General features: G+C 39.3%; 5 protein-coding genes across 8 annotated transcripts in view; 2 read left to right on the top strand and 3 right to left on the bottom strand.

Annotated features, from left to right (window-relative positions):
* Positions 1-540, bottom strand: part of LOC110674273 (putative fatty acyl-CoA reductase CG5065) — an 855-nt gene extending 315 nt beyond the window's left edge. Inside the window, exons 1-2 of the mRNA XM_021838547.1 lie at positions 289-540; positions 43-222 (exon numbers count right to left, since the gene is read on the bottom strand). Of these exons, the coding sequence (XP_021694239.1) occupies positions 43-222; positions 289-540 (432 nt within the window). The remainder of the gene's footprint in view (positions 1-42; positions 223-288) is intronic.
* Positions 1-648, bottom strand: part of LOC5575006 (putative fatty acyl-CoA reductase CG5065) — a 29,365-nt gene extending 28,717 nt beyond the window's left edge. Inside the window, exons 1-2 of the mRNA XM_021842114.1 lie at positions 289-648; positions 1-222 (exon numbers count right to left, since the gene is read on the bottom strand). The exon at positions 1-222 is cut by the window's left edge and continues 85 nt beyond it. The gene's annotated coding sequence lies outside the window, so the exon portion shown is untranslated. The remainder of the gene's footprint in view (positions 223-288) is intronic.
* A 19,585-nt stretch (positions 649-20,233) lies between these two features.
* LOC5574978 (serine hydroxymethyltransferase, cytosolic) lies at positions 20,234-47,698 on the top strand. Of its 4 annotated transcripts, none has more exons than XM_021842083.1 (5): positions 20,234-20,760; positions 21,400-21,840; positions 36,766-36,965; positions 46,276-46,783; positions 46,877-47,698. In XM_021842083.1, the coding sequence occupies exons 2-5, from the start codon at positions 21,523-21,525 to the stop codon at positions 47,570-47,572; spliced, it is 1,722 nt and encodes a 573-aa protein (XP_021697775.1). In that variant the 5' UTR covers positions 20,234-20,760; positions 21,400-21,522; the 3' UTR covers positions 47,573-47,698. The 4 variants fall into 4 exon arrangements, with proteins under 4 accessions (XP_021697775.1, XP_001655451.2, XP_021697792.1 ...); XM_001655401.2 differs by having other exon boundaries at positions 20,414-20,873; XM_021842100.1 differs by lacking the exon at positions 20,234-20,760 and adding an exon at positions 20,805-20,907.
* An 8,092-nt stretch (positions 47,699-55,790) lies between these two features.
* Positions 55,791-59,049, bottom strand: LOC5574979 (zinc finger protein 91). Its single transcript, XM_021842076.1, has 4 exons — positions 58,748-59,049; positions 57,115-58,113; positions 56,109-57,005; positions 55,791-56,047 (listed from the first exon to the last, which is right to left on the bottom strand). Exons 1-4 carry the CDS (start codon positions 58,874-58,876, stop codon positions 55,853-55,855), a joined length of 2,220 nt encoding a protein of 739 aa, XP_021697768.1. The 5' UTR covers positions 58,877-59,049; the 3' UTR covers positions 55,791-55,852.
* Positions 59,050-66,870: 7,821 nt separating this feature from the next.
* LOC5574980 (26S proteasome regulatory subunit 6A-B) overlaps positions 66,871-72,089 on the top strand; it is a 12,733-nt gene continuing 7,514 nt past the window's right edge. Inside the window, exon 1 of the mRNA XM_001655403.2 lies at positions 66,871-67,706. Coding sequence (XP_001655453.1) covers positions 67,052-67,706 — 655 coding nt within the window. The 5' untranslated portion in view covers positions 66,871-67,051. The remainder of the gene's footprint in view (positions 67,707-72,089) is intronic.

Raw genomic sequence — 72,089 nt, 5'->3', positions numbered from 1 at the left:
AAACGAATCATCTCTCGGGTGCCGCGAGTGTTTTAGAATCACGGCATCCTTCAGCGGGTCGTCAAATCGAACGTTAGCCGCCACGTGGAAGATCACCGAAACCTCACTCATCCGTTTTCTGTCCTCGTCTGACATTCCCAATTCCAGCTGCGACACATCGCCCTTGATCGGGATCATCTTGCTCAAGGCGTTGGGATCTTGTCTACGCAGCACCTCGAACAGCTAACAGATTGTAAGATTACAGTTCAGCTGAACTGAACGATCATTACCAACCGTCCCCGAACCTACCGGTAGTTCCTGAATCTCCCGAAGACGATCATTAGTGGTCTTGGATTTCTTCTCTCGCAACAGGATAAATATACGATTCAGTCCGCTACAGGACCGCAGCAACTTCTCGATCAACACCTTACCCATGAAACCCGTCCCGCCCGTTATGAAGATGTCCCTCCCGGCGTAGAACTCCTTGATCGACGGTTTGTTCGGATCGTAGTTTTCCTCAACCGGAAGTAGCCCGGTAGGATGATTTGAAAACGCTTGCATGTTCTGGTTCAAATCTCTTAACTTCGTAATTAGTGAAACCTCAATGGAAATTGCTACCTACAATCACAACCTTTTCGCGACGAATGCCCACTGGATACTATCATTCAATCGGGACTGCGCGCTGCGGTTGATCGCGCGTAACGATCGAATATCGTTTTCTCTTTAAATCTAGGCAGTATGTACAGTATTGGACAATTCATTTGCAACTTTTTCGGTTTGGTGGTGGTCAACTTTGGAGGGATCCCTAGTTATTTCTGGATCGATTTACATGAAAATTTTACTGTTGTTCAGACACAACTTGATTTTCAATATCTAACAGAAGCATTAAAACGGTTTGACTAATTTGAATTTTTTGACAAATTTTAATGATTTTACGCAAAATTGTAGAATTGGACGAGAGAAACAAGTTTGATGAAGCCAGTTTTCAGGGCTCAGGGCAGTAATAATGGTAACCAGATTTGAGAAAATTGTGAGTAAATAGTGGCTCACTATAGTCAAAAAGTTACTAAAACGTTCTTGAAAGCCATACATAAATTAGTTTAATTTCAGCTCATTGACACTACGATGAAGAAAAATCATCTGCAGATTGAAGTTCTGGTTGACTCCCGTTGAAAACTAGACTTGGAAACTTTTACTACATTTTACTTCCAAAATTTCAAGATAATGCCCAATTGGTAGCTTTTGAGATACTTACGTGTTTAATACAAGCTGCATAACAGCAACCATTGCTGTAAACATTTTTAGTTGAATCATTAATTGAATAACATTAATTTCCGCTTATAAAAAACTGTTATTCCACTTGAAGTTTGTGTTTTGAGTAAGAGCTGAATAAACCTTCAAAAAAACAAATCGTACAAAAGTTTCAGTGTCTAATGTGAATAACAGTATATGAGTATGCTTTTATTCAAGCAAAACATATTATGTCTTTCTTATGTTATTTTCAAATGTTTCAAACGTTTTTCAAATCAATTCTAAGATATGTAGGCGACTATACGATCAACGATGGGGGTAAAAGTTCAAATCACATTAGATTAAAAAGATCATAATTTTAATTTTCCAAATGTAGAGATCGTCATCTGCGACGTTATTGATATCGGAAAAAATACTAATTATAATATTTTTAATGATAATCGAAGTATAAATAATAATTTAACAATAATTATATGAAAGTGGTTACCCAACTAACAGTCCAGAGTTACAAATAAACATACATATTTAATTATTGTTGAATAATGGTGACAGCTGAAAAAAATGCCCTACAAAGAGCTGAGAAGATGCTATTTAGATCAAAATTCAAGTTAATGTTCAACATTTTTCATTGAAATGAATAATAGTAGAATCAACACTTATTAAACTTTTCTAAAGAATCTCTGTCGACTTGTCAAGATTGTTTTACTAATGAGTTGAACAAGTCATTTTTCCTTCTATTGAAGAGCCAATATTCCATCAAACAAATATATTTGTGTAAACAGATGAACAGAAGACGAACTAACGTTTTGGTTGCTTCGCACTTCAGCTGTTTCCATGCTTAACATGAACATAATTAAAAGCTGAATAGTTATTTTATGAAATCCTAATTCAACATAGAAATATGATCCGAGTAGTTAATCCAAAGAAGGCCAAAATAACGATAATAATAACATTGTTCAGCAATAATAAGCCTTACAAAAGCGGTCACACCGTAGTCAAATTTTCAAAAAATGAACAAAATATCTAAAAATTGCGTTGTATTCCTACCGTATTATAATGTTCATCTTACTAATATTATCATTATTTATCTCTTTTTGAGTGGATTTTCGCCCTAGGTAAATTCGTCACTAATATATAAAAACATATTGGATACAATCACACATGATGCTTTCTCAATACAATTATTCAATTAGGTTTAGAAAATATTTTGAATCAGTCTTTTGATATAGCATTATTAAAAAAAAAAACAAAAAGAGCACATTTAACATACAAATGATTGAAATATATTTTACATTTCTATAATGCTTAATAGATAGAAAAATACGACAAATAATTGAAATATTATAAAAAAATACAGTCATCTCTCCCTTACTCGATATTGAAGGGACCATCGAGTTAGGGAGGTATCGAGTTACAGAACACAAAAGCAGTGCAACTGCGCTTCAAGGGACCATCGAGTTGGCCATGAAAACCAACTTTTACTATGGTTCTCTAACTCGATATCGAGATATGGAATATCGAGTAAGGGAGAGTTAACTGTAATACCTAATAAAAAACATAATATATGAAATAAATGAATTTGAGTATAGTTAGATGAAGAATTAAATTAACGTTCTAAGAAGTTAATACTTATTATGAAATTCGAATAATCATTTCAGACTGTTTTTACTTTGTCAATGAACTTTATTTTTGACCAGCATTCACATACATTTTCTCACTGTGCGCTATAAATAGCCGATTGAATTCAGCTTGCAATTCAGTACTGCACAGCAGCAGATGTAATGCGTTTGTTCAGTTGTTGATCAGCATAGCACGTGTTGATTAGACATTGTTGAACAGAAGCTCAAGCATGATCAATATTCAGCTACAAGAGTTTTATATTGGGCACTGGAGGGCTGATATATGAATTCAAGGATGGCGCAGACGGCAAGTTATACCGCTGACGATGGGAAGGTCTCGAGTTTGAATCTGGTAATTTTTGAAAGTGGTTATTAATTCATGGTAAAAGCATACACTGCATTTGAAGTACAGTGCTAAGCGATTTTTGGTCATTTATTTGTTTTCAAATAATTTTGGGGCAGTTGAATAAAAGCTGAGATAAATGCTTATAAAGCGATTTTGAAGTTGTAGAATAAAGTCAATATACAACGGCACGCTTTATAACTTCTCTAAATTTGTGTGAACAACGCCTGAACAAAGGCTTCACCTGGAAATAATTAAAAAGTTGATCAACATGGTGCTGAATTAAACTTCATTTTATTTTATTTATTAGTTCAACATCTTTGGCGGAAGCCACACAGACTGCTTAAATATTCTTAATTCTATTTTTAAAAACTAATCTACTAATATTGAAGTCAAACAAATTGTAAACGCCGTTAAATAATCTACAAGATCTGTCCAATGGGTTATTATATCCATAAGCGGTTCGGTGTGCAGGAGTCCATAAGAAGTTAGTGTTGCGCAGTTGTCGGAGAGGGGCATGAATATTGATTTTCTGAAGCACACTGTTGCAATCAATATGATGATTTATCATGTCAAATATGAACAATCTCTGCAGCGAAGTAGGGCGTTTTGACAGCGTTTCCAGTCTGATAAGCGCACATCTATGTTCGTATGCTGGTAAGCTATCTGGATTGGTCCAAGGGAGCCGCCGTAAAGCAAATCGTACAAAACGTTTTTGGATGCGTTCAATACGCAATTCGTGGACAGCATGATGTGGAGCCCATATTTGAACTCCGTATTCGAGAACACTTCGAACTAGCGAGCAGTACAATGTCTTCAGAGCGTAAACGTCGTCAAAGTCTGAGGCATTGCGGCACATGAACCCGAGCATGGAACTTGCCTTAGAGATTGTTTTTGAGATGTGTTCAGTAAATCTCAATTTGCTGTCTAGAATGATTCCCAGATCCTTAATGGAGTAAACTCGTTCAAGCGGAGCATGATTCATTGTGTAATCAAATCTTATCGGTGACTGTCCACGAGTATAAGTGATTACCTTGCATTTGGAGGCATTCACCTGCATTCCGTTGATCTGACACTACGATAATAGCTTTTCGATGTCAGCTTGAAGAACACAACAATCTAGGGTTGATTTAACCACACGGTAAATTTTCAAGTCGTCAGCAAATAGCAGTAATAATGTTGTTTGTTATATTAGCGATGTTAAATCAACAGTCCTTATTAGTCTAAGTGAAACCTGAATAAACATCATTACGATATATTACTACAATCACTAAATGATAAGTAGCCTAAAAATTTCGCCAGATTCGCTTGAACAATGTGTGCGTAGCAGCTGCAAAGTAATATAATAAAGCAACTAATTCAGTATGTAGTTGTAATAAATTGCCTAATAAATGGTTATAAAATAGACAAATGTGTTCTTCTTCATGCTTACAAACTTTTTTTTTGCCATTTAGGTAAACACTTTCATGAATAACTCGATTATTTTTTTATCCACTCTAAATTACGTGTTACATGTTTTAGAATTAAGAAAAACGTTAATAAGACTTGTAAACTATGCATCAGGGTGGTTCCAAAATCGTTTTGCTCCACACCGATTATTCGATTCTAGATCTTTTTACATCTTCCCAAAATTTGAGCTCATAGGATGAAAACTGAGGCTACACAAGCCTTTCAAATTTTGTATGGAAATAACTATGGGAATAGCAAACAATCCATTCAGTCGGTCATAGTGATTGTCTATGTGCTCTTGAGGGTTAGACCAATGCCGATATTGTTAGATACATTCTTCAGCTACAACTTTGCCGAAGGCCGTATTGAAATCGGACGTCTCAGTAATGAGTTACTAAGCATATATACTAAGCAGTATTGTTGGAGATGAGACGGAACCCATCACAGGGACCTAAGAAGAAGAAACAAATACCGGGTACCCTCGTTGATTTGGCCACATTTAATCTGAACACTTTTTAATTTGTTTCCCGCTAATTTGCACATCGTTCAGATTAAAAATGGTTCAAACGTCATTTGGCTGATGGAACGGAGAAAAGTGAAATGGAACGCAAAACTGCCAAAGGGGTAACCAGAACCACGGTTCTAGAGTGACTAGATGTTCAAAATAAAAATGAACCACGATGGTTTGCTCGAGGTATCGTTTAAATCAGTGATTCCCAAAGTAGGCGAATTCGCCCCCTTAGGGGCGATTTTCGAGGCAAAGGGGGCGAAACATCCAGTAAAAGGGGCAACAAGTCTAGCATGGGAGAAATTGAAAAATGACTCATAACGTTCGGAGGACACACAATTCAATAGAAGTTTATACTAATGCTTCTGAAGGACAATCAATTTCACTTTAAACTATTTATAATTTTACCTAAGATCGATTATACAGCTTATTATAGATTACACTTTATGATTGGCAAATGAAAATATTTGTGTTATGCATTCAGGTTTTGTTCATGTCATATGAGTTTAAGAATGGTCAGTAATTTAGGTTTTCTCAAGATCAGAATGATTTCCAGTTAGAGCACTGATAACACAGATAACACATTTTGGAAATACAAAAAATGCATTATAAAATTTTAAGAAATTGTTCAAAATACCCAATCTGTATAAAAAAAAGTGAAAAAGTTTTGTATGTCACGAGTTAGCTTGAGAACGGGTCAATGGATCCTAAAACCTTTAAATTAACAAATCTCTGAGAATTTGGCTGACAAAAGCAGATTTCAACGATAAATTATAATTTTATTCTGTTGATAAGTGAGTTAAAACCATATTTTGAAGTGTATATGTGTTCCAAAGCAAATATGTTTGATATTTTTAACACTTTTGTAGTGATATACGAGTAAACTTGATAATTTGATCGATTTTCGGTACGCTTTCTATATAATATTGATCAAATGTTTAGTACAGTATAGCGATTAATTCAAATATATGAACTTGTATATGAACCATACATCAGGGGGGCGATTCCAAAAAAATATTGGCCTCAAGGGGGCGAAAGTCGAAAAAGTTTGGGAAACACTGGTTTAAATTGACGGTTTAAAACATTTATAAGAGCCAATGTATAGCCTTATTGAGCTCAACTAGCGGTATTAGATCTTTTACGATATCCTAATACACGGAATAAAACCAATATTAAGAGCTTATGATTGAACAAACATCAACCAATAAGTTGCTTATAAACCAAAACCTTTTTTAATATTGAAGCCATTATGATGTCTGCAGACTCATAATAATCAATTAAAAATTACCTTACGATCGCGTGAAATTCTTGCCAATAAAAATTTACTGGTTGAATGACATAACATTTTTTGATTTACAGCAACGCGCCATAATTACGACACCATAATTGGCTATCTAATATTTTACTCCATTCCATTTTCAGAATGATTTCATACTCATCTCAATCATAAATTGAAATTCCCTACGCATATTGTAATTATCCATCCGAAACGGCGACAATTAAAATGTATTGGGATGGTTTAAGGTGAAACTCCTTTGAATCCACTTATAACTGTATAAAAGTAGTGGTACACAAAAAATATTCTCCTATTTGTTGGTAATAGTGAAATTATAATTGATAAGACGTTGTTGCCAGTAATCGCTACTTCAATTTGAGTCTTTTCCCGTTCGACTAAATAAGATTGCTTGATGTCGTACGTAACCATCAACGTATCTGACAACCCTGCAAGCGAGCAGCCGGCGTAAAATTAGAAAAATAAAAAAAGCGAAATACTGTGATCAAGTGATTGTTTTTAGCACGGTTTGGTGAAATTTTAAGTTGTTTTCATCAGAAATCAACCAGTAGTTGTTCTTTAATTACCAAGTAGTGAAAGTAAACTGTGTTGAAGGTTCTACGTTTAGCGAAAGAGGTAAAATTCGGCGAAAAGTGTTCTTCGTTTGCAGGCGGATAAATGTAAACAATTGTAGCAAAGTTAAACGTCCGTGATGAAAATTAGCACGGTTCAAGAAATTTCTACCAGCTACTAGTGTTAAAACTACGGAAATCGTAAGGTAATAGTGTTCTGATGGCTCGTTAGCAGGCATTGCATTCCATCTCATCATTTGATCATCTGAGAGAGATACGGATCGAATAACAAGATATCATCTTAGCGCTCTTTGATCGATCTTTCTTCAATATCTTTAGTTCATTTGATGCTAGATGAAATCATTGAATCTCAGCAGTCCATGCGCAAGTAATCATTATAAAAAAAAACTGTCGAACTCAGTGACAGTTTTGGATAGAAATTCAGAGTGCAACAATGAATACAGTGGGAGACTCTGAAATCCAAAACAATAAATTGAAGGGAAATCCATAGAAGTAAGTGAATGCCTGTGTGTCATGGATGGTGTTAATTTTTTATTAAATTTTCTCTGATTTTGCTTGTAGATTTGCAAACTACCGAGAGATGCCATTGGTGCTTGGAGCCCTTCTAAATTTAATAAGTCGTAAATGTATCTATAAATAAATTTACGTAAATTTACGATTAATCGTTTACTCTCTTTAGGATTTTCTACAAACGATGTGTTAAACAAGAATCTTGGACGACAAAACTCAGTGCGTGAGACTAGATGGGCGTACGAAAAGATCTCTAAAACAAACTATATGTATAATGCCAATTATTTCACGAGAAATGTACATAAGATCTTGCAATATAAAAGTTATCCTACGTAATAAACAAATAAATATATACACATTCAGTTGAACCACACACGATCTTTGTCAAAACATATATTAGCAAAATTTTTAATTCTCAAGGGTCCGCTCAATCCACTAGCAAAAGATCCCACCGTTAATTCAATAATCACACGAATTTTGTCATAGATGATGGGTCAGTTCTTGTTTCCACCAAATGCCTCATAAGAAATTTGCAAACGTATGCCTTAAATACGCTAGACGCCTTGCAAATATTCGCCAGCTATCTCATCAGAAATTCGTACACAAAGATCTCTCAAGAATCAGACAGAGGAAGGGTCTAAAAATCTTCCATGATCTACAATCACATTTTGAAGATTTTTTTAAATTTTGAGTTGGTCGCCGTGGATGTAATCTGTAATATGAACATAGAAAGCGGTCATGGGAGATATCTATCGATAAGAATATACAAAAGATACAGTCAGAAAACTTTAAACGATCTGTAACTTTCTCATTGAAGTTCATGATTCGAAATACGATACCATCAGGCGGCCGTGCGGTAAATTGTTTAGCAATCTCCACACCAAACTCTTGTCAACAACATCTTTTGAAACATCAGATCGAAAGATGGACTCACATCAAAGCGCTCTTGGATTAGGGATAATATCTCTCCTCCATCCAAAGATGATCTTAGTGATCAGATGAGTTTGTAATGCCTGCAAAATATTTCACTTACCTACACTAAGTTCACTCCCAAATTGCTAACGAGCAGGCATTTTATTTGTTTATTACGTAGGATAACTTTTATATTGCAAGATCTTATGTACATTTCTCGTGAAATAATTGGCATTATACATATAGTTTGTTTTAGAGATCTTTTCGTACGCCCATCTAGTCTCACGCACTGAGTTTTGTCGTCCAAGATTCTTGTTTAACACATCGTTTGTAGAAAATCCTAAAGAGAGTAAACGATTAATCGTAAATTTACGTAAATTTATTTATAGATACATTTACGACTTATTAAATTTAGAAGGGCTCCAAGCACCAATGGCATCTCTCGGTAGTTTGCAAATCTACAAGCAAAATCAGAGAAAATTTAATAAAAAATTAACACCATCCATGACACACAGGCATTCACTTACTTCTATGGATTTCCCTTCAATTTATTGTTTTGGATTTCAGAGTCTCCCACTGTATTCATTGTTGCACTCTGAATTTCTATCCAAAACTGTCACTGAGTTCGACAGTTTTTTTATAATGATTACTTGCGCATGGACTGCTGAGATTCAATGATTTCATCTAGCATCAAATGAACTAAAGATATTGAAGAAAGATCGATCAAAGAGCGCTAAGATGATATCTTGTTATTCGATCCGTATCTCTCTCAGATGATCAAATGATGAGATGGAATGCAATGCCTGATATTTTGAGAAATAATGTGGACTTTCAGAAATGTGTTTGTATACGTGAGGAAGCCATTTTCACTGCCATGACAGGGATTCCTTCCTATATGTCCTTAAGATCAATTGGTGATTATTCCGAACAATATAATCATTCATAAACGCTTTTGATCTTATGAACCCGTGCGCAAAATCCTTCACTGGCTAAAATATTCCTTAATCAGAATATTTGTTCTGCACTAAGACAATTAGGTTTTTTGGGAGCCTTGGTATAAACTTAATGTACTCAGGAAAGCTTGTGCTGTCAAAAAGGTAAACAAATTGGAAGAATCAATTTTGTGATACAATTCATTTTATTAAATTCGTGCCCTTCTTATGTATCTTACTGTTTTTATTGGAATAAATTGTTATAGTAAAGCCCGTCGGGCTTGATCGGTTGTAGTGATGAAGGGGGCCAGATAGCCGTAGCGGTAAACGCGCAGCTATTCAGCATGACCATGCTGAGGGTCGTGGGTTCAAATCCCACTGGTCGAGGATCTTTTCGTAAAGGAAATTTTCTCGATTCCCAGGGCATAGAGTATCTTCGTACCTGCCACACGATATACACATGCAAAAATGGTCAATCGGCAAAGAAAGCTCTCAGTTAATAACTGTGGAAGTGCTCATAAGAACACTAATCTGAGAAGCAGGCTTTGTCCCAGTTGGGACGTAACGCCAGAAAGAAGAAGAAGAAGAAGTGATGAAGAAAAGTGATGAGTGCCTGAAAAATGAAAGCTATTTTCGTGTAGCTCAGCTGTTGTGTGCAGCATAGTTGTCCCACTAGAACGGAAAGTTCAAGCAAGCATGGGAAGAATATGCTTTATATGGTAGTCTGATAACTCTACGAGAGGAATATTTGTCATTTCTTTGTTTGCGTTCTGATCAACTCATCATTCACTACATTATTATCATTATTAATATAATGATATTGATAACACCACGCAGGGGCCCAAATAGCCGTAGCGGTAAACGCGCAGCTATTCAGCAAGACCAAGCTGAGGGTCGTGGGTTCGAATCCCACCGGTCGAGGATCTTTTCGGGTTGGAAATTTTCTCGACTTCCCAGGGCATAGAGTATCTTCGTACCTGCCACACGATATACGCATGCAAAAATGGTCATTGGCATAGTAAGCTCTCAGTTAATAACTGTGGAAGTGCTCATTAGAACACTAAGCTGAGAAGCAGGCTCTGTCCCAGTGGGGACGTAACGCCAGAAAAGAAGAAGAAGAACACCACGCAGACTGCATTCCAATAACATGCAACAGTTGAGATTTAAGAAGGCTTTAACACGACTTAGTGCAGTCTTAGAAGTTTTACCTATGCCTTGATAAGACAGGCAAGATGAGGTTTTAATATACACTACACAGCTCCTTCAAAATACAATTTATTATGAACAAATGTGGCCAGCAAATGAGTTTTAACGGGAGCTCTTATAGATATCTACAAAGCATTTTAAAGTGGGTTTTACCGAAAAGAACGTTTAGCACTTTGCAATGCTTTATTATATCTGTTAAGAATGAATACATCTCTAATAAAACCTCCATAAATAACATCTAAGATCAACAAGCACTGAAATTGTTACTTGGGAAGATTAACACTTATCACCTTTGAGAGATAGAGGAGGTTCTATTCTTCATCGTAGCATTGTTGAATTACGTGTAAATCGTTTGCTCAGCTACGCACTTGGTTATCAATGGTTTTAGGAAGAGATCGCATGTTACGCGAGAGTTTTTTCTATTGCGATTTCACCATTTTGTTAGATTATGCGAAGTGGCGGAATGTTTTAGAGCCCAATTACTCGGGGAGGTTCCACTAACCAGTAAGTAGCGGGGTAGCTGGGACTCGAGGATATTTAAGAAAAATGCCTTATAAAATGAGTCCCAAAATGAGTACTTTTGATCGGCAAGCATTGAAACATTTCGTGTGAAATACCAGAAATCCATTGAACGTGAGACATGAATTTTATACAATAAGATATGAATCTATACTCATCAGAATAATCCAAATGTCAACTATTTCAATAAAAAAAATATTGATAAACAATAAATTCACTATTGTTAAACAACTAAAAAATGATTTTCTAAAAATTAGGCCATTTGCTATATTGTTTTATAAAAATCTTTTTTCGTATATAGTCGATCAAATTTGTTGGAAAAAAAAGGGCTGAAGCTTGGAATAACTACAAGGAGAAATAGTCAATTTATAATCTCTCGAAACTTTTGTTCGAAATAGTAGAAAAAAATTAACTCAAGAGACATTTATGCTCAAAATAAGAGACTTTATAGCGACCTGCTTCAAAAAAGTGACCAAGTAACTCGCTATCAGCCCTACCATTTTAATCCAATGGTAATTACTTTTGAACTCGTAGTTGGAAAAAAATACTCGAAAATATATTTTGTCTGACGTGCTGCATTCAAATCGGTCCATAAATAACTAAAATAAGTTGATAAGTTCATCATTTTGTATAGACAATCGAAAAAGTTACAAATGTATTGTCCAATACTGTAGCTATCTACGATTGTATGTGCGATGTTCGCTCATCTATTTAGTCGTATTGACTAAAATCTAGTGACGAATTCAACGCTGGGATTCACTGGCTGTTTAGAACTCTCATTCCATGCCGTCCGTCTCTAGCAAGGCCTGATTATCGTTAGTTACAGGTTATACTATTATTCGAGTTAGTTATCCGCTGCGTGGGAATGAAACACTGTCGCTGGGAAGCGAATCGTAATTGTTTACGATTGATTGCGTTTGTTCCGTTCATAACGAAAAGAAACTTGTTAGATGATGTGGTATGCTTAACGACGTAACAAAGGTCTTAATTTATGCAAAACCCGTTACATTTTTTTTGGTAATAATATGGTAATTTTTTGCAAAGAATTCGCTATTCGCGCAAACTGGTTCTTTGACTCCATTCCTGATTTGCATGAAATATAAATCGCAATTTAGTTTTTATTTACTGAAGATTTCAACTCCCGATGGAATTTCCGAATATTATACGCTGAATCATCGGATCTTGAGCCTATGAAAAATAATCAGGTCACGTAGATTTGGATTAGATTGAAGTAGTTTGTTCCTGAATGTGAATCCAACGAATAATGCATTACCGCCAATTCGAGGGAATTTTCAGTACATTGCAAAGCATTGAATGCTCGATGCTATAAATGCGTGTGATCTATTCATAAATTGAGACATAATAGACAATTGCTGAACATCCTTCGGTCATTATGGTTTGATTTTTTTTTTTTTTCAAAAATTGAAGAATCAAAAGGAAGTTTTGCCAGAGATTTGAGTGAAGCTGGCCAAGATTTCCTGTAGCAATTTTATTATTTACTAGTGGTCCCGACAAACTTCGTCTTGCCTCCAAGTAGGCTGTTGGAAAACGCTATGAATCGTCCCATACAGAATGACAGTTCCGTTCACGCTCGTTTTTCCGACTTTCCCGGTGAATATCCTAGGATTTTTATACACACAAACACGTCGGAACACTTGACGAACAAAACGGAAAAATAATCATTCAAATCCGGAAGCCATTTCGTGACATATAAACACCAATCTATTTTAATTTATATAGATTTCGCTTCCAGGTATCTCAAGGTCGCTCGATGAATTTTCTCGTAGAAGTATTCATTTAAACTTTCTTTCGACCGTGACTTTGAAATAAAGCATTGCCGAGTGGTTCTTCGGTCATTCACGTTGGAACCAGTTTTTTTTTTCACTCCAAAGTTCAAGACCCATTGACTCAGATATCAAAACATTGAAAGCTGCCCCCGTTATTTGACCATCTTCCTATATAAGTTAAGAAACAAAACAAAATCTCGCTGCGTCGAGACTGAATGCTTCTTCTTCTTCTTTCTGGCGTTACGTCCCAACTGGGACAAAGCCTGTTTCTCAGCTTAGTGTTCTTATGAGCACTTCCACAGTTATTAACTGAGAGCTTTCTATGCCAATTGACCATTTTTGTATGCGTATATCGTGTGGCAGGTACGAAGATACTCTATGCCCTGGGAAGTCGAGAAAATTTCCAACCCGAAAAGATCCTCGACCGGTGGGATTCGAACCCACGACCCTCAGCTTGGTCTTGATGAATAGCTGCGCGTTTACCGCTACGGCTATCTGGGCCCCTACCGAGACTGAATGCATTTAGTTAAATTATGAGCATGATAGAATGGATTCTCTTGTGATCAGAGCCGGATTTACAATCTTGGGGCCTTTTATTCTGAAGATTTTTCTGCTATTATAGAATGGATGTAAATTATGTTTCAAGTGCTAAAAAATTATGTGATAACTTGGCTATATAGAAAATTTATTTTTCTCCTATTTTAATCGGATTCACACTATTTTTTCAGACAAAAGGTTGTTTTTTTTTCAATTCATCATATTCAATGTAAGGCATTGAAGCATGAGAAAATCTTATTATACTTTGTTCAGTGTTAATGTACTTATTCGAGCAAGCTACGGCGAACAGTAGCATTACCAAATAATTTTATTTTAGGTATTTAACATAAAGATATGGGAGCTGCTATGTCAACATGACTGCCAAAACGAATGACGGGCTACTTAGCCTTAATAACTGTGGAAACACTCATAAAAACACTAAGCTGAGAAGCAGGCTCTCTCTGTCCCAGTGAGGACGTTAATGCCATGGCCATGAAGAAGAAGAAGAAGAAGAAGCATGTGAAGTATTTTATTATTATGTACTTCTGATTCACTTCGTCGAGGTTTTTTGGTGAACTGCTGAGCTTATAATTGGTACAATATTCGTTGTTTTCAAGCGCTTCTTGTTACTAAGTTTCAGACAATTCGGCCTAGACAATTCCTCCCGTCAAAGTGGATCAGGGAAATGCCAAAGTTCTTTATTTTTTTCCGAACCGTACATAAATGCGACTTTCTGTTGTTTCTACTTGCCCTGCATTAATTTTTGAATTTTATCAAGAACTTATATGGAAGTTCCTTGTTGCATTATTAGAAAAACACGGTAGATTTATGACTCAATTCTTAGTGGACTTTTCCGAAAGATCACAGCAAAATTCTTGCATTCACGATTTCTTAAGGTATGTTGTGGATAATAGAGATGATTAGTATGTGTGCCTGTCCAGGACATCAAATAACACTTCATTATTCGCCTTGTGTATTTTGTACAACACAGTTAAGAAAACCTCGCTTTTGGGGATTTTTTTTTATTCCCGTACGGGTTTGGGCCGAAAGGTCTCAGATTTTCATGAAACTTTTTCCACAGGCAGGGCTCATCAATATATGAATAAAAAAAATTGAGAAAAATTCAGGGTCGCCTATTTTCCCGGAAAACTCAGTTGAATTTTTTTTGTTTTCCCCTGACACTACTTACATTGAAAAATCATAACTTAGAAATAAAGTTTTTTTTTATGAAAATGAAAGCAAATTTTCCTAGGAATAAAAAAAAATATTAACTGGAAAAGTTTGCCATAAAATTTTCCACCGTCGAGAAAATTCGTAAAGAAAAGCCGGAAAAACTATGCTCCAACTCGTGGAAAATTTTCAAAAAATATTTTTGAGAAGGTAATTTCATAAGCTTTCATAATCGCTGAAATTTTTGAAATGGTATTTTTTTTTTCAATTTTGAGTTATGGCCAATTTTGTAAAAAATGCGCAAATGTGCCATTTTGAGGCTTTTCTTTGAAAAATCATAACTCAAGAAAGAAGCATCGTAGAAACAAAGTTTTTTTTATGAAAATGAAAGCAAATTTTCTCAGGAATAAAAAAAAATATTAACTGGAAATAGTTTTTCACAAAATTTTCCACTGTTGAGAAAATTCGTAAACAAAAGCCGGGAAATCTATGTTCCAACTCGTGTAAGATTTTCAAAGAAATATTTTTGAGAACAGAATTTTATAAATTTCAATCACTGAAATTTTTAAGATGTACTACTTTTTAATTCCTGCGTTTGGTCATAGTTTTGTGAAAAATGCCCAGATTTCTCGTACAAGTCTTTTCGTTCGAAAATTATAACTGAAGATAAAAGCGTCACAGAAACATTTTTTTTTGTCAAATCGGAATCAAATTTTCTCAAAACTTTGAGATTTTTTGAAATGGAATAAGTTACCCAGGACATTTTTCTCCGTTAAGGAAAATAAACAATGATAATCCGATTAGCTATTCCAGCTTACAAAAAAAGTATATTTGAAAAGAGCGATCAATAAGATCCAATCCTAAACATTTTTTAAATACGCTCATTTTTCTTTCCCACAACATGATCAAATATTGCCAAGATGAGCTGTTTACAAATTTATACATTTATAAGTTTATAAAGTTTTGTTTTCAAATTTATAAGTTTATAAACAAAACTACTTAAGAACGAAATAGCATAGAAACAAAGATTTCTTCAATCATAATGTAGGCATTTTTCCAGCTACCTGTTAGGTAACTACAAAATTGACAGTTAAATCAATGGGTAGACAATATGGCAATTAGATATTTAAGAATTCTGGTTTAAAGCGTTGAAATGGCATGAGAATCATAAGTTTACCAAAAAACTAACAAAGAGCAGTGAGAAAGTGCAAGTGTTGTCAGCTGTATATTACTCGTTATTACCGAAGCTGTTGAAATGAACAAAGTTCAATACTACGAATACTATTCGCTATGCTGTAACCCCTTCGGACTGGACGGCCACAAATCAGTAAGGACAAATTTACGCTCGATTAGCCATAGTCTCATGACCATGTTTCATTCGAATGCAGTTCGGTGGATTACGGAAAAGATGAAAATCTGCATGAAGTGCATGATTATGATTAACCAGAAGGCTCCCGTAACGGATCTTGCAGGGGAATGGTGTTTGAGGAACAAGTTTCAAGGTGATAGACCAATTTAAAAAAGATTGGGAACTTATCTATGCAACTGAAAATGACTATTCAGAGGCTGAAAAATTTCTTCAGGAAAGATTTTCTAACCTTATTCCAATTCCTGGAACAAAAAATATCATTCATTTATACCAAAAGACGAACGAAGCATTTTTGCTAGTGAATTCTCAGATGCACATGAAAACCAAGATAATACAGCATGCTTTGTTCTTAATAATACAAACAAACGAAAATCTTCTGGTGTTAGCAACCAAAGATAATCTTCCCGGTTGAAAAAATAGATAGTATTAATATTGAACAAATAAAATAAAAAAATAATAATAATAATCTTATTTGTTCCATAGAAAAGAAAGAATCCCTTTTCAGTGTAATGAAAAATTGAGGCAGGAACATTTTTTTTCAGTTTTTCTTAGCGGTGTAATTTTTCATGAAAAATATCATCCATTCCGACTTATACTTCATTAAAACCAATCCCATATATTTGTTTCAGATGTTTTAAAAAGTTTGCAATTGCTTTGATAAAAAATCTTTGTTTTTCCGATGCTTCGATTGAAATATGGGTTTTCAAAGAAAAGGCTTATATGGTCATTTTCCACAAAATTGGCCATAACTCAAAAACGAAAAAAAGTACATTTCAAAAATTTCAGCGATTAAAGCTTATGAAAATACCTTCTCAAAAATATATTTTTGAAAGTTTTCCACTAATTGGAACATAGTTTTTCCGGCTTTTCTTTACGAATTTTCTCAACGGTGGAAAATTTTATGGAAAACTGTTTCCAGTTAATATGTTTTTTTATTGCTGAGAAAATTTGCTTTCATTTTCATAAAAAAACTTTGTTTCTAGGATGCTTCTTTCTTGAGTTATGATTTTTCAAAGAAAAGGCTCAAAATGGCACATTTGCACATTTTTTTACAAAATTAGCCATAACTCAAAAACGAAAAAAAAAAAAACATTTCAAAAATTTCAGCGATTAAAGCTTATGAAATTATCTTCTCAAAAATATTTTTTTGAAAATTTTCCACGAGTTGGAGCATAGTTTTTCCGGCTTTTCTTTACGAATTTTCTCAACGGTGGAAAATTTTGTGGAAAACTTTTTCCAGTTAATGTTGTTTTTTACTGCGGAGAAAATTTGCTTTCATTTTCATAAAAAAACTTTGTTTCTACGATGCTTCTTTCTTGAGTTATGATTTTTCAAAGAAAAGGCTCAAAATGGCACATTTGCACATTTTTTACAAAATTAGCCATAACTCAAAATCGAAAAAAAATCACGACTTATACTTCATTAAAACCAATCCCATATCTTTTTTTCAGATATTTTAGAAAATTTGCAATTGCTTTGATAAAAAATCTTTGTTTTTCCGATGCTTTGATTGAAATATGGGTTTTCAAAGAAAAGGCTTATATGGTCATTTTCCACAAAATTGGCCATAACTCAAAAACGGAAAAAAAAGTACATTTCAAAAATTTCAGCGATTAAAGCTTATGAAAACCTTCTCAAAAATATATTTTTGATAGTTTTCTACTAATTGGAACATAGTTTTTCCGGCTTTTCTTTACGAATTTTCTCAAAGGTGGAAAATTTTGTGGAAAACTGTTTCCAGTTAATATTTTTTTTATTCCTGAGAAAATTTGCTTTCATTTTCATAAAAAAAAAACTTTGTTTCTACGATACTTCCTTTTTGTAGTTATGATTTTTCAAAGTAAGTAGTGTCAGAGGAAAACAAAAAAATTCCAACTGAGTTTTCCGGGAAAATAAGCGACCCTGAATTTTTCTCATTTTTTTAATTCATATATTGATGAGCCCTGCCTGTGAAAAAATTTCATGAAAATCTGAGACCCTTCGGCCCACTTTGTACGGAAATAAAAAAAAAACCAACTGTTACTTGAACCACAAGGTAATAAAAAGAACAATATTTTTTGTACTTAATACATACCTTGTCATTATGTCTTCAACTTTCTAGAAGAATACCCCCGTGAAAAACTTTTCCTAAGTGAGCTATGACGGAACGTCCCACTTACCCGGATTCTCACTTGCCCCGAGGTACCTTATCAAACTTAATGGAAAATTCTCTACAGATTTAGTTTACACAACGCATATTTTAAACATCATAAAATAAAAGAAGTAATTTTAATATCCATAATTTTACATACAGTCGAGGTGCATAAAATCGAGGGTCCACTTTATCGAGGTATACCTCTTCTTCTTTTGGAAAAGAAAGCTCTCAGCTAATAACTGTAGAAGTGCTCTTGGAACACTACGCTGAGCAGCCGGCTTCTTTCCTGCGTTACATCCCAATTTGGACAAAGCCTGCTTCTAAGATTAGTGTTCTTATGAGCACTTCCACAGTTATTAACTGAGAGCTTTCTATGCCAATTGACCATTTTTGCATGTGCATAATCGTGTGGCAGGTACGAAGATACTCTATGCCCTGGGAATCGAGAAAATTTCCAACCCGAAAAGATCCTCAACCAGCGGGATTCGAACCCACGACCCTCAGCATGCTCATGCTGAATAGCTGCGCGTTTACCGCTACGGCTATGAGGTATACCTGTATTTGCTCAAAGAAAAACCGGGAAAATTATTCACATTTATACACTCAAACAAAGTATACGCGTTCGGTAAAGAAAATTACCGAAACAAATAGGTACCTAATTCACACGGATACAGATCATCCAGTGATTTAACAGTTTTTGACAGATCATCATGATCAGAATTACTTAAAACTACTGAAGTTTCGGTAAACGGTTCGGTCAGATTACCGATACCATAGATTTTTATATCAATTTTCAAACTGCTCTAGCTTGATTGCAAATCTTACATAGATTCCTACAAAAATCAAACTTCGCATTCTCCACCGCACCGATATGAAAAGTTATCAAGAATAAAACTTCTCCAGTTCATGCCCATTGTATGAGAAAAGTTTAGCGTGCGCATAGCATTAGGTACCGCTGCAATGAAATCCATCGCACCCATGTGTTGGTGCATTTTTCTGGACAACCGATCAGCCGAGCCGAGAGTCGAGACATGTCAATTTCCCGTTACACTGAAAGAAAACTCCTGTCCTTTATTGAATGATTCATAATTCACTAGGCTGCAAACCTGAATATTCCCTATTTTGAATGAAAATATAAGAGTATGATGCAACTACTAACTATTGAACAAAAATCATCCAATTCTACGATGACTTTTAGTACACATCTGTATGAAAATTACTAGATAATTGAATTAAGGTGGCACAAATGGAAAACATACTACTTTTGACGGATTTTATCTTATCCTATGTACCAAAACAAAAATCATTCAATTATTGTCTGAGTTGCCGTGTGGAAAGATAATGATCGTAGATGTCAAATTATCTTTGTAAACAATAAACAAATATGGCTTCAGCAACGTGGCTTTGGGTATTTTTTCGTGTATTTCATAGGTAAGTGTAAAATTACCAATATTTATCGATATTTCTAGCATCTGTTTAGTATTTTCAAGAATACCAACAACAACAACGTGCTCTTCCCTGTGATGTTGGTGCATAAATCATGGATCACGACATGTTTACTGCGGACCACGCTTTGAGGAGACACCAGTTCCTGCAAATCTGAAATTGCATTGCACAAGGGAATACTTCTGATAATGATTAATAAAAAACTAAAATATCATGATGCTTAAATGCACGCATGTAGTTAAGCATACAAAACCATTATTGTTTGGAAATTGTTTACTTTCAACTTTAATTTCTTGAAAATATGAAAAGGATGGAACTGGGTTGTTTACATCTATGTATGATAATCATTCAATATTGAACATCTTTTGGAACGAATGAAGTCATTCCAAGATCGGATGATTTTCATCCAGTGTGATTTGTAAACAAATGATTTTGACAAAGATGAAAATCATCCTGATCGTGTCTGAAAATATGCATGGGGCTCAGATGAGGCAAAAATCATTCAATTCAAGGCGGGCGATTTTGTTCAGTGAGGTATATGGTATATACCACGGCATAATCACGTGGTAGTAGTATCTTCGTCAAAGCAACCGAGCCGGTTATATACTTTGCCGACTAGACAACCGCCAGACATGAATGAATTTTTGGAAAAATCCCTTTTTTGGTGTGAATGGGTGGGGCCGTTTACGTCAAAACATAACGTTTTCAAACGGATTTGTTGTGGCGAGATGGACCAACCAATGGTCTTAGCCTGTCGAGTACGACAATCCAAAGAAAAAAAAAAACGGATTTGTTTATCCAATCGACCAAAGACCTGTGAACCGGCATGCTTTTTTACTTGTGTGAGTGGACTATTTTCGCACATAAAATGTTGTAAACAAGACGATTTCGTGATTAAAGGCAAAACAAACCGCTAAACTTTTTTGTTGATTTTCCTTTGAATCGTGAGTAACTTTCGGTCGAAAAGTGTTCATAAGTTGTGTTCGACGATAGTTGTATTTGCTGTGCAGATAATTTCGTTGATAAGAAACTTGAAAGTGACCAAATAATCAACATCGATGACGTCGTCCTGCGGATGGTACATATTTCCAAAAGGCAAATATCTGTGTGGAACAGATCAGCATCCCGTACCGTGCCGTGTGTTTTTCGGCCCGATAGGTTCGAGAACCTGAACCCGAAGAATTTTTAATGGGATGCTGCGAGAGGTTATCGCTCGACGAAATGTATGTAAATGGTTGATAACAGAAATCATCCAGGAACGGGACTCGGAGGAGCGTTTGCTTTCAGTTTCATTTTCTTTCCAAACTGGCACTGGCAGCTGAGCAGTTCGATTTGAGTTAGTTTAGTAGAAAGTACAGTCAGTGACAAAAGTTAGTAACCAAATGTTGTTTTCTCATACAAAATGCCCAGATTCAGCTGGGGGGATTTTTTCTGGAATAGGCTGAAGGCTGAACTACAAACAACCTGAAATTCTGTCTATTGTGTGGTTGGCGTGTTCTGCTTATTTGCATAACTTCTAAAAGTGAAAAACTTTGCCGAACAATCCGACAACTAACTACTTACCGTTTTCCAATTAAATCAAAAATATCTTAATTACTTACTTTAACCCATTTAAAAAAATAATAATGAAATTATTATAGACAAAATTTCAGGTTATTTGTAGTTTGTCATTCCGATTTCAGCCTATTACAGAGTTCCAGAAGCTGTGATACAGAGTCCCAAGCATGTTGTATGGGAAAACTCTAATTGGTTAATAACTTTTGTCACTGACTGTATATCCGCGCGGTCCTGCCGGAGTTGAAGTTGTTCCTTGAAGAGTGCTCGATAATCATAACATCATTATTATCTGTTGAATGGTTTAGTTCTCGCAAAAAACCTGAGCCTGAAACGATCTCAAAACAGTGTTGTTCGCGTTGGTTTGCGTGAGATATCCTCATCGAAAGTGCAATATTTATAGAGTTCAACCAAACACCACCAAAGAAAGAATGTCGGCCAATATCGTACGTGCCGGAGTGGCACCTCTCGCTCGCTCTCATGGGGCACCTGCGATGATCGGCTTGCGTCTGCGTCTGGATAAACATCAACATCAGCGTCCAGCAGTAAGTGGATCCAGCACCACTACCACTGCAATCATCTCCGGAACGAGGCACTTTGGAACGACGACGATTTCACCATCCTGCGCGCCATCGCCACAGTCAACGCTTCCATCGTCCCTGAAGAATCGATCCTTTTCCGATACGAAGCGGTCTATCTGTTCTGTGTCCGGTGTCCTCAACGGTGTCAGCCTTCCGAAAGCCACAAAGGTAAGTGCGCTACATTTCTAAATCGGATCATAATTGGGCTTCTAGTTTTCTTATTCGATGGTGGTTTTAGTATGAGAAACACGTGCAAAATAGCTTCTGGCTTGACCCTTGTTGATTGATGCTAATTCACTGATAAGGAAATGTATCATATAGACCATATAGACTCGATGAGCTCGGTGACGAAGAGTCCGAAACTCAGGTTAACTACATTGAATTGGAGAAATGGAATGGACGTGATTCTGCGAACAAAATCTATGCGTAATTGGATTCAAGAGTCCTTGAATTTTATCCTATAACAAAGCCATTTGGATTGGCTGAAGGTCATGCAGTGCGGTTCTTCAGCAGCGCAGGGGAAGCGCTCCAGTAGTGGAGGTACTTATAACATATTAAATAAAATGTAATTTAAATTTGATTGTTCGCGCACTTAAAACTATTGTGCACGACGACAAGCTCTTGCGAATATCGCATATTAATGTTCGATAAGAAAAAAGTAAGAGGTTGTTTCCGAGATACAACCGCCAAGTTGACGTTGGGTAACGTTAGCTTCTTCTATTTCCTGGCTTGATACCGTCACGAACTTATGCAATCCAATCTATTTTCATACTATTTGCTGCAATTCAATTCTGACCTCCATAATAGGTCATTGTCTGTTATTATTTGGTTGGTTCGGTTAACACTTCAACGCCGATAGAATCGGTCAATGGAAGAAGAAGCATGAGCGGTAACTCTCGCTTCCTAAACAAATATTCCGGTCGAACGTTAGGTCCACGCATGATCCACTAAGATTGGTTACTTTAGTGGGTTCCGAAGTCAGTTTGAGGTTGAGGTACTTCTCCATGAAGTACGCGTGCTCCATGTTCTCCTCTTTGTTCAAATCGATGTTAAAGTTGCCAGTCACGATGATTGGCATGATCTCCTTTTGATACTCGAAGAAGTTCTGTATCATGAAGAACTTTTTCTGCTTCGTCGTGGTATCCAGGGAAATGTAGAGGAAAATCTGCGATTCCAGAGCTCGGTCTTCATGGTCCTGCAGAAAGCGAGTGGCCTAACTGGTCGGTTTGTTTGAGGATACCAACCGCTGCGCGATCCACGCCAAGCGTGTCAGCATCATGCCAAAGGACATCCAGCTGGCTTGTCGTGTCCGTGGAGAACGTGCTAAAATTGAAATGCAGCACAATTTCAAACAAAACGGCCCTTTTCAGGGTCACAACAATGAATTCTACGTAAAAGAGTTACAACCAGAGACATTTTATCTATTACTATTGATTGATTAATTTATTTATTTATTTATCAATTTTAATTTTGGTTGATTAGTTTTCAACGGAGATAAATGGCAAACCAAGTTCGACCTAGGTTCCCGTCGCTCGGGTCCGGCGGCGGTAGCATTTTGCAGTCTTCTCTGCGTGCGTATTTCGATACGATCGACAATTTCTCACCAAATCATAACATCAACAAAGCTGTTACTGATGAGTGTTAGCTCTTTGAGCCTAATGTTGAACACGTTGATACTCTGATCGCTCTAGCATGCATTTACATGTAGGTAGCGACGACGACAACGGCATTATACAAAGTAAGTAATGTTTGTAAGGATGCTTCAAATAAATCCCCGAGCCCGCTTTCATCTTCTAAACTCGTACCAATTAGCTCATACGGTTGAAATAATTAAATTTTCATTAGATATCAGGGATTTCCTCAGGAAACTGCCTACATTTAGGCGTTTTAATTGCAATTCTTGAAATCAACTATTCATCATTTCTTTAAATAGGGAGCCGGACCCCATTCTTGGCACTTTTGATTCATTTCGGCAGTGGGGTTTTTTGAAAGCTAGAGTGCTTGTTTTTGGCCAAAATATGCGTCGTACTAATGCGCTTCTTATTGCAAAGTTTAAGATAATTCGGCCAAGAAAAACCCCCCATGCCAAAGAATCATGGAAGTGCCCAAGTGGTTCTGCACCATATTGCATTATTAAGAAATTAGCGAGCATATTCGGATTCAGGGAGCTCATATCCATTATGTAGAGTCATTTCAAAAAAATAACTATACTCGCATTGACAAGTGATCAATTTCACCCAGAAATGGGATTCCCCAATTTTTTAATTAAAGGATGAATTTTAGCACTAAAAACACATTTGTTAGAAAATTTTGGCACATGAGCCAAAGAGGCTGACCGTCGTACTTGTTTTCCTGCATTCAGTTGTTTGGCATTTTCAACATTTTTGAAAACAGTCAAGGAAAACCATGAAATGACCATTTTTACCCGAATTGACGGTACCACTTCAAAACTTCAAAACGTCAAAACCTTATAACAGCAAGAAAAATGAGCTTTTCTATGGAATATAAAACATGCCTCGATATTTACCAATTTTTCAATAGTTTAGTTATGGGAATCAATAGTTTTCATTATTGGAGTAGATTCGTAGAAAGATTTTCAATCGATTGGTGCAAGAATCTTGAAAATCTCTGCGGGCGTTAGTAAGTTATTAACAATCAAAATCTAACCACTTTTCGTGACGCGAGCGATTTTACGTTTTTCGAAGTTGTACCCCAGTATGTTGCCGTACGACGTTATCCAACGTCAAAAACTAGGAGCTTCGCAATCAGTCCTCCCATTCATAGTATTGACAACGGTTAAAGCTCTTAAATTACCCAAATCCTTAACGCATTGTACTCGTTCGATGGGCGTATCAAAAATTTCATACCCGAAGATTATCAGCTGTTTCTTCCATGAAAAAGTGATTACGGCGCACTTTGCTGGATTGACGAGTAGTCGGTTGAGATCGCACCATCCAGCGAAGACGCTTATCATTGCCCTATGGTTCAGAAAGAAGTTTTACGCAGAAAGATGTATTTTGAACTTTAGAATGAAACATTAGATGGAAACAGTCTTATACAAATTTGTGTGTATTATTATTGGTCCATATTTTCATTGAAATGGTATAACTAACATTCATAGATTTTTAGAAATTATTGTATACATCATTGTCGATCGGCCGTCAACGAAGCCGGTTTGATAACTTCCCACGAACTCGTTTACTACAGGTGACAGACGACGGAAGATGATCTGGGATAATACTTTGTAGGCCGCATTTAGAATGGTGATCGCTCGAAAGTTCTCACAATCTAACTTGTCGTCTTTCTTGTAGATGGGGCACATTACCCCTTCCTTCCATTCCTCCGGTAGCTGTTCTGTTTCTCAGATTGTGCCTATCAGCCGGTGCAGACAAATGGCCAGCCTCTCCGGACCCATCTTTATGAGTTCAGCTCCGATACCATCCTTACCAGCAGCTTTATTGTTCTTGAGCTTATGAAGGGCATCCTTAACCTCCCTCAAAGTGGGGGCTGGTTGGTTTCCATCGTCCGCAGTACTGACGAAGGCGTTTCCTTCGTTGTCCCTTCCTTCATTGCCTGTGTTCTCAGCGCCATTCAGATGTTCATCGAAGTGCTGCTTCCACCTTTCGATCACCTCACGCTCGTCCGTCAAGATGCTCCCATCCTTATCCCTGCGCATCTCGGGTCGCGGCACGAAGCCGTTGCGGGATGCGTTGAGCTTCTGATAGAACTTACGTGTTATTCGAGACCGGCACAGCTGTTCCATCTCCTCGCACTCCGTCTCCTCCAGTTGGAGTTTTTTCTCCCGAAAGAGGCGGGTCTGCTGTTGCCGTTTCCGTCTATAACGTTCCACGTTCTGTCGGGTCCCTTTCTGCAGTTTGACCGCCCGCGCTGCATTCTTCTCCTCCAGAATCTGCCTACATTCCTCGTCGACTCCGTCCCACGTACCCGACGTTGCTCTCAGCTTGATGGCTGCCTTCACTGTTCTTCAGCAGTCCTCAAGAGGGGCTTCATCCAGCTCACCCTCTTCCGGTAATGTAGCCTCGAGGGGCTGCGCGTATGCGGCCGTCGGTACCGTACATTGCTAACGACGGAGAGTTTTGGGCGCAGTTTAACCATCAGCAGATAGTGGTCAGAGTCGATGTTAGCGCCACGATAGGTCCTGACGTCGAGATTGTCGGAAAAGTGCCGTCCATCAATCAGAACGTGGTCGATTTGTAATTATGTCTGCTGCGGTGAACTCCAGGTGTATCGGTATGGAAGGCTGTGCACCTACTTCCAGGTGCTACGAATGGCCGTATTATTGGAGGCTGCGAAATCAATTAGTCGTAAGCCGTTTTCGTTCGTCAGCCGGTGGGCGCTGAACTTTACAATAGTCGGTCTGAATTCCTCCTCCTGGCCAACCTGAGCGTTTAGATCTCCTATGACGATTTTGACGTGGCTTGGGAAGCTGTCGTACTCACGTTCGAATTGCGCGTAAAAAGCGTCTTTATCATCATCAGTAATTCCGGAGTGATGTCTGTGCACGTTTATTATGCTGAAGTTGAAGAACCGGCTTTTGAGCCTCAACTTGCACATTCTCTCATTGATCGGCCACCACCCGATCATGCGCCTCTGCATATCACCCATCACTATAAAAGCTGTTCCCAGCTCGTGTGTGTTGCCGCAGCTCTGGTAGATGGTATGGTTACCTCTAAACGTTCGTACCATTGATTGCTTCCAACACAGTTCCTGCAACGCTACGATGCCGAATCCGCGGTCCTTCAGCACGTCGGCGAGTATGCATGTGCTCCCGATGAAGTTGAGAGATTTACAGTTCTACGTACCGAGCTTCCAATCGCTAGTCCCTTTACGTCGCTGTTGTCTTCGCCGATTGTCCCGGTTCGTATTCTCTCGTTGATTGTTCGTTGCTTGATTGTTTTTACGGCTGGCGTGCAGGGCCTGACACCAACCCCCTAGATTTCCGGAGGACCATTCCCCCTAAATGTTCGGGGGACCATAGTGCGCAGTTCAGCTTAGAGTCCTTCTGTGGCACTCGGACGTTGATCAGCCGCCCCTGACATGGGGAACAGATGCTGTTTTGAGCCGCTCCTAACATGAAATACAGACGCTCTAGGTTTGCAGAAGCAAAAGCAAACGCGAACACCCCCTCCCCCCTTCCCTGCCAGCATACTACCAAAGTTCCCACCGAGGTTGGTTACCTGATCTTCCCCAAGGTTCCTCCCTATCTCCTCGTGGTACTGGGCGGGGTACCACGAGGAGATAGAGATAGGAGTTGCTGGGCAAGAGACTAAGGACCACATCTAAAGGATCTATTTTATTCCTGCAGGTACGCGAAGTACCAATAATACGCATTGCCCAGCCATTTACCGTGCCATTTAACTGTTATTATTCCGAACAATTTCACCTAGTATCTCACTTTCCGACAGGGTCTTTAAAAATTTGAAATTTTATGGTTACAAAATTGAATATCCAAATATGTTCTACATGATATGATCATAGAACAAAATTAGAACATGCCAAAGTTGAGCATTTTGTATGGAACATCCAAACAAAACAGACATCCGCTGCTATTATTCAGAACAGCACTGTACCTATGTTCTCTTGAAATATGTCCTTTATGATGTTCTCTTATAAATATAAATTGACATTTATGTGTTCCACAAGGCTAAGAAAAGCCTAATGGAAGAATGAATAATTTTAAATTTATTTATAAATTGATCAAAATGTATTATTTTTCATCCAGAAATAGAAAAACATTATACGGTGAGTCTTTACGAGCTTTTGGCTGCTTACGAATCCATCAGAGATTACTGCAGGGATTGCACCGGAAATTGTCCGCGAGGTTTTCCCGGTAGTTTAATCAAGAATTTCTCGGCGTATTCATAGAATATTACAGGAAACTTCCGGGCTCCCTACAGAAATTCTGCCAATGATTTCTTTAAAAGTTCCAGATACTTCAGATACTAGTGATTTTTACAAGAATTACTATGGAAAATTCCAGAAATTCCTTTGAGGATTCGTCTAGCAATTCCTCCGGTGATTTCCTCAGGGAACCCTTCTAGGATTCATAAAAAAAATCATCAACTGAGGAATCTAGAGAATTTCATGATAATTTCTGTAAAAAATCGTTAATCTTGAATGTAATTGGGAAAATTTTATCAATACGGTAAGCAAGATGAGTAATCAAAAATTAAATGTCCGCAGAACTAGTGTAAGATTATTTGCCCCAGGAAATTTGTCAGCAGTAAAACGCCAATACCTCCAATAATCGTCATAGAGATTCCTTCCAGGGAAAATTCTTCCTAAATTCTCTCCAGGGATGCTCTCAGTATTTTTTCGGCAGATTTATCCAGATGTTACCCCTGAAGCAATTTCGGAGATTCCACCAGGAACTCTTCTGACAAATCTTTTCCGGGATTTTAGAACTTCATTTATAGACAGGTACTTCCAAGAAACGCTACTAGAATTCCGCCGGAAGTTTCTACGTCGATTTTTTAATACCTTTGTCATTTCCACAGGGATTACTTCAAAAATTCCTACACCGATTCCCCCAGAAATTAAACCAAAAAATCTATTATAAACATAAAAAAAACATTAAACGCTCATTCGGGGTTTCCACCAAGAAATGCTGCAGAAACTATTACAGTACAGCCTGCGATTAATCCTACAAAATCATGCTAAATATTCTTCAGAGTTTCATTTGGTATTTATTTCTAATAATTATTCCAGCATTGCATCGAGAGAATCCTCAAAGACCTTCAAAATCCTTCAAAAATCCTTTATGCAGAGTTTTCTCCTGAAGCAGTTCATCATATATTTCTCCAGTACTTTCTTAGAGACTTAGAGATTCTTTCTTAGAGATGCCTGAAAGGAGCTGTGAAGGAATTAACTTTTGAATTATTTCTTTAGATTTCATAGAGATTTTCCTGGTCACAATTCGAAAAAAAAGTTTTAACACGGATATAAATATAAAGAAGTGTTTTTAATAACTTTTATGGAAGTCCATGGAAAAAAATCTTAATAAATTTCTGAAATAATCCTTTATGAAATTCCAGGAAACCTTTAACAAGCATTCTCGATAACTTTCTGTTAGAATAATTGGAAACACTCTAAAGAAATCCCTGGCGTAGTCTAGACTTATTCCTGGAGATATCCTTAGAAAAATTTGAACGAAATTCCTGATAAAGCTACTGGATGAATTCGTGAAGATATTTATGAAGGATTTTCTCGATAAATTTCTAGAAGAATGTCTGCCTAAACTCTTGAAGAATTTCTCAACAATAGTTTTGGAGAAGAACGCATAAAAATTCAGTATATGAATTCTCAAAGACATATTTTAAGTAATATCCACAAGAAAGTTTTGGTCAGGTACCTGAATTAATTTTTAATTAGATTCCTGGATAAAATCATAAAAATACCTGTTTTGAAGTCACCGCAGAACTGATCGAGTTCTGTAAGGAAAAAAGCAGAACTTCAGGAATATTATTTGAAATAATCTGCTTGATAATCTATTGACATTTTGTGAGATTACTTGGAGATACTCATAGAAGAATTCTTCGGGGAGGAAACCTAGGCGTAATTCATAGCGGAATCCGAAATTCTCTAATAGTTCTTAGAGAATCATCTCCATGTAGGAGTAGGGTGATCAAAGTAATTTGGACAGACCGTTACGCGTATATAATTTGGCCATTTACGGCAAAATCAAATGGAGGTGGCCAAATTATATACGCGTAACGCTCTGTCCAAAATACATAAAACACCCTATCTAGGGGAAATAATAAAAAAGTTCATTGAGAAGTATTGAAGGAATAGCTGGAAAAATATGTTAAGAATTTCAAAAGGAATTTTTGAGAAATCTTTGTGGAATTCCTTGAAACAATTCTCCAAGCAAGTTCTTTGGCAATAGCTACATTTATTTCTGGGAAGAAGAAATAGCCAAAATTCAGTAAAACTTTCTTCCACTAAAAAAAACATGGTGGGTGATCGTTAAGTTAATAGTTTTAATTAGTTATGATCAGGAATGTGTCCAAAATTGTCGTTTATGCCTAAAATTTGTGAAATTCTATCTGTGGTAGTTCACTAGCCGAGAACACATTTGTTCATATGAATTATCGTGATGCTACCATATTGCGTGCACGCTCCTAATTTCGCTCACTGCCATTTTATCCATATCTGTTGATACATTTTGGACTATATGTTATGTAACCATGTCTAAATGAAGTAGATTTTTTCAAAATACTAGCCTACAAAAATTTCTTTCGCTAAACATTTTTAAAATGTCAGTGAGCGAAATTAGAAGCGCGCAAAATATGGGTACTATACGGTATCAACTTGAATAAACGCTCAAGAATGTTATCTGACAGGTATATCTCAGTAAAGTAAAAGCATTTGTCCAGGTTATTCATACAACCTATAACATAAACTATATATCATGAAAATTGTCGGATATGTATCTTCTTGTACAAATCATACTTGTTTCGGTTCAAATTAACCAATTCAGTGGTCTGAAATTTATCTGGAAAACGACAGGAAAGTCAAGGAAAGTCATGGAATTTTATTTTCAAAATCGAGTCGACAACCTGAATTCGTTTTCAATTGATTTCGAAGCAGAAGTAAAACATCGCATCGGTCAATGATCGGCAATGTTTCGCAAGGTGTAACAAGCTCGATAAATAGCATCAGCGAAGAAAAGCCCTAAAGAGAGAAAGCGATAATAAAACCATTTCTCGCTCATCCACCATAGGGGGTCGGTGTTTTAATTTACTAGCATGATAAACAATCCCCGAACATCCTATTGCCTTCCAGTTTTGGAACTTGTTTAGATGGGTTTTATCATGCACTGTAATCCCCCTGATATAATCAGAGATGTAGCAGTAGACGATAAGCAGACTCTCATGATGTGTTGCGGATCATGATTGTTACAGAGAGCGATAAGTGAGAGATACTCTCCATTTTCTCAGAATTCAACCACTGCTCTCCCAGTGATAATAGTTTGGATGTTTCTTAATTAATTTGCTCAGAAACAATGAGCTACGGCTACCTTACGGCTCTTAGAACGCAATCATGAATAATGCACGAATAATGTATAATATAGCAAATTTAACTACAGTAATACCTCGATATAACGTAACTCGATTTTTATTTTTGTTACGTTATATCGAGGTTACGTTATATCGAAGCAAAATATTTTGTTTTCCAAATTCCGTTCAACATGTATTGTTTCATGAGAAAATGGGTCTTAAATTTATATAATAGGGTCCTAAAGCCCTGTCTCAATTTTATTACCAAACGCTTAAGTTTAGGGCAGAAACACATGTTTACTCTATTTTTAAATGATTTTCGTTGGTTTAAGTACAAAAAACATTTTTTTTATGATTTTTGAGATTTTGTCACACCCTTTGGTGTAAACTCGAATTTTGGGTATATTTTGTTTTCCGTGTCCCTTACGAAATGTCAGATAGGAACAACCCCAGTGATAAAACTATATGCCCTGTAGCATTTTTGTCGAAAAAGTGAATGTCAAACAAGATCACAAGTGTCAAGGTTGATATTTGGAACCATTTTTAAAATTGAAGTTAAAAAATGATATAGCCGTTATTTGAGCGGGAAAACTTGCTAAAGTAGTTGCAAGAACATGCTCTTTCGTATTATTGAATAAGAACGAGAATTCATTAAAAATTTTAGGACTCAATTGACCTAGAAGTTGTTTTCAGTCTTTCTTACACATTTTTTTATACCATAATACGTCAAAAAAGTGTTAAAATTGATTACATTTTTAGCAATACAAACTTTTCATAAGTTCGTAACGGTCTCAAACCAGGAAATAAAAGAAGCTAAAAGCTAACGTTATCCAACGTCAACTTGGCGGTCGTATCTCGGAAACAACCTCTAAATTTTTCGATATTTTTCCATGTTTATTTTTGTATATTTTTCTTCTCATTTTCATTTTTCTATTTTTACGTCTCTATTGCAGTAATCCTTAGAGACATGTATTCAGGAAAAATCATTGGAGACATCTTTGAAAACTTGGAGAAATTCTAAAAGAATTGATTTTTTTACAGTATGGCCAATAAAAAAAAAGCGAAAATTGATTGAACGTGAATATAGCATCCACAAGCGTTGTTTTCATTGTTTTTGATAGTGAATGTAATTTCTGATTATTATATTCTGATAGTATATTCTGACACATCTTCGCTATCCAGGACAATTTTTGTCATATTTTTCTTAGTGTCCTAAATAATGTAGTAAAGCAAAGAAGTTCAAAGGTTTTGTCCGCCCAAAGCTAGAAACAGCGTCTGATTGTCGTATACTCTGGTGATAAACTTTCCACCTTCAAAAATCAAACTTTATTGTTCAAAATTTTAGTTTGTTTGGTATCAGAGGATGGAGGAGTTCTTAGAGAACGTGTTTTTCATGATCACAATAAAATATTTTGCCAGGGACATAGTTTTGAGGGCATTTGCGTCTTGTAGGTTTGATATGCCTTTATTTTTGTTAAGGTTGAATAAAAAATAAATTCGGAGGCCTATAACAGATTTTTGAGGATGAAATTTGTTCCCTCGGTTAGAGACAACTTATATCAATACTAGCTCATAGGATTTGAGCAAAACGGAGCCGCTTATCACACTTATATGAAGGTTCAATATAAGCTCTCCAAAATGAGCCGTTTTTTCGAAAATATTTTTAAGTCTCCAATCACCCAGGTATGTACCAATTTTATCATTTTATATGGGCGTATGCTGGAGACAAGGCCTGTGAAGAATCTCACGCCATCGTTGATGTTTTAGAAGCTTTCATCACACAGATATTGAACTCGACGTCCGCATGATAAAATTTGAAGGTATGCTTCCAATTCCTCTCTGGTAAGGTGAAAGTAACAGATAAAAATCAAGTCCAAAACGAAAAACTGAGTCTAAATAGATTAAAAAATACAAGTAATGAATAATATTTATGTTTCATTCACATTTTCTATGTAAAAACTACCATATAACATGATATGACGATTTTCGCATTTTTTTATGGGCCATACTGTATTATAGAAGCTTTCAACCTTAGGTGGGTTCACCTGTGCAATTCCTAAAGAACACTGTGGAGCACGTTTTTGTCTCCAGCATCAAAATACCTCTATTTACTTAATTAAGGGTTGCTGAATCCATTGCCGTTTACATAATTATCATAGCACGTCTAGTTTTTGAGTTATTAGGTGTTGAAAATGCAAAAAAATGACTATTTCAGCCAACTTGCATGCAAGTTTGCCAGCTTGTAAAGAAAATTTATTTGCTTAATTTGCCACAGAATTCAAACTTTATGTGTATAACAATACTTATCATCAAAGTTCATAATACTTTTCATGCGGAAAAGTTATTTTTTGATGGTTTAGAAAAGTATAGTATTTTGCCATATAAGAGTAACGAAGCATTTTGTATGGAGACTGCAAGCATGTTGAAAAAATCGGTTTAATCTAAATTTAATCGTGAAATTTCAACCAAAATATATCTAAAACGAAAGTTTACGTCCTCTTTTACATGCTTGGTGGATAAGATCACAAAAAAGTTTGATAAAATACATTTCAAATTTTAAGTAAACATCAACGAAACCAATGTTTTATACAACTTTGACGACCTGTAGCTAAAAATTGTAACGTGCTGGAAAATTTCTGAAAACAGTATCAGATTCAGCAACCCCAAATCTACTAAAGACACATAATTTGATTCTTGAGATACGCAAAAATGTCATTTTTGTTGCGCTGTGGAATTTAATAAGTAAGATCTTTCAAAGATTCTTAAAAAAATCTATGAACAATTCTAGCAGGCAATTACGGAACTTCGAGAATTTTGTTCCATTTTGTTTGTTTAAGCTCATGGTAAAACTCTTAAAACAAATCCTTTTGTAATTCTTCGAAATTTTTTATTCAGAATTCATGAAGAAATCACTAGAAAACTCCTTTAAAAACTAAAACTATCATTGAGGGATTTTCTATGGAAAAGTATTTGTGGTTGGATTATCGGCAGTATTCTAGGAGAGTTCTATGGGAATCTGAGGAACTTGTTCAGTTTTTGAACGAATCCCTGAATATATTTTTGTAATGAAAAGAAAAAAAACACAAGCAAATTTATAGACGATAACATCAAGATTAATCCTAGAATCTGGAATTCTTTGGAAACAGTTTTTGGACATATTCTGTAGAAATTTATAAAGAAATATTTGAAGTTGAAGGAATAATTTAGACGGATATTCGTTAAGACAATATTGATCAAATGTTCCTAGAATCTCTTGGACGAATCTCTGAAATCGATTTGAAAAAAAAAATCTGGTTTCATTTGAGAAGAAAATCTCGAAGGTTTTAAATCGTGAATACCTTCCTGATATTAATTAGTGGAATTTCTGAGAGATGCCTGTTGGAATTGTTTTAAGGAAATGTTATAAGTTTTACACATGAATATTAGAAGAGTTTAAGATGAGTCCGCGAAGAAATTATCGGAGGAGTCTCTGGAGGCATCCTCCGAATGATTCTTCAACTAGAATCCATAGAAAAAATCCAGGAGAAATAACGAATTCTTGGAGAAATCATTTGAAGAATATCCGTAAGAATTTCTAAAGCAATAACTAAATTTACAAATTTGAGTTTGATCTTGTTTTTTTTGAAAGCTAGGGTAAATTATGTATTTTGGACAGGCTAAGGATATGTCTGGAAACGGCGATCGATTAACTGCCTTAGATACTAATATTTTATTACGTTATGATACTTATATGCTTCATGTCTCATTGTAATTTGAGTTTCTGGGGAGAAAAAGCTTACAAACTGTAGCATTAGCTGCCAAAATAGCGCTTTTTAGCGGCCTGTCTGTTATACATTTCGGACATCAAATATACATTTTGGACACCCTCATGTGAATATAATATAGACAGGGGCGTTATCTCAATATCTTTTCAATGGTTTCTTAAAAATACAGTCATATCATAATGTTTTAAGAGTTTACATGTGACTTACGCATTTGTTCGCTTATTGGATGTGTACAATAGTGATAATCAATAATTTCATTTAATGCAAGCAAATATCATCAGATCCACGAAATACGCCTGCAAGTATGCATGCATGCAACATTCCAGTGCGTTTCATCAGATGACCAAATTATATCAACTGAACAAAAACCGTAATCTAATTTGGACACCACCTGATTTATGCCTTATATACTCATGTTAAGATTTTAGATGAACTTAGCTTCAATTTTAGATATATTTTATCATATTGCCACCTTTAAACTTTTTATGAATGCCAATTCTGAGCGCTATTCTTGCGTTTAATGTATGTTCTTGAAATGTACATCCTCTTGCATTCGTAGATTTCACAGATGTTCTGTTGATACAATTTACAATTTTGATATTTTTGAAGCCAAATTGTAATTGTTATGAAAATGGCCATCATTAATAAGTAGCATAGTGTATTAGTAATGCAATACATGATTTTCCGTACATAAATTGCTCATCATCTCGTTGTAAATAAGTATAGAACGACCAGCCTGTACAAATTATATGCATGTCCAAATTATATACGTTACCCTAAGTCTAAATCAATAATAATTAAAGTTTTCATGAAAAATGAAGTGATTAGCAATCTTGGTTCCAGTGGCAGCGTAAATGTAACAAAACAAAAATAAAGAAGAATGATGCATACAAATGTACAGCAGTGACAAAATGTTTGTTTTAACATTGAGTGAGTGAGCTATAACACTCGATATCGATTTATGACTGTATTCAGTTATAGTAAACCCTTGCATTGCTTTGATACGGTATTTGTTGTAGTTTGAATCTTGAAGAATATTTATTGTAGTTCATAAATCATGTTTTTAATGAAAATAGGAAAAATAACTGGGAGTAAAAAAAGTTACGTTATGTCGAGGTAAAAATTACGTTATAACGAGTTACGTTATAACGAGTTATGTTATAAACAGGTTACGTTATATCGAGGTTACGTTGTATCGAGGTATTACTGTATGTGTAGTCGACTATATCTTCAAGTTATCTTTAAATTCACCTAAAATTTACAGTGTCTTCAATGAAAAAGCTTAGAGTCACTCTTTTCAATGGGCCGCGAGACATTTGGGACGCGCCTCTGAAATGGTTAAGAAACACTCCAAAATAATTATGTTCTCCATTTTATTCCCAGAAATAACGTCCATTATCATTGATATTCAATATTTTAGCTACAATATCCCAAAGTTTCTACAGCAAAATATTATTCAAATTCAAGACTACAACTTTCAAGGAAAACTCTGGTAAAAACATGTTTTCGCTTATATGCAGTACAAAACAAATAGCTTTTGATTCAGTTTTCTGTACATTTATTATATTTATTCAATCCTTTGACGCATACCCGCATAACAACAGTGATAGACGAAGATCATTGCTTGGCTACTAGTTTAATACAGTAGTATTCCGTGTTATTGTAAAATAATAAACATCATAACATTGAAGCCCTTTCGCCTTGGTATGCTGATAACAAGTAAACTGCATAATGAGCCTTCGTTTCTACCCTTTCAACTGTACAAAACTAGTTATGGTAACTAGTATTCTAGTTGATTGTACCTCAAACCTCATACTAGAAAAACTTATCGCGTATTATTTTTGGAACCTATCTCATTGCCACCGCCAACGAATGCTCATGGCACCCCAACGAAGCAGCATTCCACGTCCATCGTTGATATTTTCTAGACCAACGTGGCGTTAGTAGAAAATAAAAAATATTTAATGGAAAGTGATCAATGAAGACGACGCGTGTCCTGCTATCAGTATCACGCGAATGCAACAAATACATCGGCAGACGGGGGCTTCCAGATCGCCGATAGTAACCATACTAGGTTCGACCCCACATCGCTGGAGCACGTTTAATCTGCTACGAACTACTGACGAGAAAGGTTCAGTTGAAAAACGTCGTTCTAAAATCAAGTGACTAGTTAGAGTGATCGACCTTATTAGAAAGTTAAGCCCCATCAAGATGCCACTATGTAATCATAAAAATGTAATTGCCCTTATCTGAATTCGCCGTGACAAATCGACTAACTTTTGTGATCGTGATCTTTTTCTCTCCCGCAGATGTCCGGCAATGCCAAGCTGCTGCACGAGAACCTCTGGGAGTCGGACCCGGAGCTGATGGACCTGATCCGGAAGGAGAAGAAACGCCAGGTGCACGGACTGGAGATGATCGCCAGTGAGAACTTCACCTCCCTCTCGGTGCTGCAGTGCCTGGGATCGTGCCTGCACAACAAGTACTCCGAGGGATTGCCCGGACAGAGGTGAGTTTTTAATGAATGAATGGTTGAAATTCAATTTCGGTTCCCGAATAGAATAATTCATTTATGACTGTGCCTTATAAATAATTGAAGAAGTGATTTATGACGTTATGGAAGTACCAGGTACACAAATTGCTTCACAGTTGCAAGGATTCAAAGGATAAATAGACTGTTTTGCAGTTTTGCAATCGCTTCGACGATGCCGATTCGATCATTTTTTGTACCCTTAAATTGATCGTGGAATCTTTGAGGACCATACACTTCACCGCCCTCAGGTAGACGTAGACTTCGCTTATTACTACATCAATTGTCCAGCATTTCCAGCTTTCTGAATCCATGGTACAGGATATTATTACCTTTGTATCTTTAGTTACCCAAACGTTTTCACATATAGCTTTGTCTATTGATTCGAAGAAACTTCGGTAGTTCTTTATGTGACTTATTTATTTGGTTCTACATCAATTAACTTGATAAAACCTCGCCTACAATATTTCGACAATTCACTCGGCCTCTCTCCACCTCGACTGCGACTCACAATCCCCAGGTCCTGGTGCAGCTGGTCAATGCACCTAGCTCTCTGCGCGCCACGTCTTCTTGTTCCGTCCGTATTCAAAGCGAACATCATCTTGACAGGGCTGTTGTCCGGCATTCTTGCAACATGCCCTGCTCAGCGTATCCTTTCAGCTTTAGCCATCTTCAGGATACTGGGTTCGCCGTAGAGTTGGTCGAGCTCGTGGTTCATTTTTCGCCGCCACACACCGCTCTCCTTAGCCCTCGGCGTTCGAAAACCCCAAGAGCTTGCAAGTCTTCCTCGAGCATAGTCCACGTCTAATGCCCGTAGAGGAGTATCGGTCTTATGAGCGTTTTGAACGTCGTACATTTGATGCGGGGGTGAATCTTGACCGCAGTTTCTTCTGGAGCCCATAGTAAACACTCGTCCACCACCTCGAAGGTATCCCCGACTATCGTGACACTGCTTCCTAGGCGGGCCCTGTCGCGCTCAGTTACGCCTACCAGCATGTTCTTTGTTTTCGTCGCATTCACCACCAGCCCAACTTTGTTGCCTTTCAGGCGGATGAACAAATCTGCCACCGTTTCATATTTTCTCCCAATAATATCCATCTAATCCGCGAAGCAAACAAATTGCCCCGATCTCGTGAAAATCGTACCTCGACTGTTAAGTCCGGCTCTCCGCATGACACCTTCAAGCGCTATGTTGAACAGCCGGCACGAAAGTCCATCGCCCTGTCGTAGTCCCACCGAGACTCGAACGAACTAGAGTGTTCGCCCGAGATCTTCACGCAGTTTTGCACACCGTCCATCGTTGTTTTAATCAATCTCGAGAGCTTCCCGGGAAAGCTGTTGTCGTTCATGATTTTCCATAGCTCTACACGGTCAATACTATTGTATGCCGCTTTGAAATCGATGAACAGGTAGCGTGTAGGGACCTGGTACTCACGGTATTTCGGGTGGCACGGAAAAGATCTGGTCGTAGGTGATAGACGAAGAAGGATAATCTGGGATACCACTTTGTAGGCGGCGTTTAAATAGTGATTGCACTATAGTTTTCATACCTCAGTTGGTCGCCTTTTTTGTTCCGTCTCCCAGAATCTGACTATCAGCCGATGCAGACAAGCGGCCAACCTGCCCGGGCCCATCTTGATGAGTTCGGCTCCGATACCACCCTGGTAACATTTGTAGCTGAATAACAGCTTATTCAGCTGAAATGAGGCTATAAATGCAGCATTTTAGCTGAATAAGCTGCTATCCAGCTACCAATGTTACTTGGGCATCCTTAACTTCCCCCATCGTGGGAGCTGATTGGTTTCCACTGTCCGCTGTGCTGACGTAGCCATCGTCTTTGCTGTCCTGACCTTCTGTGCTTGTGTTCTCTGCGCCATACAGGTGTTCATCGTAGTGCTACATCCACCTTTTAATCATCTCGCGTCCGTCCGTCAAGATGCTCCCATCATTATTCCGGTACATTTCAGCTCGCAGCACAAAGCCTTTGCGGGATGTGTTGAGTTGTTAGAACTTCTTGAGAACGATACAGCAACTCCATCTCTTGGCATTCCACTTCTTCCAGGCGGAACTTTTTGTCCCGGAATAAGCGGGTTTGCTGTTTCCGCTTCAAACGTTTTGCCGCGTACCATGCTGCAGCATTGCATTCCGCGCTGCATTCTTCTCCGCCAAAGCCTCCTGGCACTCCTCGTCAAACCAACCGTTTCTTGAACTCCGTTCAACATATCCGACAATACTACGTCATTAATGACTAATTTGACTGTCCTTCAGCAGTCCTCAAGAGAAGTCCCATCGAGTTCGCCCTCATCCGGCAACGCTGCCTCAAGATGCTGCGCGTACGCATTGGTGACTGTAGTGAATCATTAGAACTGGCAACACAGTTATGCCAGTCTGTTACCTTAGAGAAGAGAATAAAAAGTTACCTCCTCGTGTAAGCGTGTATTTCATTCAGCTCCATTACATTTTGGCGACGAATGGAGAAAAACGGATTAAATTCGTCGAGGAAGATTGTAACACACATGGAATATTCGTCGGTACGTTGATTAAATTCGAAATCAGACCGAGAATACAGGATTCACAAGGAAAATAATTCGGAAAAGCGTTGTGTCTGTGGTCAAACATAACCTATAACCAGCATCGTAGTGAAGTGGAATTGCAGAATCGAAAAAACCGCTGCGAAAAGGATCCAAAACAAAAACGGAAAAAGTGTCTCGCCATAGTTGCGTAAAAGAAAATGGAAAACAGTAAATCAACATTGTTGCCTTTCGATACCTCCAACACGGTATCAATCGGAACGCGCTGGAAAAAATGGAAACGTTCGCTCGAGTTGTTCCTTGAAGTAAATTGTGTGGCTCTAGCATCCAGGAAAAAGTCTTACCTATTGCATTTTGGCGGATCACAAATCCAGGATATCTTTTTCGATACACCTGGTCACGATGCTCAACCTCCAGCAGATTCGGACGTTTACAAAGAGGCTATCAAATTGCTGGATGCACATTGCGCACCTTTTTCCAATATCCCGTACGATCGTTATGTGTTTCGGCAAATGAAACAATCGGAAGACGAGTCCGTCGAGAAATTTGTCGGTCGTCTACGGGAGCAAGGACGTTTGTGTGATTATGGGGCTGTACTCGACATGCGTGTTGCAAAGCAGGTCTTCGATAACAGCGTATCAGATGAGTTGCGAGAGGTTATCATCAAAAAGAAGTTGATCAGCGTTGAGGATATCGTACAAGAAGCACGCATCCTTGAAACAGTGCATCGCAATAAAGAAGAGATGAAGAAGAACACAGTACCAGTGGATCAAAGCAATTTGAACCTAGTACAAAAAGGAGCGAACAAGGAAAGATGTTTTCGGTGTGGAAATATCGGACACTTTGCGAGTGATAAGCGTTGCCCAGCGAAGAACAAAGTGTGTGATAGTTGCAAGCTGGTTGGACACTTTCGTAAAATGTGCAAAACCAAGCTGGATGGCCGAAAAATGAAGAACAAAAGAGGGAAGAAAGTGTGGCAAGTTCAAGATTCAAGCGATGAAGGTGGTGTTCGAGCGCGTAGCGATTCCAGCAGCGATGATAGTGACGACGATGTGCAGCAAATTTATGCAACGGGAACCAAACATGATCTGGTGACATGCTATACAGGTGGCGTGAAGCTAGATTGGATTATCGATACCGGAGCTCATGTGAACGTGATCAGCCGCAAAACTTGGCGATACTTGAAAGAAAGCGGGTGTAAATACAAGGAACTGCAAAAATCCAGAAAATTCCTCAGCGTATACGGCGACGGCAAACTGAAAGTTCATAAAATATTCAGTACGGATATTGCAACACGTTCAACGACAGTGTTCCACGAGGTGTATGTGGTCGACAACGAAACTGGCGCTAATTTGCTGAGCAAGAACACATCGTTGGAATTGGGAATTCTGGAGATTCGCGGGGAGCTGTTCTGTGTGCCTGGCAAGGAAGAGCTGAAAGTAGGAAAGGTAAAAAACTTGCAGGTAAAAATCAACATCAACAAAGACGTAGTTCCAGTCCAGCAACCCTGTCGGCGTCTGCCGATTCCTTAGCAAGGCGTCGTCGAAGAAAAATTGGAGGACCTGTTGAGACAAGATATCATCGAACCGGCTCCAGTGAAGATTACCTGGGCATCTCCTTTGGTAGTCACCCCGAAAGATAGAGGTAGAAGCGTACGCCTGTGCGTTGACATGCGTATGGCCAACAAAGCAATAATACCCGAACGCCACCCGTTACCTACGTTCGATGAAATAATGCCTCATCTAGACGGCTGTAAGTATTTTTCAAAAATCGACCTCGTAAAAGCTTTCCATCAAATCGAGCTAGACCCCGCTTCTCGCGAAATAACTACCTTTGTAACTCCGACCGCATATTACCGCTACAAAAGACTGATGTTCGGTATGAATTGCTCCGCAGAAATATTCCAACGAGAAATCGAGCGAATTTTAAAGGGAATAAAAGGCGTTCGAGTATTCATTGACGACATCCTCGTGTATGCAAGAACGAAAGCAGAGCACGACGCTAGAGTTCAACTAGTTTTAAAGCGACTTGAAGAATATGGACTGACGATTAATCTAAAAAAATGCGAGTTTGGAAAGAAATCGGTAGATTTCATGGGGCATACCCTGTCGGAGCAAGGCATACTACCGATGAATGACAAGATCAGCGCTGTACAATCCTTCCGGCCTCCACAAAACGCTGCCGAGATGCGTAGTTTCCTTGGGTTAGTAAACTACGTAGGTAAATTTATTCCAAACCTCTCGGAAATGTCAGCCACTCTACGACAAATGGCAGTAAAGGATGCCAAATTCCAATGGACGAATGAACGGCTACGAAGCTTCAAGAAAATCAAGTCTGCTCTGGCCAATCCGAAGCATCTCGGGTACTATAGCCCACGAAACCGTACGCTGCTTATCACTGACGCTAGTGACAATGGAGTGGGTGCTGTGTTGGTGCAGGTCATTCACAACGAAACCCGCGTAATCAGCTATGCAAGCAAGAGTCTCAGCAAAACGGAACGGAAGTATTCAACGCTCGACAAAGAAGCATTGGCGATCGCTTGGGCAGCCGAGCGATTCCAGATGTATCTAACGAGTTTGGAATTCACGGTAGTAACGGATCATAAGCCGTTAGTTAACATCTTTAACGAAAAGTCATCACCTAATAAGCGGCAAGAAAGATGGGTCTTGAGGATGCAATGTTTTCGATATCGAGTGATACATGTTCCAGGAAAAACGAATATTGCCGACCCACTATCCCGGCTACCAGATAATTTGAAGAGTAAAACTTTCGACAAAGGAGCTGAAGCAGCACTTTGCGCTATCGCCGAAGTCAGCAAGCCGACAGCAGTGACGATGGACGAGATCATTCAGTGCTCTGAAGAGGACTCGGAGATACAAAAAGTAAAGAAGGCACTACACGATGATCAATGGCAATGCGTTTTGAAGAGGTATGCAGCGTTCAAGAATGAGTTATGCTTTGAGAACGGTGTATTGCTGAGAGGATCTCGAATTGTTATCCCACTGAAACTGCGGGAAACGGTTCTTAAGTTAGCGCACAGCGGTCATCCAGGTCGTGAAAAAATGAAACGAAGAATGAGGATAGCGATCTGGTGGCCTGGAATGGACGCAGATGCAGACAAAAGTTGTCGAGAATGTTTTGATTGCCAACTTGTTGCTCCTTTCGAAAAGCCGGAGCCTTTGTGTATCCGGGACTTGCCAGCTGCTCCATGGGTTCACCTAGCGGGTGATTTTCTCGGCCCACTGCCAGATAACAGCTATGTATTCGTGTTGATTGACCTCTACAGTCGATATGTTTTGGCAGAACCGATGACCAGAACAACTTCTCGTGATGTAATTCGGTTTTTGATGGAAACTTTCACTAGGATGGGACTTCCGCTAGTGTTGACATTCGACAACGCTAGGAATTTTTCAAGCCAGGAGATGAGAGACTACTGCATCGACAACGGTATCAAGCTGACCCACACCACGCCATACTATCCTAGTGCAAATGGCGAGGTTGAACGCCAAAATCGGTCGATCCTGAAAATATTGAGAATAAGCAAGCAACATAACACGGATTGGAAAGTGGCTCTTCAAGAATATCTGTACATGTACTCTCTCACCCCACATTCCGTGACGGGAGTACCACCGGCAGAATTAATGTTCGGAAGGAGATTTCGCGATTTGATTCCCCACTTTGAGATGCCATTTCTGGACGACAGCGAGATGCGTGATCGGGATCGAATGATGAAGTACCAAGCGAAAATCTACAGGGACGAAAAAGTTGGTGCGAAGGAGTCAGCAGTGTCAGTTGGCGACGAAGTGCTAATGAAGAACAGGCGTAACAGCGTGACACTCGAAACTCAAGATGGAAAGACGTACAAGCGTAACACATCACATGTGAAACCATTGATACGTCCTTCTATCACAGAGAAAGATACACAACTGGATTTGACACTATCGACATCAGTGAATCGTGAAGAACCCTTAATCACGGAAGAGGACACCAATAAGGAGCCTGCTGAAATGTTCAGACCCAGCCGGCAGACAACGCGTCCTAAACGCTACGACGATTATCATCTTGATTAAGCTAAAGGTTATTCGGTGTTTCTCAACTTTATTAAATTGAAATAAGAGAGATATGTAGTGAATCATTAGAACTGGCAACACAGTTATGCCAGTCTGTTACCTTAGAGAAGAGAATAAAAAGTTACCTCCTCGTGTAAGCGTGTATTTCATTCAGCTCCATTACAGTGACATCTGGTTGTTTCAGTCGCGCGTCATGTATGTAACTTGTAAGGTAACAAATTAAGATGTAGAAACTATGCAGGTCACCAAGTCGTTAATTTGAATTAATCAGCTCCTAAAGTTAGAGACTACCGATTGAAAGACCAGCTCGCTGCGGTAAGGCTCTGATTTATGACGCGCGATGCACAAGCAGCACGAAAGAAATTAAAGACTACGCTTGCTGTGATGCAAGGAAAGGTTTGTGGGATTGAAACGAAACAGTATTGTTTCAATAGAAAGGCATAGTAATGTAGTGGGGTAGTAAAAAGAGACCTAAAAGGATCCAGAAGCCGAAATGAGACCAAACAGGAACCAAAAAAAACAAAATGAAAACTAGTAGGAGTAGGGAGATAAGAGTTAGACTCGTCATAGCATCAGAGCAAACATTTATCTAAGATCTAAGATGTTTTTTTTTTGAGAATTGCTCACGACAAGCATTAATGTATGTATTTTTTCATGATTTTCATCAGAAACGTATTCAGATATTTGCCCAAATGTTCCGATATGACTCAAGAAATTTCTAAATGAATTTATTAAGTGATTACTTCCCTAGGAATTTTTCCAGGCATTTTGTTTAGGATACCTCAACAATCAAACCTGGATTTTGGAACAGAAATGAATTCTTTCAAAAATTCTTCGAGAAATTTTCAGGAAATTTATAAATCCTCCAAGATTTTATCCAGTTCATCCATCGATTTCCCTGAGACATTTCAAGATTCCTAGTCAAAACGTCTTCTAAATTTCAATCAATAACTTCTCCAGAAATTTCTAGAGATTTTCTTAAAATTCTTTTTCAGAATTTATATAAAATTTAAACGAGGGATTTCTCTAAAGATACCTTAAGCGGTTGTTCCAAAGATTCGCTCTAAGATATCTAAACATATATCTTTCGTAATTCTTTGGCATTTTCCCATGTCTTGAAAGTTTTTTTAGGAATTCTTTCAGGAATATCTCCCGGAAAATGCCAAGGTTTTTTTTCTGAAAAATTAATCCGTGAGGTATTTGAAAAAAATATATTTTCTCAAAAACAGTCAACTCTCCATAACTCGATATTGAAGGGACCATCGAGTTATAGAACACAAAGTCGATGCAAATGCAATCCAAGGGACCATCGAGCTAGCCATGAAAACCAACTTTTACTGTTGTTCTCTAACTCGAACATTGAGTAAGGGAGAGTTGTAGTTGGAATAATTCTTTTTGGATTTCCTCGGTGAAATTCAGTAGAAATCTTTGAAAGATCTTCTAGAGTAGCAACTGGAGAATTCTGTTGAAGGATTAGTGAAAAATATATGGAGGAAATTCTAGGACACCTAGTTTTGGAAAAAAAAAATCAAAGTAATACCTGAGGAAATAACTGGAGGTAGTAGCTTTGGAGTTTTTAAGGTGAAGATGCATCGAAGCCAAACTTCAATTTTTCAAAAGCACAAATCTAGAGAACCAAACATTTGTTTAAGCTGACCAATCGATTAACTTTTCAACACAAACGGGTGTTCGGCTCTAGATTTGTGCTCTTGAAAATTCGAAATTTGGCTTCGATTCATCTTCACCATAACGGGTTCAAGAATTTCGTCTCAGATTTCCCGAGTAAAAGCTTCAGGAATAATCATTGTGATTTATATTTATATTTAGAATACTTTCTCTCCAGGAATTCTTCTAGAGACTTCTCTACAATTTCTCCCAAAAAATTTTTCAGCGTATTTTTTTTTTCAAATGATGCTTAGAAGAATTTGCTCCAGGAGATCCTTAAGGTGAAGATGAATCGGAGCCAAACTTCAAATTTTCAAGAGCACCAATCTGGAGAACCGAACACCCGTTTGTGTTGAAAACCTAATCGATTGGTCACCACCAGCTAGTGACTGTACATTTTTTACATTTGACCCGGCTAATAATGAAAGTTTTTAGGACAAACTGAAGATGTTTGAAAAATGTTTCAACGAGCAGAAACTTCATCAAATATTTTGATTTCTTGCCTGCTCTAAATATATTTATGAATGATGCCACAAAATATCAGTAGGAATTTGATATTTGAGGTACCATGATTTTTAAGGAATTAACTAACAATTTCTACGGCAATTCTGAATCAGCCAAGAACTTCTAGACAGTGCGGAAATATAGTGGATGTGACGTTTGTACGTTGAAAAATAGATTGATGTACAATGACTCTCCTATCTCGTTACGTTTACGATAATCGTAAACCTTGAATGCATCACTATGCAACCCAAGATTCGTATTTCCATTCGCCCAACTGCCCCCGGTGACCCTCGCCCTAGACACATAACAACTTAGGAACCCACAAACAATCGTATATGCTGTTATCTGCAACAAGCTCCCCAGGGGGTAAAAATATTTGCTGACGTGTGCTTTCGCTCGACGAATCGCGCCACATTCGTTTGGTTGTTATGAATCGGCTTATCTCCGAAGACACCCTACCTCCCCACATTAACAAGTCAAGAAAGTCACTAAAATAACGAACAATTTTCCTTACCACAGATACTACGGCGGCAACGAGTTCATCGACGAGATTGAACTGCTGGCGCAGAAACGTGCCCTCGAAGCATACCGCCTCAACCCGGAGGAATGGGGCTGCAACGTGCAGCCGTACTCCGGTTCGCCGGCCAACTTTGCCGTCTACACCGGACTGATCGAACCGCACGGTCGCATCATGGGCCTGGACCTGCCCGATGGTGGCCACTTGACGCACGGATTCATGACCGCCACCAAGAAAATCTCCGCCACGTCGATTTTCTTCGAGAGCATGCCCTACAAGGTGGATCCGGTGACGGGTCTGATCGACTACGACAAACTGGAGGAGAGCGCCAAGAACTTCAAGCCCAAGATCATCATCGCCGGTATCTCGTGCTACTCCCGGTGCTTGGACTACAAACGCTTCCGACAGATTGCCGACGCCAACGGGGCGTTCCTGTTTGCCGATATGGCTCACATCTCGGGACTGGTGGCTGCCGGTGTCATCCCTTCGCCTTTCGAGTACGCCGATGTGGTAAGATTAGAAGCAGGGCTGGTAGCAGGACTCTATCTACGCCCTTGGCCAGTTCGCCACTGAAATTTTACTAATTTTGAACTACCCCCCTAGGTCAGCACAACCACACACAAATCGCTGCGGGGACCCCGCGCCGGAGTGATCTTCTTCCGCAAGGGAGTTCGCAGCGTCAAGCCCAACGGCGACAAGGTGATGTACGATCTGGAGGCTAAGATAAATCAGGCTGTGTTCCCCGGAATCCAGGGAGGACCACACAACCACGCCATTGCCGGTATTGCCACGTGCATGCTGCAGGCGCGAACGCCAGAGTTCAAAGACTACCAGACACAGATCATCCGTAACGCACAAGCCCTGTGCAAGGGTCTGCTCGAGCGGGGCTACTCCATCTCGACCGGGGGAACCGATGTCCATCTGGTGTTGGTGGACCTTCGCCCGGCTGGCATCACCGGAGCCCGCGCCGAATACGTCCTGGAGGAGATTTCCATTGCCTGCAACAAGAACACCGTTCCCGGGGACAAGAGTGCACTGAACCCGTCTGGAATCCGGTTGGGTACGCCGGCGTTGACAACCCGAGGTCTGGTGGAGTCGGACATGACCCATGTGGTGGACTTCATCGATCGGGGACTGAAACTGTCGAAGGAGATTACGGCCGTCTCGGGTCCGAAGCTGGTGGACTTCAAGCGAGTGCTGCACGAGGATCCGACGCTGAACGCCAAGGTGCAAGCTCTGAAGGAGGAAGTTCAAACGTACAGCGCGAAGTTCCCCATGCCAGGCTATGAGGAGTTCTAGAGGTTTGTGGAGAGGTTTTTAGATCTGTAAGGACTGTGTCCGCTGCTATGACAAATACTATTGAATATATTCATCACTTTTTTCTTGGCATACGAAAGGTGCTATTGTATGCTACATACCTATGAATGTGTTGAGTTTGCTTTACTGAACAGTAGTTTGATATCACATTATTCTATTCAAAGCACTGTAAACTTTTGAGAAGTTTTGTGGCCGTCCATGAAACACGTTGTCATCTATGGGGGAATCGAGGGTATGGTCAAAGACCACGGACCAAACAAATTTGATAATTTTTGTGTGTACGAAAGACCACAAGGGCGTAGGAAAGCTCAGAAAATCTATAAAGTGGTCTATCTATGGAAGGATTATCTATAAATTGTCCAGCGTTTGTCCGTTTAGAATTGTTGGAGCATTGTTGGCTGCTAGGATGACTTGTTCATTACTTATTTGAACGTCACTGAATACGCTGGCAAATTTGGAAGAAAATAACTGGCATAACTTCTGGAGGCACGATGCGGTTCTACCATTCCGTTCCATCGAGGACGGAAGACCAGACTCCTTACTTACTTGATACTTGATGGGCTACAATCCGCTACGTTGAATCTACGCCGAATGGATAATTCTTCTCCGATTCCGACGGCCTCGTCCGGGTTCCCTACTGAATATTATTTTTGCTTGTCGTTCTTCCGGCATTCGTACCACGTGGCCAGCCCAACGCAGCCTGCCGTGTTTTGTGAGCTTGATAATATCCACTTCTTTATATACTTGGTACAACTCATGATTCATGCGACGCCGCCAGATGCCATTTTCTTGTTTACCGCCGAGTATTGTTCGCAGCACTTTACGCTCAAAAACTCCAAACGCTTTCCGGTCGACCTCTTTTAACGTCCAAGATTCATGGCCGTATAGAGCAACCGGAAGGATAAGAGTCTTATATAGCGCGAATTTTGTTTTCGTCTGCAGGCTACGGGACTTAAGCTGGTTACGGAGCCCGTAAAAAGCCCTATTCGCAGCTGCAAGACGCCTTTTCACCTCGCGGGTAACATCATTATCGCAAGTCACTAAAGTACCAAGATACACAAATTCTTCCACTACTTCAAATTTTTCACCACCTAGCACCACTTCACTACCAACGTCACGATTGGAACCACGCTGTCTACCAGCGATCATGTACTTAGTTTTGCTGGTGTTGACGGTAAGTTCAATCCTCGCTGTCTTCCTTTGAAAAGGCACGAATGCCTCTTCTACGGCTCGACGATCAATTCCGATTATATCGATATCGTCCGCAAAACCCAGGAGCATATGCGACCGGGTGACGATGGTACCGCTTCTTTGCACGCCCGCTCTCCTTATAGCTCCTTCGAGAGCAATGTTGAACAAAAGATTCGAAAGCGCGTCTCCTTGCTTCAATCCATCTAAGGTTACGAAGGAGGTTGAAGTCTCATCCGCAACTCGCACACTTGATTTCGATCCATCCAATGTTGCACGAATCAGTCTAATCAGTTTCGCCGGAAAACCGTGTTCTACCATTATCTGCCATAACTCATTTCTCTTTACTGAATCGTACGCCGCCTTGAAATCAATGAACAGATGATGAGTCTGCAAGTTGTATTCCCGGAACTTATCAAGGATTTGTCGCAAGGTAAACATTTGATCCGTCGTTGATCGGCCCTCACGAAAACCAGCTTGGTATTCGCCGACGAAAGACTCCTCCAGCGGTCTCAATCTGTTGAACAGAACACGCGACATTATTTTGTACGCCGAATTGAGGAGCATTATTCCTCGGTAATTGGCGCACTCCAATCTGTGGCCCTTCTTATACAGAGGGCAGATGAGGCCCTCCAGCCAGCTAGCAGGCAATTCTTCTTCTTCCCATATCCTTAACAGAGTACGGTGCAGTATTTCGTACAGCTGCTCACTACCGTGCTTGAAAAGTTCGGCCGGGAGCTCGTCTTTTCCAGCAGCCTTACAGTTCTTCAACTCCTTAATCGCTCTTCTAACCTCATCTAGCGTCGGGGGCTCCATAGCTTGTCCATCGTTGCTGATGATTAATCTGTTCTCAGACTCGCTCGTGTTCTCTCCATTCAACAATTGCTCGAAGTGTTCTTTCCACCTGGCAGCCACCAAGATTTTGTCTGTCAGTAAGTTACCTTCGCGGTCATTGCACATGACGGGAGATGGCACAGTTTTTCTCCGTACGCCATTGACAGTTTCGTAAAATCTCCGCATATCGTTTTGTTGGATGCTGTTTTGCGCCTCAGTAATGATGTCTTCTTCATACTGCCTTTTCTTTCTGCGGTGAATTCGTTTCTCGGCTGCTTTAGCTTCCTTGTACCGCTCTCTATTCTGCCGGGTACCAGACACTGACATCCGACTTCAGGCAACATTCTTCTCATCCGTCACATTCTGGCACTCCTCATCAAACCAACCGTTTCTGGGTCGTCTCTGAGCAGTACCTATCACCTCTCGCGCTGCTGTGCTCATCGCACCGTGGATAGACTCCCACAGATTGTTGAGGGTTTCGCCTACGTTGTATCCCCTTATCCGCTCATCAAGCTTCCGGCGGTACTCGTCTGCTACACCTTCTGTTGATAAGCGCTGGATATTGAAACGCAACGGTCGCTGTGTTCTTGTGTTCGCCACGGTAGACAACCGTGCATGAATTTTACTAACAACGAGATAGTGATCAGAGTCGATGTTTGGGCCTCTAAAGGTCCTCACATCGATGACATCCGAGAAATGCCGACCGTCCACCAAAACGTGGTCTATTTGGTTGCAGAGCTCGCCATTTGGGTGCATCCAGGTGTGCTTTCGGATGTCTTTGCGTGCAAAGTAGATGCTGCTGATGGCCATCCCTCTAGCTGCAGCAAAAGTTATTAGCCTTAGGCCGTTGTCATTGGTGGCGGAGTGAAGGCCCTCCGTACCAATTATAGGGCGGAAAAAATCCTCTCTTCCGACCTGAGCGTTGGCATCCCCGATAACAACTTTTACGTCATGTTTTGGGCACTCTCCGTAGGTCTTGTCGAGACAATCATAAAACGCATCCTTCGTGTCGTCGGGTTTATCGTTTGTCGGCGCATAGATGTTGATCAGACTGTAGTTGAAGAATTTGCCCCGTATCCTCAATACGCAGATTCGTTCATTAATCGGTTTCCACCGCATAACACGCTTCATCTGCTTCCCGATCACTATGAATCCGACGCCATGCTCTGCCTTATCGCTGCCACTATGGTAGATGTTGTATTTGAAAGCTGTGTTGGCGACGGGATCCACCGCCCTGAATTCACGTTCTCCAGTTCTAGGCCATCTTACTTCCTGAATAGCAGCCACGCTCACTCCAACCTTCTGCAATTCACGAGCCAAAAGGCTCACTCGTCCGGGTTCATTTAACGTCCTGACATTCCAGGTACCGAGTTTCCAATCATAGTCCTTATTTCGTTGCCAGGTCGATTGCCGAAAATATCGTTCGTTATATCTCCTTTCTCCATTTTTCGTGGTAGGTAAGAAATTCGATATGCTACCTTACCAGGGTCGCGATACCTACATCACAATGGTGGGGCTGCCACCTTAGGTGTAGCTGACGTGATACAGCATTTCATACTCAGCCGCTGGATGCCAGAACAGACGCTGCACGGTGTGCTGAAACACACATATTATCGAACTTGCATGAACCTCCGATCTTTTTTCACTAAAAGTTAGCCTTGGTAGTCAAAAAAAGCTTGCGGCATATTAAAAAATCTTTCATCGGCAAAAATTTGAAAAAAGTCGATTTTTTATTCTTGCCCCTTCTCCATATAGAGTAAGGTGGGGCAAAAGTTCGACCTTAGTGGTATAATCAAAGTTTCCAGGAAAATAATAGCAGATGGAACAAAACAAATACCATACAGCGAACCTTCAACATATTGGCTATAACTTTGCTGAACAAACTTGTGTCAAAATATATACCCATTTTTAGTTATAACAGTTTCAAAATTGATTGTCTTAAACGAACTTTTGCCCCACCGGTGGGGCAAAAGTTCGAATCTAGTGTGGGGCAAAAGTTCGTTGGCTAAAACACAAAATATCAATACTTTTATGCCAGGCATACTTTATACCAGCCGTAAACTTATGTTTGCCGAAAAATACACACTAAATTTTCATCAAAAAATGCCCAAAACAAGGTTAATTGTAATACACCCAAAAAATAGCAGTTTTTCGCAAAACTAAGTGAAAATGTAAAATTTTTGTGACATTTTTCGCACGATCAGGCAAATTTCGCTAAATTTGAAGATAATATGTAGATTTCAGGAAATTTGAAAAATTTTCCGTGGATTTATACATGGGTCGAACTTTTGCCCCGCAGATTCGAACTTTTGCCCCTCTATGGGCCAAAAATTGATTCCAACTATTTATGGAAAAACTAATACACGTCAAAGCATCCCTATGATAGGCCTAGAAACGCCCTTACATAAAATATTAAAAAATATTTTATCTTCATTTGATTCCATGCATCGAAAGTTTGACCAAATATTACAATATTTACGTCGAAAAACAACAAATAGCCATAACTTTTCCAAATCTCAATCGATTTTTATGATATTTGGAGTGAAAGTCTCTTACTTGAATAGCATTCGAACCACCATGACATTTCTAAGTTTTGATTTAATTTGAGCTAGAAATCTTAAAAAGAAACTCTTGCCCCACTCGAACTTTTGCCCCACTTTACTCTAAGGGTTCATAGGAGAATATTAGAATTACACTAATTTTTATGAATTTTAACGGTTAACGACCAATTTGACGTATATTGAACACGAATGAATTATCAGATGTTTTAAATTGAGCATAATTTCCTACGCACACTCATACAATATGACCAGCCCATGGTAGTATGCCGTTTTATAACGACTTCACTTATTGACATAACCTTTTATAAATTTAAAATAAACACACTACAACTCATCAATGTAATCTAGGCCGGCCTTACCTTTTTGGTTTATTTTAACATAAATGGTTGATCCGTTTGCAATAATAATCCGACCAGAGAAATTATTAACTTTAATGAAAATACTAAAAATCACTAGTAAGACGAGCAACTACCTTTTAACTCTAATATGTTGCTTATCTTGACAGATAGGCTTATTTCGTCTGCGACTTACAGACTTCTTCAATGTCGAGTACTTGTCTTTTGGGCAGGCCTGATTTAATCCTTGTTCCCAATTCTACTGCATAATTGGAATCATTGGAAAATATTAATAAATATGAAGCGTTCTTAAGGTAGTTGCAAGCCAATAAAATTAAACAATTACATACAGCCATAAACATAAACAGATATACAAACACATAGGGCACTGCTCTGTTTCGATTTCATACGGCATTTTTTACTCCTTCTTGCATTGTTGTTCACAATTATTTTGAAAGAGTAAAAGATAGAGGAATATTTTTACGCAGAGCTCTATACGGTATGTCTACCTTTAAAACTAGAGATTATACAGATATTGAAAAATATCTTTACATATACAGAATATGAAAGGGTTTTATGCAGAAAAATTAGAATTTCAAAACAAAAAATCTCTAAATACCTTACATTTCATGTAAGTGTAACAATATAATGCGATATTTATAAAGTTTTTATTCAGAATTGTATTGAAATCTTGTAGCCGCTCGTTGTAAAGGTTTATAGAACCTCCCACCATTAACGTATGCTTAGTTCCATTCACCTATCTAAAACAAAATACTAAAATTTATGTCTTCATGTTCCACTCAATTCTCCAACCTCGATATTAAGAGAGTCATCCATTAAGGGAGGTACCGAGTTACAGAACACAAAACCAGTACATATACAATCGAAAGGACCACCCCGATGGTCATAAAGCCATAAAATCTAAATTTCACTTTGGTTCTCAAACTCGAGATACGAAATATAAAGTAAGGGAGAGTTGATTATAATAGTTATGAAATTGTTGAGTCTGTTTTTCAAAATGTGCCGTCCATGAGTGTGAGGTCGTCAACCAAAGTGCGGGATTACGTTAGATCGATTTGCTATCAACGCCGCATTATTCTTCATTTTATGAAAAACGATCACGCTCTACTGTGCGCAATGCGAAATATAAGAGCAGATTATTGAACGCGCAATAATCCTGATGGACTTGAAACCATATTAAGACTGTATAAGCTATTCACTGTAAATCATGTTAAATTGAATTATCTTTCAACACTTTTGCGTGTATGGTAGAAGCGCCGATTTTGGCCATACGCCAGTTGTAGCCATAATGGATTATACACCGTTTTACACAGCCAATCAGCATGTAATCTTTTGTGTTCAGTAGATCACATTGACATGATAGAGAAACATTCATTTATTCGTCAGAATTGATTCAAAACTTAAGAAACACAATTCATTTCCCTTATAATTTGAACTCCCATACACCTTATTTGGCCAGGGTACTCCTAATTTGGCCACTCTCATAAGAAATCAATGAGTTTGGCCAATTTAGAAACCAAAACTAAATCTCTGAACGAAACTGGTTCGGGTGGGCTATATTTACCAACGAGATTTTCAAAGCGAAAAAAGTGGTTTTAATTCATGTCGAATAATATACATACATCATATGAATTGGAAGCCTGCATTTGACATATTTGTAGTAGAAATAGGGCTTCCAATATAATTTGTATTGACATTTTCTCTTAGACTGGCTAAAACCGGTGCTTTTACCGTACATGAATATGTAGCCTATGTGTATCCATTTCAGGGATTTCCTATTCTGATTCTGCCGCATACGTCAATTAACAAGTACTGATTTGATTCAGCTATTATGATCAACTCCTTAGGTATGGAAACATTATAGACACCTGATGGAAAAAACTAGCATAAACTCACAGTCTATGTCCAAGTTGGAACGTTTTTCCAAAATGAAGAATACAAAGTGTTCGTATAAATAGCTAGCTATCCAGGAAAGAATAGTGATTTTTTATTAGATAAAATGCGGCATACCACCATGGGCTGGTCATATTGTATGAGTGTGCGTAGGAAATGATGCTCAATTTAAAACATCTGATAATTCATTCGTGTTCAGTATACGTCAAATTGGTCATTAACCGTTAAAAAATCATAAAAATTAGTGTAACTCTAATATTCTCCTATGAACCCTTATATGGAGAAAGGGCAAGAATACAAAAATCGACTTTTTTCAAATTTTTTGCCGATGAAAGATTTTTTAATATGCCGCAAACTTTTTTTGACTACCAAGGCTAACTTTTAGTGAAAAAAGATCGGAGGTTCATGCAAGTTCGATAATATGTGTGTTTCAGCACACCGTGCGCTGTTTGAGCCGCACCTCCTTGGTGGACAGACGCTCGAGACGCACCTTCTCACTCTAGCTGATGTCAGAAGGACAACATTGCCCAGGCTGCACTACCAGCTAAGTACGCAACCCTTAGCTGGCGGTCTTTGTCATCATTTGACCCGTGGAAGCGTAAGGTAGGGACTTGTGAGGACCAGAGCTATGTTGGACGCTCCTTCCTAGTTGTCGGCTCACCATTTCACAGCCCAGACTCCTTACAATAGAAATATAAGTAGTAGAACGCTAGCGGCGCTGTGATCACAAAATTGAAGTATTTTATTTTTACTTAGGCTATGAACCGTTTCACCGATTCGTTTAACTTTTTGTTAAAATTTGACAGCTCGATAGTTATTTCCCCTCCGGTTAGAAATAACCCTGCTCTGAAGCATGGTTAAACTTGACAGTGCGAAAGTTATTTTCTGCTCCCGTGAATTTGAGAATAACTAACAATCTGTTAACTTTATTCTGAAATAACTACTCGGCTGTCAAAGCTCAAATGGGTTGACCCGAAGTTCAATTTAACCATTTGAAGGGAAAATAACTATCGATGTGTCAAATTTTAACTTATAGTTAAACGAACTGGAGAAACGGTTCACAGCCTTAGTGTGGCAAAATGATGGTAGTTAAGTGTGATTATTGTTGAAATGAAAGATCCAATGATGATCAATATGATTACAATAAATGCGTATTGAAAATAGTATGGATAAGAAATAGAGAATTGATTTCTTGTGCGGAAATTTCAATCAACGATTTCTCATTTTGTCATCGATGTTAATTTCGCCGTATTGAAAAAAAAAAAAAAAGTGCACAGAATTATTCGAAATGAGAGCAGATAGAAATAACCGCAATTGAGTGATACTACCGAACGATAGGCAATTTCTTTCCACGAACAACCACTTAAATATTCCACATTAAATTAAATATACTTCTGAAAATCTAGAATCTATATTCGATTAGCACTAGTTCATTGCAACACCTCAGCTGCGGCCGCAGCTGCAGCTACCGCCGGCGGAGGTGCATAGCGAGCGGCCATCTTCTGGGCCCACTGTTCCGGATGGGCCACCTTCTTGTGCGTATACATATTCGAGCTTGAATTACACATACGTGGACAGTATTCGCACTTATAAAGCACGATCCCGGCGTGGTTCGCTTCGTGTTCCTGGAAATACAAGTTCTTAGAATGTTGGAAGGACAATGGAAGTTATCAAACAAGGACAAACCTTCAATCGCAACTCCCGGGAGAACTCCTTCCCGCAGTAGGTGCATGGATATTTGGGTCGATTTGTGTGCCGTAGCTTCAGGTGGGACTTCATCGCCAAATCGTTGACAGCCACGTGGGGACAAAATTCGCACTTGACCGGTTCGTGCACTCCGCAGCGGCGTCGATGCTTGACGAAACTCTTCCGGCTATTGTACCACTTGTTGCACTTCTTGCACTGCTCGCTGATCTTGGCCAAACCCTCGGGAGTGTGTGCCAAACGGTGCTGTTCCAGCAGTGACCGATGGGGGAATCCTTTGGCGCACACATCACAAACCCAATTGCTGGGTTCACCGTGCAGGGATTGCATGTGAGCCTTAAGTTGGAAAGCGGTCGACAAGGTTCGATCGCATTCCTTGCACTGGAATGATTTACGTTCCTGTTCCACGTGGCGCTGGATGTGTTGCTTCAGCAGATACTCCTTCATAAAAGTATTTCCGCAGATATCACATTTAAAGGGTCGCTCCGAGGCGGGAGTATGCATCCACCACTTGTGATGTTGAAGTCCGGAGCTTTCCGTAAACCGTCGACCGCAGTGTTCGCACTCGAAAGCGTCCGGTTGTACATGAACACTCAGACAGTGTTCGTACAAACGAGATCTCCGGCCGAAGGAACGCTCGCAGCAAAAGACTTTGGTTGATTTTTGACCATGCTTCTCCCGGCAGTGCTTTTTCAGTAACTGGAACGTAGCGGCTTCCTCGTTGCAAACGATACAGTTCAGGGTGAGAACTTTGTGAATGATTTCCTCTTCTTTAGCTATGGCTTCCGGTGTCCATTTGCGACCGCTCACTACCGGGGCTTCCGACTCCGATTGGTCCGAGTCGTTCGATGCATCATCATCGGCATTGTTGGCTGCTGGCTGTAAGACAATAAGTTTAGATATTGATATTCAAGAAATTTCTTAAGAACTGCGGACTAGTCGTACGAAAATCTGTGAGGATATCTCTAGGTTATATGTAAGTACTTACTTGAATATCCGAAACAGCTTTCTCCTGCTCCGTGTCAGCCTTATCCTGTTCCGTGGCAACTTTTGAAAAATGGTGCTTTTCTATGTGAGTTTTCAAATTGTAAGCTCCCACAAAGTATCGGTCGCACAGTTCACAGTAGTGATCTTTTTGCTGCACCTGGAAATGCCAATTAACATGAATCCGGAGCAGTTCCTCGTCGGCAAACGCCTTCATGCAGAGGTCACACTTGAACTGCTTGTGCTCGTCCGGCGTGTGCATTAGGAACAGATGTTTGGCCAGCCCTTTTTCGTCCTTGAAGTACACGTTACATTCCGCGCACCGTTTGGCCAGTTTCTTTTCGTCGTTAATTTTTTTGTCCTTAGACTTAGACTTATCGTGAAAGGTCCGGAAGTGGCGGGATAGATGTTCCCGGTTCGTAAATTTCCGCTTGCAGCATATGGCGAAAGCCGGACATTTGTGCACCTCTTGGAAATGCTTCTTGAGTCGATAAAACGTCGCATACACATCAGCAGCTTCTCCTTCGTCGTCACAAAGCTTACAACGCAATGAATACGAGTTTCGTCCCCTTGTATTACTACTAGAAACTTTCCGTCGCGGCTTCTTCCTCTGTGCTCTTCGCTTTGCCAACGGTTGATCCGATTCCGATTCAGATTCTTTCACATCCTTGGCAGCATCAAACTCTTCATCGTCGTCATCGTCCTCTTCATCATCCATTTCTTCATCGTCATCATCTTCCCTATCTTCTCCCTCCGAGCTCTTAACTTCCTTGTGCTCCACTTTGCACAAAGCTTCGGCAAACACCTCATTGAATGGTTCCTCATCGTCGTCGTCCATCTGTATGACCGGTTTCTTCCCGCCTTCATCATCCTCCTGCACTTCCACCTTCACCTCCACCAACTGTCCGCAATGAGTCTTTTCGACCTCGCAGTAAAACCGATGAAAGTCGTCGATTCGCTCCCAACAGCTACCGCAAATGATCTTCTGTACAAATTGTTCCTTCTGCAAAAATCCGAAAAGAAAAATGGAAATTACATGAGGTAGTATTGTTGGATTTCCAGGAGATAAACCAGTTTTTTAACTATTGCTTTTTTAATCTCTGGAGTTTAAAATATCTAGATGAATTTCTGAATAAGCTCCTAAAAGTATTCCAGAAGATATCTCTGGAAAAAAAAATCACAAGAATACCTGAAGCTTTTACTCGAGAAATAGAATCTGAAGAATTAGTGGAAAAATTTCTGCAGGAAATTCTGCAATAGTATCTGAGAAAATATTCAAAGTAATTCCTGTGGCAATCACTAGAAGATATTTCGTTGATTTCCTGGTGAGAATTCTGAATAAATTCCTTGAAGTATTCCTCAAGAAATCTCTGAAAGAATATTTACACGAATTCCTAGGGTGTGGCAATTTCTAGGGGGATTTATGGAGGAGCACCTGAAAGTATTCCAGAAGAAATCTCTGGAAAATCATTAAATGAATTCATGAATCTGAATGGATTCTGAAGAATTAGAGGAAAATGTCTGAAGGAAATCTTGGAATAATGTCTGGGAAAATTTTCAAAACAATTTATAAACATAGTGCAATAGAGACTTGCTACCAGTCCTGTGGTCAAAGAACTTCCCATCATCAAACTTACGGTAAACCAAAAGTGCTTGGCGAAAATTTCCTCCAGATTCTCCCCACTTGCGCTAACACTTGTGATACGAATATAGTTGTCCGTCCGGCGGAAGCAGGTGAAACATTTTTCCGGCTCGGTGCAGTCCATTGTGTTGGTTGCCTTTTCGCCCTAGTTTATCACTTTTCAAATCACTAAAACTTGCTGGAAAACTGTTATTTTTTTCTCCAAATCTGGAGAAAATGACGAAAAACATCTACCGAAAAATCCCCGAAACTGTTTTTGTTTTTTTTTTGGCACGAGACTGACAGCTGCTGCTGCAAGGAAAACAATGTTCGGACCAGTGGAAAATATATTGAGTGCTAAGGCTACCGTCGAACGGAGTGAATATTGAAACAGTTTTTACGTTTTTTACTTTAAAATTATCGTAGATTTATTGCGATTTTTTTCACCACTTAGACTTTAATGATCTGAATTTCGTCTTTCTCAGATTTCGCCTTCGATTTCGCTGCCCCTTTTCAATCACCGCCGCCCATGCAATTATCCTGATATTCATGACAGTTTTCTCCGGCCGGCTCAATGTTTACCATTTTTTCTTTGTAACTCACCAGCTGGTCTTGTTTACACAACAAAACCAGCTGGCCTTCCAATGTTTACAGTCGTCGTCATTGTTCTCGTACTCCAGTTGGTCGTGTTCTCGTTTCAAAACCAGCTGGTAGGGACTGATATCAAGGATGAAAGGTGAATGGTGTTTGAAAATGTACCATCGGTACATTATTGGCAGCTTCTCAATTTCGTCATGAAAGTAATCATTCGTGAAAATTACAATATGCTCGTACACCAATCTTGTTTTTATTATTGTCGCACCGTAACCAAACCGGATCGCGCCAGTGATACTCGTGACGCGCCTCAACTCGCCGCATTTTGAAATCAGTTTTTTAGTGTGGCGTTGCATTCCTACGATGCCTTAGGTTATTTTGTTCTTTTGACTTTTACTGTGCGCCGTGTGTTGGTGCTGTCTCGCTCTCTCTCACGTGGAACTTGAAAACAGGGCGCACAGTAAAAGTCAAACGTTTTATAGCATGCAGAGGATCATGTTCATATTAGCTGTGATGCGCGGGGCCCGAGAAAACAATAGGGGTATTCACTTAACGGCGTAAATCTCTGCGTGTATCGTGATAAACTTGATATCTTAAATATTTCATGAAATTGCGGAAATATTGACAATCCGAGTTACAATTAGTAGTTCGGCAGTCAAAACTTCGGCGAATTTCGGCGTCGGCATTCTAATTTGGTGCTTCGCCGACGCATAAGGATTGCCTTTGTCGGCGTAGCACTTCGGTAGAATGCCGACGCCGAACTTCGGCGAACTATCGGTGATATATCATTTCTCTTATGAACTTCGGTCTAAAGTTAATCTAAATGCACAATATTTCAAGTTGTTGAGATTCAACAGTCAGCCGATCTAAGAATGCGCCGGTCATTATAGCAACGGTCATGAAATACGTTATGTATCAACAAATAACAAATTTCGAAACGCAAGTTATTAGAAAACTTGTTAAGAATCTAGGTTTGATTTTGTTGTATTTATGACAAAGCATTGTAGACAATGGGAAAACGATGGTAGAGTAAGTTTTTTCATAAAAATTGACTAAAAAATGGACAATGACAATGACTGGGGAAAACATATATATGTGAACAATGAGTATGGTCGTGGATCAAATAAAAGAGTTACTGCTATGAGCCTCTGTACGTGCCATAAATTCCTTTGTTCTTTTGACTTTTACTGTGCGCCGTATGTTGGTGCTGTCTCGCTCTCTCTCACGGGCAACTTGAAAACAGGGCGCACAGTAAAAGTCAAACGTTTTATGGCATGCATAGGCTCATCCAGCTTTTTACGCTAGCGTGCTATAAATTTTGAATCACCCCCTTCTAACATTGCTTGCCTACACTATAATTTTTTATAGCTCAATCAAAGCAAGCTTTGTGGTTAACTTTCAATGTTGACAACGAATTTGTTTGTCAAAAATGTTCACTTTTATTTTCCGGCATTCATAATCAGAGAAGTATTTATTTATGTATTCTTTATTATTCAAGCTTTTCCTTCATTTTCAGGTTGATAATCGAGCAATTTAAAACAGCATATTGAGACAACTAGGATCTACGGACGGACTTAATACTGATTGTTTTATTATTACAACTAGTGCATCGGTATCCAATCATGTTTTAGTATGCCGTTCAAAACGAAAAGTGATAATTTTGAACAAAATGAATGTGTAGAATATTGCTACAAGCCTTTTTAAGCGACATATTGAAGCGAAATAACTCTTGAGAACATGTCACTGAAAAACACGACAAGGACATCGAGAAATGCTCAAGCATACGCTGCTTATTAGCCATAGATGCAGTCTAATCCTGATCAGTTTTTCTCTACCTTGGATTGTCTCTATAGTTAAACCTGGTCAAAAGTTATCAGGCCTTAAATTAATTATGACAGTCCGTACGTTTAATAGTGCTAATAACTTATTCTAAGAGTCAATATCAAATTACATATACAATTCCATCGTTAACTTTTGTTTTGCCCTCAATTTTTATTTCGACGAGCTCAATCCTCCCAAAATCTTTGATTCCGATACCAAACTTTTCCAAAATTCAGCTGCAATGATTACGCACAGAGGGGCGGTATCGATAAACAGCATCTGTCTTGGAAAAACTACAAGGGCCACGGAAAGGGCTGTATCTATATCCAGAGATTACAAATGCAACGCCAATGATAAGTTAGAAGTCCAGTCAATTCCTTTGATTAGGCACCTGAAATTATATAATTGAAACATTGTTAAATGAAACATAGTCAAGTTATAAACATAAATTTGAATACGAAGAAATTCTGAAACAAGTGAAAATTTTTGACGCTTGAATCAACAAACACTAATTACAGCCTACTAAGACTGAACTGAAAACCTAAAAACTGTTGGCAAGAAATGTCAATATTGAATCACCCCCTGTTGTTTTATAGCTAGCGTAAAAAGCTGGATTGCCGGATGTTATTCCTTTGTTTATTAGTATGGCCACTGTAGAACGAAAGTTACAATTTCGGTGACAGAGTGTCGTGTCTAAGTCTAAGCAATAGCCTTGACGTCTTGAGCACATTGAACACAACGCGCAACGACTCCCATTATTTGCTATCAAAATTTGTTCTAGTCTGTAGAGGCGTTTTGCATTTAATTAGTTGAGGGTTCGAAATCGTGTTGATTTCAATTCTGAAACAAGTAAGAATTGTCACTTGGGATCACTTAAATAATTGTGAGAAATAAAAAAAAGCAGAAGCCGCTACCACTTTGACAATTATAAGCAGCATGAGGAGTTCTTGTAGCATCAGCTTATTGATCTTCGGCGACGATCTGGGAAGAATTCTGGGTACCGTGAAGGAAACAGCCGAACGGACTTCAACTATGGTGAACCCTTGGCTGAAACGAATCAAATAAAAGATCGTAACTCAAACAACAAACTTCTAACAAGTCTAGTATTTTTATTAGGTTATAAACTTTTTGTTTTTTTTTACCGCCTGAAGCCAGGAAAGCAATATTTCATTTGAATATTTCATCACAAATACCACAGTTTACGCTACTTTAATTGAATACCCCTAATAATTTAAAATATTGACTTTTTTGATAAAAACCAAATAGCGATCGCAACTCAGCCTGCGAATTGCGAACTTATTTGCATATCTAAAAAATAATACTCATTAGTGAGTTAAAACATTTTAAATTGTGAGTGCAAATAAATTGTAATATAACAAAATGAAATGTTAATATTTGCACGCCAAATCTTCTTATTTACCTATATACGTATATGATTCTGCTCTAATTCAATCAAAGGAACAACTTTTCATCGAAATCAGTCCAAAGTTAATTTAATCTGTTCATTGCGTAACATTTTATTTTTAGTTCGCTATACGCCATTTAGTGTGCAACTGTTGTTTACTCTTGATTCGGATTGACATTTCAGTGACTTGTTTTTAGCCCCTTCCAGAGAAGTTTGTTTTGGTTGAAAAATTAAAGTTTGTGGAATACGAAACGAATAATGGATCGGTAGGAAAATATACTAAATAGTATTAAGCTTTTTTGTCACATAGATTAATAAATGCATCATTACATTACAGATCATTTGGTAGCGAAGAGTTCCTTGAAGAAGAGCGGCTGGAGGATGATCCCCTGGAAGGTACCTCTGAAAGAAATCAACTATACACCTCAGAAATTATGCCTGATGTGAACCAAACCCTGAATGATTCAGTTGATCATGATCAGAAGAACTTCGTGGGAGAAACAGTTTTGAATGATGCCGACAAGCCCTCGGATGCTGTAGCGGCCGAGAGCTATGTATTTTCCTTCAAAGGAACATTTTTCCGTAAGCTATTCCGAAGCCAGCTTCGTCCCGGGCAAATGTCTTCCAGAGATATCTTCGGCGATTCCGTGGATGATGTACTACGGTGTATTTGGAGCACCGCAAAACACCATGTGAATCGCAAAGTGCAATTCGAAGATGAGGTACCGTCGTGGTGCGACAAAGAACATCCGGATTTTGAAGACATCGGTGAGTTCGTGATGCTCCAAGACCAAACCAAGAAAAAACTCTACTCTATCGCTAGTATCACACCTCGAGTGTTACGATTGTGGCGAGGAAGAGTTTTAAAAGTCTTTGTGTACGTGTATTCCCTAAATGTGGAAACGAATACACAGCACCAAAAACTTCAGCGCGTGCTGATTTCTCCACAAAATCCCGATCGTTCAGGTGCCACTTCCACGCGTGATGATTCCTCACTTGCTAGTGAACTCTGCGCGTCACATCCAGACATCGAAGGACATTTCAGCTCCTGGCTGCTGTGGGCGTATTACGTAAACTCATCCCCAGCACACGAACGTGATCGTCTGAAGCTTGCCAGTGCCCCTCCTCTTGAGCTGGCAAAATATTTTCGCTGGGCAGCAGTATCTGAAACAGCAAGACTACAAGCTATGCATCGAGGGATGGTCGTGGCCAATGTTGTAAATACTGGATGGACAAAGGAGGTAGCTGATCTGGAGAAAGATGTATCAATGGCTCTCAACATTTTACAAGGAGTATCGAACAGACTAAGTGCGATGAAAGCGAGAGGTTCAGCTGGATCTGAGGTGTTTGATGCTATGGAATCAACATTACAGCCTGTGGAATCGGATCTCAGTAAAATTCTTGCATCTAGGGTTGGAGACTGCGATGATACAGACCATGCTTGAGAGATTTAGACTTGGAAATTAATTCCTGTTTGTTGTTTTTTTTTGGTAAGAGTTACAAGAAATGGAAGCTTTGTTTTGTTTTAAAATCAATTTTATTCTGTTGACTGTTAATTATATGAAATAAACCAATATGAACGATCTATATACATGTATCTATAACTGAATCAATACGGCATGATATTGAAATCCATATCTTTCGGATCTTGACCCAATCATTTTTCAGGTAGGAAAACTCCACCCCCAAAGTATCCACAATGCTCGAAAATGTATTTTGTCGAATAGGTTTTAAATCTATCAACTGTTCCACAAACGTCTCGCAAAATTGGAGAGTTTTCATGATGATGTTTCCTGAGAAATTGCTTCATCAATCCAAAAACTACTTCGATCGGGTTAAAAAACGGGCAATACGGAGGAAGAAATATTGGAATAATCCCAATAGAGCGTAGGTATCGAATTATATTCGGGTCGCAATGGATTCTTGCGCCATCCATAATCCAAACGGAATGGAATCCTGGGTATTGTTGAACATGCGGGTTTGTCAAAGCAAATTTCCTGCAGCAATCGAAGAATTTCGTCCTATTGAAGGTTCCCTCTGTCCAAAAACTTTCAACAATGCCATTTAGCCCCAAAAAACAAAGAAAGGATACCCGAGGTTTTCCACAGAATTCTCCTCGGTAAATAATTTTCTGTCCAACAACGCCGTATCCTTTGTTTCGAAGCATGTCTCGATTGTCGAAAGCTACCTCGTCGAGGAACACAAGATTGTATAAATCCCACTGAATAGATAACAATTCTTTCACAAAACGGATAATTTCATCATCCCGAATCTGGATTGCTCGACGCTCGATGGACTTCCATGAAAACCCTGCCTCATGAAGAATCACCCAGATTGATGATACGCTGATGGTTTGATGGAAGTGCAGTTGAAACTTGTGTTTGGCTTCTTCCAAGAAGAGTACCGGCTCCTTCCGATACAAATCAATGACCCACTGGCGCATGATCGTACCAAATTTTTTGTATACCTGGTCGCGCTGTTTACGGGTGAAATATCCATGTTTCTCGTATTTTGAAATCCACTCGCAGATGGTTGACAAAGCCTTTCCGTAAATAAGAGCCAGATCCTTTCTTGAAATACCGAGAAAGTAGTGTCCGTAGAGAGCGTGGTACACTGTATTCGGGCTTGCGTGCTTCCGTTGAACGTTGCTGATGATAACGTTGTTCATTTTGAATTATTTTCGTTTTCGAACTCACTTTAAATATTTATTTAGTTTGAATGCAATCCAAAAGCTGTCCAAAAGAAAACACTACTATATGATCGATTTGTTTTATTTACATTCAGGCGGCATAGGTTTCACCACAGCTCTGTGTCATTAGCAGCTTTGACAGTTACTTCGCACAAAAACTTCGCATCGCATGGTCAAAGCGCGACTACGGTTTAGTGCTGCGAAGTCAATATTCACATGAGGGTGTCCAAAATGTATATTTGGTGTCCGAAATGTATAATAGACGCTATTTTGGAAGCTAATGCTACAGTTTGTAAGCCTTTTCTCACCAGAAACTCAAAGTACACTAGGACATTGAGCAAATCAGTAACATTACACAATAAAATATTAGTATCTAATGCAGTTAATCAATCGTCGTTTCCAGACATATTCTTAGCCTGTCCAAAATACATAATTTACCCTACATAATAAATAAATAACACGAAAGAGCACGTTCTCGCCATTACTATGGCAAATAACGATCACATCATATTGAAACTAATTTAAAAAGTGGATCCAAATTTAATCCAGGACACTTTCGGTCATGTTTGACGTTACCTTAGTTGTCAAAAACGCCGCAGGGGTTTCACTTTTAAAACTGAGATCACTCATGTCATCTGACATTTCGGAAAGAGCACGGAAAAATCACTATAAATGAATTCGAGTTCAAACCAAAATATGTTACAAAATTTGAAAAAAAAGTGAAGACATCTGTTTGGACTAAAATTAATGAAACACATTTATAAATTGAGTAAACATGAGTTTCTAACCTAAACTTAAGCGTTTGGTACTAAAATCAATTTTTGAAAACAGAATTAGTAAATCGAAAATTAATTTTCAATTCGAAAGCGAAACATATAGAATCAAACATGGCTCGATAGCTCGATTCAAGGTTGCCACAAAAACATTTTTCTAATTTTGGTTTCATAAAGCAAAGCTATGAATTTCAACCTGATTTTATGTATTTCGATAGTCCATTTGCCTGAGTGTAGTACAAGTTGGATTTAATGTCTACCCTGGGCTGACTCATTAACTAATATGTAAAAAACGTATCCGTGGGTAAAAACTAAAACAAATTTCAAAACAATGGATCATTAAAATAACCAAAACGGCCGCTATGAAATGCATAAATAGCGCCACCGTAGACTTGTGTGTTTGACAGAACAGCAATGCTGTCACAATGTTAAATCCCATATACAGTGGCGCCTTTGTTTTGATGCGGTGAGGACTTGCAAAAGCTACCTTCAATGATCCATTAAGAGAGGTGGGTGGGTGTCAACAGCTTATACAAAATTAGTAAAATATTGTTACATAAAGTGTTTGTCCAAATTGGCCATTTTTGCGTTATGAAAATTTGTGAAGGAACCCAAAGTGGATTTAAATAGGTTTTAAAATGCTTAACAACAAATCCCATTCTTCTCGAATGCTTTAGATGAATTGTTTTTTTCTCTTATTTTCCGGAAACATTCCTTCGACTTTTATGACCAATGCCAATGTGGAACCAAAATTGCACAAAGGCATCCTCCTATTAGTAGCGCATTTCGTTATTCGACCAAAAGATACCAGTGCCCTAAAAGTAGCGCAACTTCGTTCGCCGATTTGACAGCTGCTCACACAACGAGAGCAAGGCATTTTCCGAAAGTCATCATCAACACTCGCCCCATCACAGGATTGTTTTGTGTCGCGGTCATATTCCTCGAAATTTTGCAATTAAAATCCGTAGAATTCGGTCGGAAACAGTCGTAAAGTAGTGCCCTCGAAGTAAAGAAAGTAAGTCAATAGAATTCAGCACCATGGCCGGAACACTGGAGGACAAATCCATCTGGGAAGACGGTGAGGAAACACTGGGCGAAGAAGTGCTGCGGATGCCAACCGATGAAATTGTGAGCCGAACCCGTCTGATGGACAATGAAATCAAAATCATGAAAAGCGAAGTGATGCGAATTAATCACGAGCTGCAAACAATGAACGAAAAGATTAAGGATAATACGGAAAAGATCAAGGTTAACAAAACTCTCCCGTATTTGGTGTCGAATGTGATCGAACTGCTGGATGTGGATCCGCAGGAGGAGGAAGATGACGGCGCGGTGGTGGTGCTGGATTCTCAGCGGAAGGGCAAATGTGCCGTCATCAAAACCTCGACCCGGCAGACGTACTTCCTGCCGGTGATTGGGCTGGTCGATCCGGAAAAGCTCAAGCCGGGAGATCTGGTCGGGGTGAACAAGGATTCGTATCTGATTCTGGAAACGCTTCCGGCCGAATACGACGCACGGGTTAAGGCCATGGAAGTGGATGAACGGCCGACGGAACAGTACTCGGATATTGGTGGGTTGGACAAACAGATCCAGGAGCTCATCGAAGCGGTTGTGCTGCCGATGACGCACAAGGACAAGTTCAAGAATCTGGGCATTCACCCGCCGAAGGGTGTGCTGCTGTATGGACCTCCTGGTAAGCATATATTTTAATTCGGTTGAAATACACATCGATCTCTTTTTACGACAATTTAAGGGGAGTTGCATTATGAGTCAGAAAACTACTAAACTACTTTGGTTGGCTAAAACCTGTAGCGATCTGAGGATGCATCCTGGAGGCTTGATGTCTTTGGTAACTTATCCTGCAAAGCTGGTAACAGGTGTCGTTTTATAGGCTTGGTCTCTATTTTAATGCAAGTCTCTTATTTTTAATGGAAAATTTGGGCATTAGCCTAGGACACGGTTATATGAAAAATTTAGATTATCGCTCCAGTCAACTTTTTGGATTGCATTTAGGTCCCATAACAGCTGTGCAAAATTTCAGCTCGATCGTTGAGACTATATTTTAGCGCCAGTCAGTTCAAAGTTTGTATGGGATTTACTATGGGAAAACTAACTATTGCAAAGAAAAATCACCAGAGGTCGCCCATTGTCCTCTACAAAAATTCTGAACCCAGATCTCGATAGGTATTTCTACGACGAACAACATTGCCGAATACCGCAAAGCAATTTGATGCTTGTGAAAAAGGAACAATGGCGTACGTGACCTTGTGTTTCTCCGAGATAATCGGCTGCCCGGCTCCAGTCTCTAACCTGAGGTTAAATAAGGGTGGGATTTTGAATATGTTGCTATTTAATTTAAATTATCACCTATATGGTTTCGCATTATGCGCTTTACACAGTGTATTCTGTACGTGCCTTTACGTCTTTGGCGACTTCAAAAAGATATCGATCTGTTTTTTTTCGCTGCTGGTCTTTTCGTGCTGAGATTGCAAAAAGCTTAATTTTGGGTAGTGGCTATGGTTAGGATAACTCCGATCAATCTTCAGCATAAAAGAACAGCAACGATCAATCTTTGCAGACTCATGCAAAATGGTACATCCCAAATGGCGCTAGTTCAAGAACCTTACTTTCGTAAGGGTAACTTCTATCTAGGTAACCTTGTAGACCCAGTTTTTGATACTTTCAGCAAACTTGGTGTTGAAACTGTTTCTTAGCAGCCCGTACTAAAACTATTAGTTTGTAGGAATCAGCTTTAGCTGCAAATTTAGATTTATTTTAGGGATTTCATTAGTTAGGATAACAAATTTAGACTTACAATTTTTCAGTTTTCTCCTTAGTTTTTCCTTTAGTTTAAGTGGGTTTTCAATTGGCAATTCGCTCTGTAGTATCTAAGTTTTGGAAACTAATTAGGATTCAATTTAATTAACTACTAATTATATTTTACTCACTTTAGGTTTTAGGCTTCAATTTCACAAATTTTACTACTTTTTACCGTTTTAACCACCTTATAAATTCAACAGCTACTTTCTTTTCTTGTTCAATTTCTATTGCTTTCGCTTCGTCATCTCTCATTCTTCATGGTGACCTGAGAGAGAGGAGACAGCTGGCTTAGATTGCGAGCTTCCAAAAGTCAAGGGAACCTGTCATCAAACGTCACTGGAAAACCGCATATTTGAAGAGTAGAGCATGAAAAAACCGTCAAAGTTTGACCAAACTAAAACTGGATGTGATTGATAATTCAGGTTGTTTTCCTGTGCTATGGCATATGAAAACGTTGGATATTTAAATTTTGTCGAATAGACTCAAATTGCTATTGAGTTTTTTTTATTTTATGATCTTTTTGATAGCAAATGGGATGAGAAAATGGTTTTGACCCAGTTTGTGCTCTCCGAACCATTGTGCACAACCCAAACAAGAGAAGAAGAAATCAAAGAAGCCAAGAAAACAAGCCAGTTGTCAGTGAGCTGTCTCCTCTCTCTCAGATGGTGACATTGCTCCTGTCACACCTCTACTGGCGCAACAGAACACCCTGTGGAAACTACTTTTGGTAGCCAGCCGAGGGGTACTCGTCGTCACATCCCCCCACCCGTAAACCTCTGTTACTAACAACCAGTTTTCCACTATCTACGACGTCGAGTAGGGCAACCTTCACAACAGGTCTTTTCAGCACGCCGTTCGCTGTTCGCACCCATACTTGCCGAACCTTTCCATCCTTTCCTGTAGTTACCTTGTCCACTCTTCCTCTCATCCACTGGTTCCGTATTGCACCATCCACGATCAGCACCAAATCTCCTACTTCCACTTCCTTCACTTCTCGAACCATTTCGACCGTCTTGAGATCACCGGCAAGTACTCCTTTATCCACCTTTTCCACATGCTATCCGACAAATGCTGTGCGAGCTTCCACCCATTTCGCAGCGTAGCTTGATAGTCGGTTGGCATCACCAGCATTTGCTTCACTCCACTTGAGCTTCCTAATAAGAAGTGATTTGGAGTTAGAGACTCCTGGTCCGCTGACTCCAATGGTATGTAAGTTGGTGGACGTGAGTTGATCATCGCTTCTGCCTCAATTATAATCGTCTCCAGTGTCTCGTCATCGGGTCGTCGCTGCGTTTCCAGTAAGCCTCCGATTGCTACCTTCACTGACCTAACCATGCGCTCCCATGCGCCACCCATGTGGGGAGCTCCAGGAGGGTTGAAAGACCAACGGGTTGTTGTATTGGTAAAGGTGGACGCCAAATGCTGATCAAGTTCTTCAATCTCTCGCTTCAGCTGATTGTTTGCACCAAGAAAGTTCGTGCCATTATCGCTGAAGATTTCTGCTGGAGCTCCTCTCCTCGAGACAAATCTCCTGACCGCCATAACACATGACTCTTTGGATAAACTATGCACAACTTCCAGGTGTATTGCGCGGATTGTCAAGCAGGTGAAAAGGGCTATCCACCTCTTGACGTTTGTGCGTCCCATCTTCACCAGCACCGGACCAAAGTAATCCACACCTACGAACGTGAAAGGACGCACATACGGAGTCACTCTGACCTTAGGCAAAGGTGCCATAGGAGGCGTTTTAGGAGTGGCCCGGCGAATCCTACACGTCATACATTTCTCCGTCACTTTGAGCACTATTGAACGGAGCCTTGGGATTTCATAAAGTTGTCGCATCTCGTTGACAACAGTCTCGCGATTGGAGTGTCGAAATCTACGATGGTATTAGTCAACCAGAAGAAAAGTGATTGGGTGTTGACGCGAAAGAATCACCGGATATTTGGTATTGAACGCCATCCAATCTGCATTGCTTAGACGACTTCGTTTCCGCAACACCCCTGCTTCATCAATAAACGGCCACATCTTATACAAGGTGCTTGATTTAGGCAGGACTCCGTGGACACCGTCCGGAATCCCTTTAGTGTTCTCCAACAGCTGTATTTCCATGGTAAAGGACTCTGTTTGTGCTAGTATCCATAACCATCTCTCGGCAAGCACCAATTCGTCCTGCGACAAAGCCCCAGACTGCCGTGCTTCGTTTCGATGAGTTCGCTGCACATTCTGGACGAAGCGATGCACGTACGCCATGGTGCGATGTAATTTCTCCCATTTACTAAACCTGGCTACGTCCACCAGCGCTGGCTGTATTGCGTCGTGAATGTTACACGCCACTATCTCCTCTTCCGTGGGATCAATCTGAACATCTCTTCCAGGCCAGCACTCTTCAGGCTGTCGGAGAAACTGGGGTCCTTGGAACCATCGGCTGTCGGAACTGATATTCGGCGCCGCTCCCCACTTTGTTGCGTCGTCGGCTACATTCTCTTTTGTAGGTACCTTCCGCCACTCGTTGACGTCCGTCAGCGATAGAATTTCACTGATCCTAAACCCGACATATTGATGATATCGCCGCTGATCCGACCGAATCCAGGCCAGGACGGTATTTGAATCGGACCACAGTACCCGCTTTGTTACTGGGAGAGCGTGCATGGCAATGACGCTGTTGAGCAGACGGGAACCCAAAACAGCTGCCTGAAGTTCGAGTCGTGGAATCGTCAACAGCTTCAACGGTGCCAACGGTGAAATCCAAAGTTCGCTGCTACGAGGTTGACCACCGGACCCTCCGGCGTTTCCGCGCGGAAATACGCTGCAGCTGCATATGCCGACTGGCTTGCATCGACGAACACGTGGACCTGCAACTCGCAATAACTGCTTTCTGTGGCTTCACGGATGTAACAACGCGGAATGCGGAGATTGCTCAACTCTGGGATAAGATCGATCCACTTTTTCCACTGCATGTAGATCTTCTCGTTGATCAGGTCGTCCCAACCAATACCAATCGCCCAAATATCTTGCATCAGAATGCGCCCGTGTACCAGATAGAACGAGATCAGTCCCAGCGGGTCGAAGAAACTCATTACAGTGCGCAAGACTTCTCGTTTCGTGGGAACATGTGACCTATTCAGGACGTGCTGAAGGTTGTCTCGCAGGGAAATGGTGAATATGAATGTGTCGCTGCTTCGGATCCACTTCATACCCAGTACGGATTCGATCCGCTCGTTCTTCTCTACGTGGATATGCTTCTCCGCTTCTG

Source organism: Aedes aegypti, chromosome 1 (assembly GCF_002204515.2).
Source record: "Aedes aegypti strain LVP_AGWG chromosome 1, AaegL5.0 Primary Assembly, whole genome shotgun sequence".
NCBI classification, from domain to species: Eukaryota; Metazoa; Arthropoda; class Insecta; order Diptera; family Culicidae; genus Aedes; species Aedes aegypti.
Note: the sequence above shows the minus strand (reverse complement) of the source record. Positions and strands in the feature narration are given on the sequence as shown.

Bases quoted from the DNA above. Each gene is read 5' to 3' on its own strand.
- LOC5574978 (XM_021842083.1), top strand. From the start codon at position 21,523: ATGTCGGCCAATATCGTACGTGCCGGAGTGGCACCTCTCGCTCGCTCT. The intron at 21,841-36,765 runs GTAAGTGCGCTA...TCTCTCCCGCAG, and splicing joins GCCTTCCGAAAGCCACAAAG to ATGTCCGGCAATGCCAAGCT. The intron at 36,966-46,275 runs GTGAGTTTTTAA...TCCTTACCACAG, and splicing joins GAGGGATTGCCCGGACAGAG to ATACTACGGCGGCAACGAGT.
- LOC5574979 (XM_021842076.1), bottom strand. From the start codon at position 58,876: ATGGACTGCACCGAGCCGGAAAAATGTTTCACCTGCTTCCGCCGGACG. The intron at 58,114-58,747 runs GTAAGTTTGATG...GGATTTTTGCAG, and splicing joins CCAAGCACTTTTGGTTTACC to AAGGAACAATTTGTACAGAA. The intron at 56,048-56,108 runs GTTTGTCCTTGT...TTGTATTTCCAG, and splicing joins CCCGGGAGTTGCGATTGAAG to GAACACGAAGCGAACCACGC.